The 70,751-nt window shown below is 44.1% G+C and overlaps 2 protein-coding genes across 3 annotated transcripts; one reads left to right on the forward strand and one right to left on the reverse strand.

The window, feature by feature from the left end:
- Nucleotides 1–839: 839 nt before the first annotated feature.
- Nucleotides 840–28,218, forward strand: LOC125353185 (adipocyte plasma membrane associated protein). 2 transcript variants are annotated; one of them, XM_048348693.1, is made up of 9 exons: nucleotides 840–998; nucleotides 8,506–8,622; nucleotides 10,266–10,381; nucleotides 14,372–14,464; nucleotides 15,799–15,915; nucleotides 23,276–23,450; nucleotides 23,952–24,086; nucleotides 24,555–24,747; nucleotides 27,181–28,218. In XM_048348693.1, exons 1-9 carry the CDS (start codon nucleotides 907–909, stop codon nucleotides 27,388–27,390), a joined length of 1,248 nt encoding a protein of 415 aa, XP_048204650.1. In that variant the 5' UTR covers nucleotides 840–906; the 3' UTR covers nucleotides 27,391–28,218. The 2 variants fall into 2 exon arrangements, with proteins under 2 accessions (XP_048204650.1, XP_048204651.1); XM_048348694.1 differs by lacking the exon at nucleotides 840–998 and adding an exon at nucleotides 1,940–2,072.
- A 4,321-nt stretch (nucleotides 28,219–32,539) lies between these two features.
- Nucleotides 32,540–41,391, reverse strand: Cst7 (cystatin F). Its single transcript, XM_048348695.1, has 4 exons — nucleotides 40,635–41,391; nucleotides 35,850–36,040; nucleotides 34,122–34,238; nucleotides 32,540–33,031 (listed from the first exon to the last, which is right to left on the reverse strand). Exons 1-4 carry the CDS (start codon nucleotides 40,816–40,818, stop codon nucleotides 32,954–32,956), a joined length of 570 nt encoding a protein of 189 aa, XP_048204652.1. The 5' UTR covers nucleotides 40,819–41,391; the 3' UTR covers nucleotides 32,540–32,953.
- Nucleotides 41,392–70,751: the final 29,360 nt, after the last annotated feature.

Raw genomic sequence — 70,751 nt, forward strand, 5'->3', positions numbered from 1 at the left:
GTTGAGCTAATATTCTGTAAGCCTAGGTGCAAAATTCTGCTTCTGTGAAAGGCTTACTTAACCTGTTTTTAACTTGCTTTGACCACCTGCACTGTGGTATGTGTGATTTTTGCTTTTAAAAACCCTACTGAGGGTGCTGTTCTTCACCATCCTGATGGTGGCCAACAGATGCTGTGTACAGCTAAAGACTCCTAGCCCGAGACTGACAAGAGTGCTGGTGACTTTATTATCATGGGCTAAAGTCCCACCAGGGTGGTGGGTATACCACATCGTGGGTTCGAGTCCCACCTGGGTGATCAGGATACTACACTAGTAAATAATACCTGATCCTAACGGGAAACATTTTATAGACTGCTTTCCCCTTAACCATAGTCATTCAGAAAAGACTTAAATTTCTGGTGGTTTGTTTTGCGCTTCAAGAGCATGAAAGTACTGTTGTTATTATTATTGTCATTTAATAAACAGTGCCTTCCTCTCTCGTGACAAAATCGCGTCCCAGGACTGCCAATGATTGGTTATTGCTCTGGTCTCACCTCGGAAATAAAGAGAAATGAAGGCCGAAACGCCTCGAGTGTGGCTGAGGTTCAGCCCCTGGCATTGCAGACCCCAGAGGCAAGGCCCCCTCCACTCACTTGGTACGCGGGGGACGCTGCTCAGACACCTCATCGCCCGCGGGGGACACTCAGGGTGTTACAGCTCAGCGCCGCCAGCTCAAACCTGCCGTCACGAGTCAAGACACCATTGAGTAGACCGGCGGGTGAAGAGACTGGAAGAGGCGGGACCGGAATCACGGATTGGTCGGCGAAACTACGTAATTTCCGCGCGTCGCGGACGGGGCGGGGCAGCTCCAGACTCGGAGCCCGCGCGGTTGAGTGCGGGTAGTTTGGTGGGTGTTGCGGCCTCAAAATGAGCGAGGCCGACGGGCTGAGGCATCGCCGGCCCCTGCGGCCGCAGGTTGTAACGGACGATGGCCAGGCCCCAGAGGTCAAGGACGGCAGGTAGGCAGGACCTCCAGCCCCTGGCGCTGGAGTCCGGGCCGCGGTGGTGGGGGCGACTTTCTTAGGAAAGGCAACGGCAGTGACAACATCGTGATGCCCAAGCTGGCTTAAAAAAAAAAAAACTGATTTTATTATCTTTTAAATGGTTTTACAAAGGAATTGGCACTTTACGAAGCAGTAGCTGAATACATACAGTGCATCTTGATCAGTGTCACCCCTTTCAAGATTCTCACCCGTTCTTCCCAACCCGCCCCCTTCCAAGAATTCAATGTATATCCAGCAAATTTAAGAAAACTGAGGGAAAGGGCCGGCTTGTTTTTTATTTCCTATGCAAGGTTCGTTCTACAGTGGGGGGGGGGGGGGGGGGAGAACAAGCAGATGCACCTGTCAGGCACTTCAGACTACAGGTACAGCCTGCAGGCTCCCAACCTGCCTCTGGGTCTTCTCTGTACTCGTCCTTTTCTACTTCTCACCCCTGCCCTAGCTTCCAGAGCTGTTGTGTCTTTGACTTTTCTTGGCTCCCTTCACCCTTCTGCTCTGTCCTTGTTGGCTTACCCGATACTCTGTCCAGAGCCCCGCGTCTTTCACGTCCCGGTTCATACTCTTCTGAAGGGAGGTCCGAAAAGATGCTAAAAGTCCCATCTTAACCTACAGCGAAGAGCTGTCTGCCACACTTGCCGTTTGGCACTTGACACTTTCCCACTGCGTGCCGTCCTCATCCAGGTTCATTGAGAACAGAAGCTACACTGGAGGTTATTCATTCATTATTATTATTTATGGCACAGACTAGATAAGCGCCCTACAAGTGAGCTCCACCCCCAGCCCTTTTTGGAGACTGCGTCTCACTGTGTAGCCCAGGCTAAAGTCGAGCTTGTGAGTAATCGAACTTTGAAACTATCCAGTACTGGGATCATAAATATCCACTGTTACTTTGGCTTGCAGGCAGTTCTTATGAGAGTTCAGCTTTATAGGTTTTTCCTCATAAGGATAGGGAAACAAATTGTAGTTATTGATGCCATAAATCTCAAGCTTTTGGCTATCGCTGCCTTTCTCAGTCGTCAGAATTTAAATATGGTACGTTTCAGTTAGCCAAAAACTGAAGCCTTGATCTAGAATTAGAATTTAAGCTACTTAAGCCCCATAGAGAAAGCCTCAAATTAGGAATTGATTAATATATAGGTTGATAGAAATATCAGAAATACTTATTGTTCACTGACAGTATGCTGAAGGGTGTGGTATATACTGAATGGAAAATTTTTGTTCACTATACATCATATTTGTTCACTGATGACAACACATTTGAAAGCATAGCTATAGCAGAAAAGAATGTTTGAGTTCTGGAAAGGTAATTTGGAGAGATTTTTCTGTATAATTATGTCCTTGATTCTGTGGAAAAATCAGGAAGATGCAGCCATATATCTTGACTGTGGGTGTTCAGCCATCCCAGGATACTCTAGATACACATTTCCAAACACTTTTCTTGGGCAAGCTGGGATAAGTTAGTTATCCTGATTACTATGGATATTGTGACTGATGATTGATGACTGTGTTAGAACCAACATGAAAGGACTGGCCATGCCTGCAGAAACTGTGAAAACCAGGCATTTTCATATGAAGGATGAGAGAGTGGCTGAGGTGTGCTCAGGTGCTAAATGAGGTACCTGGGGCACACGGAACCTGAGGGCACTTGTTAGATGGGTCTCAGCACTCTGACAGCTGCTGTGACATTCCTGGCCTAGGCGAAGAAGGGCAAACTTAATTAAATTGTTTTTTCTCAAGTTCTCTGTGGAGATTTTTAATGACATGATAAATTGGTTGTCTCAAAGTCATCTTTGCCACCTGATTTTTTCTGGAATGCCTTTTACATTTGTGTTTATTTACATACATATTGTCTTGAATTTCTCACACAAGAACATTGTTCTTTTATATTTTTAATCTTTCCCTTTGCTACCTCATCTGTATTTCTGTAATGGTTCCTTTCATAGTGAATTCTTATCACCACATATCTTTTTACATTTATAATTGTAACAGTACAGCTGCTTTTCTTATATTTTGTAAGCAATTCTTATGTATTTTTAAAATTTTAATATCTTTTGTGGTATTCCTACTAGTTTGTTGAATTTTCTTCTTGATTGCCTTAAGAAGGTCTGCAAAAGCCAGAAAAGTCTTCGGTGTGGTAGGTAAATTAAAAGAATGAGAAGGAACTAGAAACCTAACACTGTTAGAATAAGTTTTAGATGTGTTAAATGGAATAAAGGAAGCCTTGAAATATGAAATTTTTAAGATAGCAGAAGGAAAATGGATTTTAGCTGTGGGAAGGACATCCTACTAATAAATTTGCTTGACTCAGTACAAAGACAGCATTTTCTCTGTTCTACTGATGAAGTCATTTAGGCCTATGTGACTAGGTGGTTTGTATAAAATTACAGAGGTATAGAGTTAAAAGAAAAATGGGAAGGGAATAAAGAAGGATAGAACTGGCAGGTGGACAATGATCAAGAAACATTTTAAGAACTAGCTTTGGAAATGAGATTTTTCTGCCAAACATCTTAAATTTCTGTATTTAAGCTATACTAGGGAATTTGATTGTTAAATCCTTTTATTCAGCACGGAACATAGATCAGTAAGCACCAGTAACATACCCGTGCAAGCTTATGATTATTACTTGGCATCATCTTTCTTAAGTGCTTATTATTTATTGAAAGGACAAGTGTACACTGGGAAACAATTTCTTCTCTTTTGGAACACAGTTCTGTGTAGGAAGAAACTAGTTAATAGCTATAGATAACTGTTTAGGAGTGAAGAGTACATGCATTAAGAATGTATCAGCTGCTTTTTCATAATTATGGAGTTCAGGTTGCGTTTTTGTTAGGATGATTTCCCTTTTTCTGTTTTATGACAAGAGTAAAGGAGGCAGTGTGGAAATGGCAGGCATGAGAAGTCAGGATTCTAGAACTTTCTTCTTAGTTCTGCCTAGGTGTATATATCTTCAAATACCTCTTTAAACTTATTTCTCTTGGTGTTTAATTAAAAATCAATTTCTTAATTTTTTCAAGGGAAAATGATCATTTTAAGAGGTCTGGTTTAAAGGACATGTGAAGAATGAGCAAATTCAAGTTTCAGTCACTTAAAAAGATGGGACTTGATTCTTCAGTTCCGGTGATTACATTGATACCCATGGTTGCTGGAGTATCAAACCCCGTGGTTTGGGGTTAAAAGAATTCCCTCAAAAATTAGTTCTTTTTTGCACTTTGGAAGTCTGCTCAGGAAAACTTCAATTTATGATTCAAGACCAAGGGGCCCTTAAAGGCCTTGAGTTAGAGATTTGGCTGGTGCAATCACAGGATTTTGAGAACGGTGGCTGTGAAAACATATTGCACCACCGTGATTGTGTTATTTCCCTTAGAGATTAGGAAATTTCAGGCTGCACATGTCCTCAAGGGGAGAACATGGCTTCAGGCTCTGCACCAGAGATTGAGGCAAACAAGTTGATATCTCAGACTGCACCTGGGAAAGAAGTGGCCAGCACCAGTCAGGAGTATGTGGTGCTTTGCTAATAGACATGGGTAAGGATAAAGGTAGTTTCCTCTCTTTAAGCTAAATAATGTAGCTGTGCAGTTAGAGATAGACATGGAGAATCAGTGGAGGATTTTTAGTTGAATGAGTTTCTAGGACCTAGCTGTGAGGAGAGCCACCCCAAAATTTAGTGAACCTTGGATAAAAATAAATGTTGTGTCCAGGGTTGGGGTACAAGGGCCATGCTTGTCTCATTCATGTAACAAGCTTGCTGTGTTTCAAGTGCTCAGTAACCATGCAGGTCTAGCGTCTGTTCTGTTTCCATGATCAAGGAGGTTCTATTGAATAGTGCTGCTCAAGGAATTTTGTTTTGATTTAACATACTCTTTCTAAAACTTAGAGAACATTCCAGCAGGTGCTGGGTGCTGCTCAAGTTGGGAAGTTTTGAGGGAGTTGAGTAACATAAGTGACACTCAGCTGCACATCAGGGACAAATGATGGCAAAAGAAACTCTCAGGCCTACACTGAACCTTCCAGTCCAGGGTCTCCAGGCTTGCTTAAAGCTGCCAGGTTGTCTTGAAGTAGGTGATGGAGGGGCTACTACTTTGGGGAGCAATGGGCTAGGTGGCCTGTAAGTCCTTCTCCATCTTGCTGTCTGCTGTAACAATAATAGGTGTTACTGCTAGACTCCAACAAGGATGAGCGATGTGTGGGACACAGGTTGTCCCTGGGCTTTGGCTACTTTTCTGTCTATAAGCACTGTCACTATGAGTCCTGCCTGAACCTTTTGTGTTGGACCTAATTTAACCTTTTCCCACTATGTGAAGGGCAACCATTACTCAACTGTTGCCCAGATTTCATAAACTTTGAATCAGATTATCCAATTAAGATTTTTTAATTTTTTATTTTACTGGTACTGGGACCTGAACTCAGGACTTTGCTCTTGCTTAGCCTTTTTCCTTAAGGCTGGTCCTCTATCAGTTGAAGCATAGCTCTTTCTGGATTTTTGGTGATTAATTGGAAATAAAGAGTCTCATGGACTTTCTTGTTCTGGCTTGCTTTGAACCGCAACTCTCAGCTTCCTGAGTAACTAGGATTACAGGTATGAGCCACTGGCACCTGGTCAAATTAAGATTTTTAAAATGTGAAATGCAGTTGTTGGTAGTATAGCTCAGTGGCAAAACATACGCATTGCATGTATAAGGCCCTGAGTTCTGTGCTGTGTGGTAAAGGGAAGTTCATATGAGTTTGAGGCAAGAATTGTGTTTTGTTATGCATTTTAACTGGCCTGGGCTTGGGGACTGATTCTGAAGCCTATATGAGCAAAGAGAAGAATGTCAGGGGCAGAATTTGCAAGACTATTGGAAGGAAAATGACACACATTAGCTAAGGGGAAATGTTAAAGGAAAAGAAGTAGTTCCCCTATGTCATCCTGCTCTGGAAGAGTTAGCAGCTAGAGCCCAGGTCACACCTTCAACTGTGCTTAGGAACCTCTTCATCTAAGTGTCTAGTTTCTTAATTGTTTTATAAGTGAAAGTTTGGCTTTCATGCAGGACATGACTCAGCTTCATTTTCTGCCACTATATAACGAGGATCTGCTTCATACATTTCTTCTGTCTTTTTTCTTTTTCTTTTCCATGTTGCCAATAATATGCTATTTGACATTTCCGTAAATCCTCACCAGAAGCACCCTTTATATCTGAATACCTTTCTGCTAACAGTTTGTTATGAGGAGTTAAGCGTGCTCTAAAATGACTTTTTTAAATGTCTTTTTTTTTGTGTGTGGTACTGAGGACTAAATGAAGACCTTATGCTTTCTAGACAATATGTGTTTTTTTCTACCCCACTCCTCATTTCTTTCTGAGACTTTTTTCAAGGAAACTGACATTTTTTTTTTTCTACCCTGTTCCTTAGAATTCTTCCATCTTTCACCGGTAGCCTGATTCCAAAGTATTTCCACATTTTATAGAGTATTTCTTGCAGGAACATTTTACTTGCAGGTACTAGACACTAGTTTACTCAGAAATCTGTACTCAAGAAGCTGGGCATGGTGGCTTAGGTCCGTAATCTCAGCTTTGAGAGGCTGAGGCAGGAGGTATTACAAGTTTGAGGCCAGCATGGGCAACATAGTGAGACTCTATCTCAAAGAAAAAAAAAAAAAGGAAGAGAAAATTATGCGATAAAACAAATCTCATATATTTTGTAGCATAAACAGTACAAATTTATTATCTTGCAGTTGTGTAGGTTTTAAGTCCTGGCCAGGGCTCACTGTGCTTCAGTCAAGATGTCAGGAGAGTTTTGTTCCATTCTGGGGGCTCCAGGGAAGAATCTATTTCCTGCCTGCTCAGGGTACTGGCAGAACATCAAGGTTCTTCAGTCATGCCATCCAAAGGGTCTGCAAGGGGCACTGTATAAAAACCACTACTAGCCCACCTCTTTTGTCTTCATTCTCTTTGTCATTCCTTTCACCCTACTGTAGAAGACACAGCAAAGTCAATTCCATTTTCTGTTTTATCCATTTATTAAAGTCACACATGTTTGAAACTGGGCAGGATGTTGAAGCTCTTCTCTACACACCCCTCTTTTATGATGGGAACCTGCGGGCACATTTGGAGTGAAGAAACTGGCCTGAAATTGCTTGACTGGTTGTTGGGAAAGTCAGGAGTGGCACAGTTCTCTACATTTTTACACAATACCTGAAGCAGACTTAAATAGCTGAAGATTGACCTGTAAGAAATCAAAACACTGCCCTTAAATAATGTCTGTTTCATTTTAAGTGTAAATCTTGATTTTGAAAAAGTCAATATTTTAATTTTTTCTTGAATAACAAAACTAGTTCTAGCCAGGTATAGTGGTGCACCTCTGAAGTCACAGCAGTCAGGACTGAGGCAGGAGCATTGAGAGTTCAAGGCAAGCATGGGTTATATAGCAAGACCCTGTCTAAAAAACCCAGAAAAATAAAAGTGAAGAAGGAAAGCAAAAATATAAGAAGCTTGTGATTTTATTTTCTTTAAATTTAATCATAATGACTAGTGTTTAGTAAATAAAATACAATTTATGTAAATAGATAATGATCCTATGAGGTTTATATTGTAGCAGGGGCTCAGTGATCTCATTTATTCGCCAGATGAGAAATAATGTATGCAAGGATTGATAGAGACCATTGCAGTCACTACTAATCATTTGTCCGAAAACTTTACCCAAGATTCCTGACAGCTTTTAGATCTCATCAAGGCTTTCAGAATGATGCTGATTTGGAGTTTCAATTTTGTAGAATTTATATAACATTTATGAATATCTGTCAGATTTCCTTCAGCAAGTGGAGAGCTGGGAGTTTGTTTTGATTCCTAGAAGTGACATCTGTAAAGTGATTAGTGAATTGGAGGCTCAGAGAATTGTTGTTCGGCTTTCTTTTGCTTCATGAACAACATTCTCCTTTATGGCTATCTCTCTGTACTCGTGTGTCCCACACACCTTGAGGTGCTAAAGGATAGAATCTAGGGCCTCCTCCTCTCATGCTAGGAAAGCATTCAATCACAGAGCACCCTATTCCCCTCTGCCCCCAACTCCCTCTCTTTTATCCATGAAAATCTTAGGACACATAGCACTGAGTGTCATTGCTTTGAATCCATGCAGTAGGGATTCAGGGTCTTCACAATTTGTAGGTGAGTGTATACCCCTGTCATTCTCAGAACTCTTTTCTCCTGTTCCATTTTGGGTTTATCAGTTTCTTGAGTTTGCCTTCTAAAACTATGCCAGATGGTTCAAGATCTGGGGAAATAACTGATAAGAGTATCTCATACAACTGTAAGACTTACAGAAAACAAACAAGCCCGAAAGTCATTTTGGTCAGGCCTGGCAAACAATGTTGAAGTAAAGTCAAAAAAGTCTTGGTTGAGTGGTCTTGCTTTAGGGGAAAGGTCTTTTAGGCCAGCTGAGCTTGTTGCTATGAATCTCTACTGATTGTCTTTGTGTGTTTTATTTCTGGCAGCTCCTTTAGCGGCAGAGTTTTCCGAATGACCTTCTTGATGCTGGCTGTGTCTCTCACTGTTCCCTTGCTTGGAGCCATGCTGCTTCTAGAATCTCCCATAGATCCCCAGCCTCTCAGGTGAGCTGCTTCTCAGTCTTTGGGAGGGGTTGCTTGATGAGATATATTAATTAGGCTGATATCATTTCTAGGGAAGGAAACTTGGGTAAAAGGTAAGTTATGAGAAATAGAGATATGTCATTTCTTGAATAAAAATTCATACTGAATTAGATATTACTTAGAATATATGCATGGAATTATCCCTGTAATTCCTTCAAAAATCAAGTACAAAAATCAAGAGAGTGTTGAACTGGTAAAAGCACCCCCAAATAAAACTACCTTGTTTAAGTTTGATAAGTAACCAATTTTTCAGAAAACCTATAATTACTCTTCTGGTTTGGCCAAGTTACCTTTTACTGGTAAAGATCTATGAGAAATGTAGTCCATTATAACTTGTAGAAATGCTTTATGCTTGTGATTATGGTAGTACAGAACAAAGTTGTTGTTGGTGTGATGATCTGGAGGTTGTGTTCCTTGCAAGGGGTTGTATAGTCTGGTTCAGGAAGTATCTGGTCCCCTTTGAAAATATTGATGGGGTGAATTCATCCATGTCAGACTTTAAAAACTTCAGCGTAATACCATGTCTAACCATAAAGAAAATATGTGGTTGGTGTTGTTACTGAGGAGAAAATGTCACCTTCAAGGCTGCAGGACTGCCTGAAGTCTGCCCCACAAAGCTGCCTTCTTTTATTCTTGTGGAAAATAAGAAGAATGTCCTAGACACATGGTCTGTGACATTGGGTTGAGGTTTTTGAGAATACATTTGATAATGTGAGGAGGCTGTTGGTGGCTGTGTATGGGTATAACAAAGCCGGAATTAATGTAGTGATACTTACCTATGGCAGCATGAGACCACAGTCTGGGCTGCAGGAAGCTTTCTCTAAGCACTTTTGAGACCTGGCTTTCTGAGCTTCCAGATCAATTCTTCTTACTGTAGGAGGTGAGGGGATAAACGACACTGCTTTTCCTCTTCTCTTGAAAGTCTCCTGTGGGTCCTGCTTGGATTTAATTTTTATGTACTTCTATTAGCTCTTTTTAAAGTTAATTAATTAATTACTATTTTGAGACAAGGTCTTGGTATGTTGTCCAAACTGGCCTTGAACTGTTGGTTCTCCTGCCTCAGCCTTCTGAGTATTGGGATTATTTGCATGTGCCACCATGCCCATCTTCTGTTAGCTCTTGATAATCCTGATTATTCCTAAAGGATCTTCTCTATTCTTTTATGAATTATCTTTTGAGACTTAATTTCACCCATGTAGTAAAATGTGTGCTTATGAAATATTATAATAGCTCTCAAGTACTACTATAAGTACTCTTCCTGTTGGACTTTAAAATCATAGCAGGCCCTAGATGCTCTCAGGCAGTAGGTAACTGCTGAAGTATTGGTATTATCCATATTTATACTGTATATTCATATTTATTTTGTGTGCTGGTTGTCTCTGATACCTTTGCACTGTTCTTTTTCCTTAACTTTTATGATTCTGGCAACTACTGATGTTACTCTAATGTGCTGTTTATCAAACAATAGTGAGCTTTGCAGTTAATAGATCCTCAATAAACGTTTCCCTTTACTTTTTTAAAACCATACAGTTTTAATTGTGTAGTTACAGTCAATTTCCTTTACATTTTTATATACAAATTCCTATAATTGCATTATTTTACAGCTTCAAAGAACCCCCTTTCTTGCTTGGTGTTCTGCAACCAAATACGAAGTTGCGGCAGGCGGAAAGGCTATTTGAAAATCAACTCATTGGGCCAGAGTCCATAGCAAATATTGGGGGTAAGTAACCCCCCAACTATGGAATGTGACTTAGGTGCTTTCCAGGCCCTGATTGCTTATGGGGTTGATTCTGTGGGAGCAGCTGCAGTGGCATGCTGCTGCCAAGTGGGGGAGCCCTGGACATGCTTCTTAGCTGCAGACTTCCAAGGGGAATGAGTGGCTCCTTCGGCCTGTCTCACAGTCCAGGTTGCATGCCATTTCTACATGGGGACATTTTCAATTTTTACTTTTTTAATACTAGGGCTTGAATCCAGGGCTCTGTCTGTGTCCCTCATCTTTTTGTTTTTAAGACAGTTTCATGGCTTCAACTTGTGATCTGCTATGTTTACCTCCTGAGTAGCTAGGAATATGGGTATATGCTACCATGCCTGGCTTGGAGTTCATTTTTTACAGAACACTTTTTTTTTTTGTGTGCCTGAACTGTTTTACAGTTAAAGACACAGACATGGATGTTTAATTCATACATGACAGAATGTTTCTTTGCTCTGTTTGTATCCGTTTCATTCTGAAGCGAAGACTGGTCTCAGTATTTCTATGCCCATGCATGAGGACAAAAATTAGGTCTGACCCAAATGCTTTTGTTTCTAGCAACCTGGAACTCGTAGGTATTTTCTGCCTGTTAAAATGAGAATTAAGCTTAGTATTGAAAAGACACAACTGAAGAAAAGATGAGCAAACCTTAGTTGGTAAAAGGATTTCTGAGCAGCTTATATGAATGCCTCTAGTTACTCTGAAGTCCAGTGTGGTACTTGGGCAGTGGCTGAGGTCCTGTGTGTCTAAGATCCCTCTGTTTCTCAGCTGGTCAGCTGTATTTGAGCAGGTTCTCTTGCCCAGCCCTTGCTGTTTGACCCCACACTCAAAGACTGGCTCATTTCTGCAATTATTTCTTTGTTTGTGGTTGATAAAGTCAGTTTGTTTCTAGAATTTTAAGTATTTTGTGATAGACCTTAATATTAATTTAAAAAGACATTTTGTTAATTTCATAAATTCTGACAAAGAAATCAAATATTGCTGTTTAAAACTGGGACTTACAGAAGTTGAAATGCAAGCCCAGTGGTCTTTCCTTACCTCTCAAGGACAGGGCTTACCTTGCCTTTTCCCCTTCTCCATGTAAGACACTGGCTACACCAGGTGACATTTGGTTAGGCCCAATGGGGACTTCTCTCCTTATGTCTCTGTGGATGAAATTTACAGGGAGGCCTCCAGGGACCCACTGCTGTAACCTTATTTGAAGGTTTTCCTGGGAACAGCTGGCAGGTGCTGACAGTGCTGGAGGAGAGGAACCACCAACTAATGTGCTTTGTTTTGTTTTTAAGTAGAGCTTTAAAAATTTTTTTTATCAGTTGTGGGGCTTGAACTCTGGGCCTGGCACTGCCCCTGAGCTCCTCAGCTTAAGGCTAGTGCTCTACCACTTGAGTGACAGCACCACTTCCGGTTTTCTGGTGGTTAATTGGAGATAAGACTCTCATGGACTTTACTGCCTGGGCTAGCTTTGAACTGTGATCCTCAGATCTCAGCCTCCTGAGTATCTAGATTTACAGACATGAGCCACCAGTGCCCAGCTAAGTAGAACATTTTTAAGAGCAGAAAAATTGGGGAAATGTACCAAAAATGTTTTCTTGATAAAAAAAAATCATAAATAGGGGTGTTGGATTATGAGTTTTGTTACATGCCTTTTCTGCATACATGTACCCTGCTTGATGTATATCATCTCCCATGAAGGGATACCTTTTTTACCCCCAGTTGCTGAGCCTATTTTAACACATTTTAACCTATTTTACACCTATAAACCTATTTTAACACCTATTTTAACCCCCAGTGTCTCTTGGTGGTGTTTATTCCGTGGATTTAGATAAATGTGTGATGTTACGTGCATTCACCATTATAGTGTCATACAAGATAGGTTTACTTCCCTACAAATCCTCTGTTCTCCTTCCTCCTTTAACCCTTGGCAACAGCTGATCTTTTTATTGTGGCTATAATTTTGTCCTTCGGCAGTGTTATCTTTTCATATTGATTTCTTTCACTTAGTAATATGCATTTAAGATTACTCTTTGTCTTTTTGTAGTTTTTATAGCTCATTTCTTTTTAACACTGAATGTTACTGCATTGACTGGATATTTCATAAATTATCTGTTTACCTATTGAGAAACATTTGCTTGTTACAAGTTTGGCAGTTATGAATAAGATTGCTGTAACTATTGGCACATAAGTTTTGTGTATGCTAGTTACTTGGGTAAATGCCATGGAGAATGAAGGATGATCATAAGGTAAGAAAAAGTTTAGTTTTACAAAAAAAAAGTTTTAACCTGTCTTCTGAAGTAACTGCATCACTTGGCATCCCTGTTAGCTGTGAATGAGAGTGCCTAATGTTCCTGTCCCTTGTCAGCATTTGTTCTTGTTAGCATTTTGGGTTTTGGACTTCCTCATAGGTATATAATATCTCATGGTTGTATTAATTTGCATTTCTCTCCTGACATATGATGGTTAGCATTTTTCATATGTTTGCTTGCATTTTTGATCTTCAGTGAGATATCTGTCCATGTTCTTGGCCCATTTTGGTAATTGGGTTGTTCATTTTGTTATTGCAGACTTTGAAATGTTCTTTATATATTTGTTTGACAGTCTTTTATTAGACATGTCTTTTGCAAATATTTTTTCCCATACTCATGGCAGTGTTTTTCACAAAGCTGAAGTTTTAAGTTTTAGTGAAGTCCAGCTGGTTAATTATTTCTTCATGGACCGTGCCTTTGGTGTTGTACCTACAAAGTCATCATCTTACCCAAGGCTACCTTGATTTTCTCCTCTTACCTTCTAGTGTTGCATTTTATATTCAGATTTATGATCAATGTGGAGTTCATTTTTGTGAAAAGTGTAAAGTGTATGTCTTACTTCACTTTTTGCATGTACCACTTGTGAAACTTTACATTTTCTCTACTGTGTTGCTTTTACTCCTGGGTCAAGGACAAGTTGATCATTTATGTGGGTCTGTTTCTGAGCTGTTTGTTGTGTTCTTTTTTTTTTTTTTGGCCAGTCCTGGGCCTTGGACTCAGGGCCTGAGCACTGTCCCTGGCTTCTTCCCGCTCAAGGCTAGCACTCTGCCACTTGAGTCACAGCGCCGCTTCTGGCCGTTTTCTGTATATGTGGTGCTGGGGAATCGAACCTAGGGCCTCGTGTATCCGAGGCAGGCACTCTTGCCACTAGGCTATATCCCCAGCCCTGTTGTGTTCTTTTGACCTTTGCGTATGTCTGTCTTTTAGCTAGTAAGAGATTGTCTAGATTACTGTGGATTATTGAGTCCTGAAGTTGGGAGTTGTAAGTCCTCTGAATTCATTATTTGATTTTGTGCTGGTCCTGAGGCCTGAACTTAGGGCCTGGGCTCTGTCCCTGAGTAGTTTTTCCTCAAGGCTAGCGTTTTACTACTTGACATGGTTCCACTTTGGCTTTTTGGTGATTAATTGGAGAAAAGAGTCTCATGGACTTTCTTGCCTGGCCTGGCTTCGAAACATGATCTTCTGCTCTCAGCCTTCTGTGTTGCTAAGATTACCGGCGTAGCCATTGGCAGCTGGCTTGAATTCATTCTTTTGAGTTATTTTCTTCTCCATGTAAATTTAACACTTTTTCCCTTTAGTAAGAGGAAATGGGAGTCAGCAGCAGACAGTGCTGTGAGGTGAATGGAAACTCATGTCCTAGCATTGAGTGTCAGCCTGAGCATCCTAGGGCTGGAGAACAGCCCTAGAATTCTTATTGCTTGCTATGTCTGCTGCACCCTTGTGCCAGAGTCAGGTTCAGAGCCACATGCTAGTTCCCTAGGCCCAGTGACACTTTTGTCACTGCTAAGTTTCAAGGATTTTTAAAAATCCTGGATATCACTTTTCCTTCATCCTTAGAACTGCCATTTTCTCTCTGGAGATGAAAAATAACCAAACTACGTGCTTTGTAGAAGAAGGTGGTATGTGTAATCTTTTTCCTTTTTGCTTTCTTAAACAGATGTGATGTTTACTGGTACAGCAGATGGCCGGGTTGTAAAACTTGAAAATGGGGAAGTAGAGGTCATCGCCCGATTTGGTTCAGGACCATGCAGTAAGTTGGTAACAAATCATTTTGAAGGTGCTTTGTTCTGGAACTGTTTTTCCCTTGAAGTACCTTACAGTAGAAGAATCTCACTGTTTAAAAATCTGTACTCCTAGCCAGATACCAGTGGGTCATGCCTGGAATCCTAGCTACTTAGGAGCCTGAGATCTGAAGATCATATTTCAAAACCAGCCTAGGCAGAAAAGTCTGTGAGACCTATTTCCATTAACTACCAGAAAGCTGGAAGTGGAGTTGGCTCAAATGGTAGAGCACTAGCTTTGAGCAGAGAAGGTCAGGGACAGCGCCAGTCTCTGAGTTCAAGCTCCTGAACTTGAACTGGCACCCTCCCCCTCCCCGCCCAAAGAAAAGTACTCCACAGACTTAATAGTTGTTACCTTTATTTTTAACTTAATTTGTAGTTCTAGACATTAAATCTAGGGCCTTGTGCACACCAGGCAACCACTTTATTACAGAACCACATTCCAAGTCCTAATTATCTTTTTTTTTTTTTTTTCTGGTGCCAGTACTGGGTCTTGAACTCAGACCTTGTGTGTTGTCCCTTAGCTTTTTCACTCAAAGCTAGTATTTTACCACTTGAACCACAGCTCTACTTGTCTTTTTGGTGTATAATTGGAGGTACAAGTCTCTTGGGCTTTTCCTGCTCTGATTGGCTTCAAAGCATGATCCTCAGATTTCAGTCTCCTGAGTAGCTAGGATTTATAACTGTAAACCACTGGCACACCGCTTGAATTATCATTATTAATAGCTAGAATAGTTTAATAAAATCATGCATTTTCACTGTGAAATGGAAGCAGCACAAATATACAAAGACCTGATAAGTAAAACCATGCTGGAGATTTGTCAGATATAATTGACATCTTAATGAATAACTTCAGCATTTTTTCTTTATGGACATCCATACAGTTTTATGTGATATAATCGTGCTTTGTATTTGGCTCTTTAACCTGCCCCTTTCCCACAAGAACATCCCACAGAAAGAGCCTAAAACAAGCCCCATAGTGAGTACCCTTCATTTATGGATACCCACAATAGTACTTAGCAGGGCTTATTGTGAATGAGCACTCAGCTGTTTCAGTAAGTGCCTTGTTGAGCACCTTCAGTGAGAACTCTTAATAGCACCTGCAGTCAGCACCACTTAGTGAACACCTGCAATAAGTACCTACACTGAGCACTCTGTAGTGAGCCCCTACAGGGGCAGACTCAGTTCTAATGTCATGGTCTTTTTTTGTTCTGTATGGGGATGCATGAAATAATTGGATGGAGGAAGGAACAGGTGGAATCTTGGAGCTACCTCTGATTCCTGTCTGTGTTTGTCTTCCTAGAAACCCGGGATGATGAACCTGCGTGTGGGAGACCCCTGGGCATCCGGGCAGGGCCCAATGGAACTCTTTTTGTGGCTGATGCATATAAGGGACTGTTTGAAGTAAATCCCAGGAAACGTATGTGACAATAATGTGTTTTCTCTGATTATTTCAGACCTTTTATGTTTAAAGGATTTGCTGTATGTACATATATGCATAAGTAGATTTAATAGCATTTGTTATATACAGTTTCTAGAACATAATTTTTTAAGTAAGGGAATAGTACTGAAAGCAGTGCCTACAAATGCCAGTATTAGCCACCAGAGAGCTCCCTGCCTGTGAATGCATTTGGTCCATGCCCTCACTTCCTTTGCATTTGTATTTTATCAACAAAGTCTTGAAAGGGCTTGTTTCAGGATGTTAGACCTCCTCTTTTTATTTCTATTTTCTTTATATCTTTCTACATCTTTCTGTGTTTTTTTTTAAAATTTATCTCTTTGTTTTCCCTTTCTTCAGCTTCCCCCTTTTTCTCCTTTGACTAGTCATGATGTTACCTTGACCAGTGTTATATCCTTTATTATTTTCTTTAAACCAAGACTGGAACTTGAATCAATACCAGTTGCTTTCACTTCTTGGTTCTACCAATGTAGCCACACGTCCAGCGTCAGGCTTGATTCATGCTGTGGAGGAGTTCATCTGTTGGGGCCTGACTGCAGCATTGCAGACCTGGCTTTGCTGTCTACAGATTATGTTTTTAAGCCTCTCTGTGTCTAGTTCCTTCATGGATAAGATATGGATAGTAGATTGCTGTGAAGATCTAAATGAGGTTATATGTAGAGAGAGCTTAGCACTCAATAAATGTTCTTTCTACTGTGTTGTTTTGTGTTACCTTAGCGAAGGAAAGTGTCCTTGTCTTTACTGATGGGATTCTACTTTCAATAAAGTTAGTTTTTTTTTTTTTTTTTATTATCAATTGAACATAAATTTTTTTTTTTTTTTTACAAGGTGCTGTGCAAAGAGGGTGCAGTTACATAGTAGGGCATTGTGTACATTTCTTGTGATATCTTACAACCTGTTTTCCCATCCCTTGTCTAGGTCAGGTAGACCCATATGCAGTATACAATGTATCAAGCACATATACAGTGTTCACAGACTTGGTCTCTACTGTCTCTCCATCTCCCTTTGTTAACAGTCATATATCAGGGAGATCATGCCCCTTTGTTTTCTGTGTTCTAGGCTTGTCTCACTCAACATTATTTGTTCGAGTTCTGACCATTTCCCTGCAAATAACAATATTTCACCATTCCTAATCGCTATGTAGTATTCCATTGTGTATAAGTACCATATTTTTTGGATCCATTCATCTGTGGAGGGGCATCTGGGTTGTTTCCAAATTTTGGCTATTGTGAATTGTGCTGCGATAAACATGGAAGTACAAATGTCCTTTTGATATCTTGGGTTTTGCTGTTTAGGATAGATGCCTAGGAGTGGTATGGCTGGGTCATAGGGTAGGTCTATATTGAGCTTTTTGAGAAACCTCCATACTGTTCTCCAAAGTGGCTGTACTAATTTGCACTCCCACCAACAATGGAGAAGGGTTCCTTTTTCCCCACAGCCCCTCCAGCATTTGTTGTTTCCTGAGTTCAGAGTATAGGCCATTCTAACTGGGGTGAGGTGGTATCTCAGGGTTGTTTTTATTTGCATTTCCTTTACTAGCAGGGATGTTGAGCATTTCCTCATGTGTTTCTTTGCCATTTTTATATCTTCTCTTGTGAAGTCTCTCTTTAGCTCTTTTGCCCATTTCCTAATAGGTTTATTGGGCTTGGAGGGGCTTAGTTTTTTGAGTTCTCTGTAGATGACAGATATCAGGCCTTTGTCTGTTGCTGTGCTGGTAAATATCCTTTCCCATATCGTTGGCTGTCTTTCTATTTTGGTGGCTATGACCTTAGCTGTGCAGAAACTTTTTAATTTGTAGTAGTCCCATTTGTTGAGTCTTTCCCCTATTTGTTGTGCGCCTGGGACTCTATTCAGGAAGTTCCTTCCTGTGCCTATAAGTTCTAGTGTCTTTCCTACTCTGTCCTTCAGTAGTTTCAAGGATTCAGGTCTGATGTTGAGGTCCTTGATCCATTTTGAGTTGATCTTGGTGCATGGTGATAGGCTTGGGTCTACTTTGAGTTTTCTGCATATGGCTGCCCAGTTCTCCCAGCACCAGTAGTTGAAGAGGCTATGTTTATTCCATTGTATGTCTTTAGCTCCTTTGTCGAATATCAGTTGGCTGTAAGAGTGCGGTTTTATTTCTGGGTCTTCAATTCTAATCCACTGGTCTTCCGATCTGTTTTTATACCAATACCATGCTGTTTTTGTTATGATGGCCTTGTAGTAGAGCTTGAAGTCTGGTATGGTGATACCTCCTGCACTATGTTTTTTGCCTAGAATTGCTTTGGCTATTCTAGGTTTTTTGCTGTTCCATATGAACTTATGGATTGGTTTCTCTATTTCAGTGAAGAATGTGGCTGGGATTTTGATAGGTATTGCATTGAATTTGTATAACAATTTGGGCAGTATGGCCATTTTCACTATATTGATTCTGCCTACCCATGAGCATGGGAGGTCTTTCCATCTCCTTGTGTCTTCTTTGATTTCCCTTATTAGATTTTTGTAGTTTTCATTGAATAGGTCCGTCACGTCCTTGGTTAAGTTGATCCCTAGGTACTTTATTCTTTTTTTGGCTACTGTAAATGGAATCGTTTCCATAATTTCCTTTTCTGTTTGTCTATTGCTGGTGTACAGAAAAGCTGCTGACTTTTGTGGATTGATTTTGTATCCTGCTACTTTGCCAAATTGGTTTATTAGATGTAGGAGTTTGGGTACTGAGTTTTTTGGGTCCTTGAGATATAAGATCATGTCGTCTGCGAATAGGGATAACTTGATTTCTTCCTTGCCGATGTGGATCCCTTTGATGTCCTCCTCTTGCCTTATTGCTATGGCTAGGGATTCCAGTACTATGTTGAACAGAAGTGGGGAGAGTGGGCATCCTTGTCTTGTTCCTGTGTTTAGGGGGAATGATTTAAGTTTCTCTCCATTTAATATGATATTAGCAGTTGGTCTGTTGTATATGGCTTTTATTGTTTTGAGGAATGTTCCATCTATTCCTGTTCTCTCCAAAGCTTTTAATAGGTATGGATGTTGTATTTTGTCAAAGGCTTTTTGGGCATCGACTGAGATAACAATGTGATTCTTGATTTTAGTTCTGTTTATGTGGTGAATTACATTGATTGATTTACGGATGTTGAACCATCCTTGTGACTGAGGGATGAAGCCTACTTGGTCATGATGTATGATATTCTTGATCACTTTCTGGATCCTGTTAGCTAATATTTTATTGAGGAGCTTTGCATCTGTGTTCATTAGTGATATTGGTCTGTAGTTCTCTTTTTTTGTTGGATCTTTGCCTGGTTTGGGGATGAGTATGATATTAGCTTCGTAGAATGAGTTCGGGATTTTTCCCTCCGTTTCTATTTCGCGGAAGAGTTTGAGGAGTATTGGAATTAGCTCCTCACTAAAGGTTTTGTAGAATTCATTGGTGAATCCATCTGGGCCTGGGCTTTTCTTAGTAGGGAGGTTCTTGATTACCTCCTGTATCTCACCGTAAGTTATTGGTTTATTTAGTTGATTTATTTCTTCTTGGTTCAGTTTGGGCAGTTTGTACTTCTCTAAGAATTGATCCATTTCTGTAAAATTATTGTTTTTTGTTGAGTAGAGGTTTTGGAAATAGCTCCTTATGATTGTTTGAATATCGTGTGTATTTGTTGTAATTTTTCCTGTGGAGTCCCTGATTTTACGTATATGAGTCTCTTCTCTTCTTTTTTTTGTGAGTCTTGCAAGGGGTCTGTCAATTTTGTTTATTTTCTCAAAGAACCAGCTTTTAGTCTTATTTATTTGTTGAATGGTCTTTCTATTTTCAATCAGATTTATCTCTTCTTTAATCTTTGTAATCTCTCCCCTCCTAGTCGTTTTAGATTCTGTCATTTCTTGTTTCTCCAGTTGTTTTAGTTTCATCGTGAGGGTATTCACCTGCTCTGCTTCCATTCTTTTAATGTGGGTACTGAGTGCAATGATCTTGCCCCTCAGTACTGCCTTAGCTGTGTCCCATAGGTTTCTTTGTGATGTGTTTTCTTTGTCATTGTGGCTTATGAATTCGTTGATTTCATCTTTAATTTGATCTGTGGCCCAAGTGTTGGATAGCAGCGTGGGGTTTAGCCTCCAAGAGTGTGTATAGGCTCTGTGGTATCCTTTGTTGTTGAGGGTTACCTTTAATCCACTGTGATCAGATATAATACATGGGATGATGTCAATTCTTTTGTATTTGCTGAGGTTCTTTGTGTGGGCTATGACGTGGTCTATTTTGGAATATGATCCATGGGCTGCTGAAAAGAAGGTGTATTGGGTCTCTGTAGGGTGGAAGGTTCTATATAGGTCTGTTAGATCCATTTGGGCAATGGTGTTATTTAGGTCCTCAGCTCCCTTACTAATCCTCTGGGTGTTGGATCTGTCTCTTGGAGAGAGAGGAGTATTAAAGTCACCCACTATGATTGTGTTTGCATCTATCTTGCTCTGTAATTCTGTGATAATTTGCTTGACATATGTCGGGCCTCTTTTGTTCGGTGAGTATACATTTATCACCGTGATGTCTTGATTCTGGATTTTTCCTTGTATCAATATGTAGTGTCCTTCTTTGTCTTTTTGAGTGGACTTTAAAGAGAAATCCAGCTTGTCTGAGATCAGGATGGCTACACCTGCCGTTTTGGTGGGTGCATTTGCTTGGTAGATCTTGCTCCATCCTTTCATTCGAAGCCTGTTTTTGTCCCTTGCTGTAAGGTGGGTCTCTTGTAGACAACAGATGTCAACTTTTTGCTTGCGGATCCATTCTGCCAGTCTGCTCCTCTTGATCGGGGAGTTTAAGCCATTTATATTTAAAGAGATCAAGGATAAGGGTGTTTTTTCTCCTTCCATTTTCTTGTTGGGCTGTTTTTTCCTGTTGTTTTTTTTTTTTCTTCTTGTCTTTAGTGAGCTTGTGTTTCTGCTGGACTTTGGCTATTGAAGTTTCTTTCTGAATCTGTCTGTGTGTCTTTTACGATCTCTGTTGGGTGGGCTTCCCCTCTTAATATTCGCTGTAGGGCTGGTTTTTTATTCACATACTCCTTTAGCTCCTCTTTGGTGTGGAAAGATCTGGTTCTCCCTTCGAATGTGAACTCCAGTTTCGCTGGATATTTGATCCGAGGTTGTAAATTGTTATTCTGAAGTACTTGGATGGTGTTCTTCCACTCACTTCGAGCTTGGTAAGTTTGTGTGGATAAGTCGGATGTTATTCGAATCCTCTTCCCATTGAAAAAAGTTTCCTTCTTCGCTTTGGCTGAATTCAGAATTTGCTCTTTAATCTTGAGGTCTGTAGTCTTGAATATTATGTGCCTTGGGGTGGTTTTCCTGGGGTCTGGCCTGCCAGGTGTCCTATAGGCTTCGGTTACCTGGATGGGGTCCCCTGTGAGATTGGGGAAGTTTTCTGCAATAACTTTATTGAGAACATGATTAAGCCCTCTGCTCTGATATTCGGCTCCTTCTTCTATTCCAATTATACGCAGATTATATCTCTTGTCTTTGTCCATTAGTTCCTGGAGTAATCTTCCCTGAAGCTTCACCTTTTCTTGGAGTGTGGTCATTTTCTGGTTGTTGTCAGCTGCTTCATCGTCCAGGCGAGAGATTCTGGATTCCATATGGTCCACTCTTTGTGTTATGGTTTCAATTGCGGAGTTTATGGATGTCAGAGAGCTATTCATGGTTGTCATATCAGCTCTGATCGTGGAAATTTCTTCCTTTAAAGAGTTGTATTTTAAATCTATTTTTTCATGCATTTCAATTCTCAGGGTGTGGAGATTTTCTTTAAAGGCGGCTTGCATTGTATCCATTTTTGCTTCCATTTCTTTAAACGAGGCTTGCATTGTATCCAGTTTTGCTTCCATTTCTTTCTTGGCTTCCTGGGTGTCCTTCCAGATTTCCGCTCTAAACTCCTGGAATTGTTTTCTGATTTCATTTCTGACGGTTTCGATCATTCCTGTTAACATGTCCTCATTTGCTTTTTTATTCTCCATCTCCTCTCCAGTCGTGCTGCTTTTTGGAGCTGGCGAGTTGGCTTGTCCTTTGATGAACTGAGTTATGTTTCTTTGTGATTTGCGCATCTGGAAGTCTGTGTAGTTCTTCCCTCCCTTCTGTGTAGGTGTGTCTGCGTCAGCAGGTGCTGTCGCTGTGGCCCCGCCCACCAGTGCAGGGCACGCCTATCAGAGCGGGCGCTTTCGCCGGGGCCCCGCCCTCCTGTGCACTGTGAGTCCCCTACAACAGGCACTTAAGTGGGGTCTGCCTCCCAGAGCGAGCCCTGGGTTGTTGGGTTGTGCTTGCGCCCTCCCGCGAGTCCGTTGGGGGGGGGAAGCAGTATGTGTGGGGCCCAGTGGGATCGACTGTCCGGGTGTGGCTTGGCACCCTCAGACCTCGCCTCCGCTTCGAGGAGGGGGAACGAGATCAGGCTCAGGTGATCCTGCTGGGCTGGTATTGCCCACCAGCGCCTGTGATTTTAGTTGTAAGAGTCCGCAAGGTCTAGGCGCCTCGGGTGGGGCTTGCCCTGCCGGCCGTCCCTGGCCCCTGTTGGGAAGGGGACGGGGCCGGTTCTGCCAGTTCAGGAACCTTTGGGGGCTTGGGGCTGTTCCGCCCTTCCCCTGCTAGACTGGCTTCCCAGTGCCTGCTGGGAGCTTCCCGCCTGATTTGGGGAATCTTTGTTCCCACGGGAGTGGGGAGGGGGAGGGAGGGAGATATATCGTCTTTGTCGGGCTTGGGTCTCCCGTTGGGGGAAGGGATTATGGGGGACTCACTTTTGCTGCTTTGTGTGCGTGTCCCGCACCGCCGTTGGCCCTTCAGGGGTTGGCGAAGTGTCGTGGTGGCTCCCCCGTTCCCTCTTTCTGCCGCGCTGGGTTCCCTTGTCCGAATCCGGTGTGGACCCGAACTTCTCGTCGCTGCTGGGTGTGTCTTGGTCCGCACCCTGCTTTGTGTCCGTGGGGTCTCCCGCTATATGGATTCTGCGCTCCTGGCAACCTGTCTGCCGATCGCCGGGTTCCCCTTTCCCAGCCTGACCCTGTTTGGGCCAGGGCCGGCTGGTGGGGGGAGGGTGCCCCGATTAATCTCCGGCTCCGTGTAGGTTTTCGGTTCTTCTTTTTTGCTCCTTTTTGTTTTCCTGCGTTTCTCCACTGCTTCTGGATGCTGGTTTTGCTGGGTTCTTGGTGGAGTGTTGGGTGTTGGAGTTCCCAGCTCGCTATTCAGTTGGTGCGAGTCGGGGTGCCTCCCTATTGTCTCGGCGCCATCTTTCTCCCCCTGTCTCAATAAAGTTAGTTTTAAAAAACATTTTGAAACAAGCTTCTAGCATGAAAGGATATCTTTTTCTGTCTTCTAACTTCAGGTGAAGTGAAGCTGCTGCTATCCTCTGAGACACCCATTGAGGGAAAGAAAATGTCCTTTGTGAATGATCTTACTATCACCCGTGATGGGAAGAAGATTTATTTTACAGATTCCAGCAGCAAGTGGCAAAGACGGGATTACCTGCTTTTGATAATGGAAGGCAGTGATGATGGGCGGCAAGTATTCATTACAGGTCTTCTTCTCTGTTAGTTGGCAGCCCAGCAGGTGACAAGCAGAGCTTGTTGCTTTGCGGAGTCGTGTGAATGTTTCTTCAGCTTCTAGAATAGGATCTTAGTTGCTTCTGGAGTTGGCAGATAGAGTAGAATGCTCTCCCTTCCTACTTGAGGAAATTACACACACCAGACCATCCACAAGAGTGGGAGAGCCTCATAGGCAGGTCTGGGCTATAGGTTGTCCCATATGGAGGTTGGTGTGTCTGCTCTCCTTGGTGCTGACCTCACTCTCAAATTGGTGACAGATCTGAGCAAAGGGTTTTCTAGAAGATGAATGTGAATGGAGAGAGACTCCCACTGGCTAATTTGAGACAAGTTCTAACAGAGGATCCCTGGGCCTGGTCACCTGGGCCATACCTGGACGTATGGAAATGGGAAAAATCTCCAAACTCACAGAGAGGCCCTGGCCTCTTCCCTATGTGACTCTATTTTGTTCTTCCATAGCCTGCTGGAGTATGATACAGAGACCAAGGAAGTGAAAGTTTTGTTGGACCAGTTGCGGTTCCCTAATGGGGTCCAGCTTTCTCCCAAAGAAGACTTTGTCCTGGTGGCAGAGTTGACCATGGCCAGGATACGTAGGTATGTGTGGCGTTAGCTGAGCCATCAGTTGTTTGCCATAGCTTGCCTTGGCCTGAGATGGGAAAGAAACATGCTGAGAGGAGTGGGAGATGCAACAAGATGCCTGTCTTGTGTGCAGTAATGATGACAGAGAAGTTCAAGGATGTATTTCTTCCCTGAGTTCTCAGCCCTCTTGAGATCCGCAGTCTGGGAGAGCACGTTGATTTAATGCTTGCTAGCCAGCCTGGGCTCCGTGTCCCTGTCAGTTGGGTCCTGGAAGCATGCACCTGCATTTCCTCTGGACCCTCAAAGGTATCTTCTCCACAGCTGTGCTTGTGTTTACAATAGACATATTTACAGTAGTTGCTATATATATATATATATATATATATATATATATTTGGATCAAAACCAGTTTTGTGTTTAGATAAACGTTTCCCTTTAACTCCAGGGGCTGCTGCTTACTGTCTGCTTGGGTAAATTTTTCAGAGTCTATGTGTCTGGCCTGATGAAGGGAGGGGCTGATATGTTTGTGGAGAACTTGCCTGGATTTCCTGACAACATCAGAGCCAGCAGCTCCGGAGGGTACTGGGTTGCCATGTCTGCCATTCGCGCAAACCCTGGCTTTTCCATGTTGGATTTCTTGTCTGAGAAACCTGGCATTAAAAGAGTGATTTTTAAGGTAACTATACAAACATACTAATTTCCAAAAACAAGATAAAATTTGACCTTTATAGCCCTAAAAGTTCAAAGTTCTACTTATTATATTTGATACTACTTATGATATTTACTATGTATTATGACTACTTCTAAACATCATGAAACTTGTAATACATATTCTTAATCCTAAAATACAGATATGTAATATAGATATCTATATACACATATAGATATAATATATAATATATATCTATGCACACACATATATATTTGATTTTTAAATTTCCTTTTTGTTTTTTTTTTCTGTTTGGGGGCATTTTTTTGTTACCTTATCATTGTGACTTCTGGAGCCTCCTTCCTGCCTAATTCCTCCCCTGCTTACACTGTCATGACTGTTTCAGACCTCTAAAAGAGGCTCTGCCCTCCTGTGTAACCCTGAGACTTTGCCTTCTACCCTGTTCCCTTCATAGGGAAAATAGTCATCAGATGTATCTTCTTCTCTTTCCTGTGACCACATGGATAAGTCCTTCTACATTTACCTTCATCTCTCTCTTCCTTCCTCCTTCCTTCTTCTCCTGCTTCCTATGACCACATGGACCCCCCCCCCTTCCCCTTCTATCCCGATTTCTTTCTCTCTTTCTTCTTTTTCTTATAGAATCTCATTATGTAGCCCAGGCTGGCCTCAAAATATCAATCTTCCTACTGCTACTCCCTGAGTATTGGGTTACAGGCCCCACACCTAACCTTGTATTTTTATTTATTTAATCAATTCCATCAAGTATAATCAGTCTATAGCACAATAGTCGCCTTGTCACATGGCCCTTGTTAGGCTCTAGGACTCCATGCTCAGCCACCCCTTCTTTCCTGACCATGTGTTGCTAGCCTACCTTTCCTCTTAGGAGCACTGATAGCATACCAACCTTTCCCCAGTGAGCACCTCACCCTTTGTGGCTTTTAACAGCCTGTGCCTGGCCATCTCACTCCATTGTAAGCACATTTCTTTATCTCCTATGGGACCTGGTTTGGTACTCTGTGGTCCTCACCTTGGCACACACCTGTCCTTCTCAGACATACCAGCAGTTTCCTGATTCTCTTGTTCAGGTTGTAGCACAGAGATAACTGCAGCTGCTACATAGAGAACAGCATGTAGCATAGCTCCACTGGTTGTGGGGAATCTGGTATAGGTCCATTCCAGTGGCTAGGGAGAGGTGGCTGCAGGGCCCAGGGTTAGAGAAGCACATCCATGGCAGATTACAAGGCTTTGACAGGGAAGGGAATGGAGGGCCAAGTAGCCAGCTTAGTGTAAGACACTGTCTCCTGAGCAATGGAGCCTGTTCAAGGAGAGGTGCTTCTGTGAGATATGGATAGAGATAGGTCCCAGGCAGGGAGCGAAGCACACTGATGGTTAGAAACAGAAGTTAAGACTTGAGAGGTTTCTGAGAAAGAGAGGTGAGATCTTTTAGAAGTTTGTAGAAGAGAGGAAAGAGAAAGACATATGACTGGGAAATGAAAAGCAGAATTTCCTGGGTAGCTGGAAGTTTTGCAGGATTTATTGAGCTGTAATCTACCTTTAGTCCCATTGCTGTCAAACCTTCCAGAGCTCAGTCAACTTGTATGTACCCTTGAACATTTCTAGTGACTGGAAACATGACTCATTTGACATTTGGAGTCAAGTACCTATATTAATTTATAATCTGCCAATTGCTTTCCACTCATTGGTCTTATGTGGTGGAGTATTTTGTCTAAATTACCTATCTGGTGTCCTTCCATACTGCCAGTACCCACATATCTTCTCGCCTGGTTGCTCTGTTGAGAGGTTTTTGTTGTTGTTGTTGTTGTTGTTGAGAGCTTTTCATCAGCCTCATAATTCCAAGTTTAAGCCTTTCTGATATAACTGTGTGCAGAAGTGCTCTGCCAAGCCTTCCATGCAGGATGGGCCCCAGGATCATCAGGCTGAGCTCTGAGGAAAGTGGTAGAATTGGCTTGTTTTAGAGGCCATCTCGTGTGGCCTTATCTGTGGACTTGCTGAATTAACGCCCCCCCGCCCCCCAGGGTTTTGTTTAGAGCTGAGTAGGTCTTAAAATCCCCATCATTTGCATCTTGCAGATCTGAAATACTTTAGACCTAATTAGAGGACTTGTTCATTCTTGTTAGGCTAGGTTGGTTTTGACCTAGTGATCTGATGGTTTCCTACTCTCCCTAGCCTTGGCTCCAGTGAGGTGACCTCTTAGGATATGATTTGCATCATTCTTTGTTCAGCTGTGTCTTCCAAAGGTATGCTTGTATGGCTGTCTGCTTTCTGGCTTGACCTCCTTAGCCTGATCTGCATTGGGTTGGGGGGAAGGGCATGGCTTTAGCCAGACCATTCCTAGATGGAGAAGGTTGTCTAATGATTCTGCTTCCAGCATTCTTCTGTTCAGAAGGTAAGCTCTCCTTTATTGTGTCTCTCTTCTAGCTGTTCAGTCAGGACACGGTGGTGAAGGCTGTGCCACGGTATAGCCTCGTCCTAGAACTCAGTGACAGTGGTGCCTTCCGGAGAAGCCTTCACGATCCTGACGGGCTGGTAGCCCCCTACATCAGTGAGGTGCATGAGCACAATGGTTACCTGTACCTGGGGTCCTTCAGGTCTCCCTTCATCTGCAGACTCAGCCTCCAGTCAGTTTAGCCAGTGCAGCAGCTCTCCTTGCCACATGTGCTAGATGTTGCTGCTGTTGGCCACCATACCTGGTCCAGGAAGAACTATAGATCCAGTTCTGTTCTGTATATCCATCAGCCCTAAGGGTTGTGGTGGGAACAGCTGCAACTCCGAGGATGTGCAGGCCCAGAGTGGCACCCCTCACCTTTCAATTTCACCTTTTGAGGGACCATGTTCTGTCATGGGGAAGACAAATTCATGTAAAGCCATTTTCTTTTAAAAATGAAGCTAAGTACAATAATCTGTAGGGCTTGTGAAACTTCATGCACTTTTAGCAGGGCTCAGGGTTTAGTGGATAGAGCAGGAGGTGAGCTGCCCAGGGATCTTATTCTTGTTACTGACTCTGTTCTGCTGCTGGCTTAGGTGTCTTTATTCTTAAGATTATTTTGTGGGGAGAGAAGGGTGGCATGGAAGGATGGGAAGCCCAACATAAGGTGGTAACTATCCAAGCAGAGGCAGATTTGTGTTCTCAGGGGTTGTGTGGGATGCTGGCCTTTGGGTTCCACAGTGGAGGGACAGCCCTGTACCCTCCATAGCTGTCCCCACGCTCTCCACCTGTGGTGGCCTGGCATCTGTTCATGCCAAAGGTTTTCAGGGCTCCTGAATAAATGTCCAGAAAAAAGAGCAAAAATTTCAGTGGAGGGCTTTTTCTGTGAATACCATCCCCACTATCCAGAAGTGCATTTAGGATATCATTTCTGTACCTTCATTCTCCATCTGTACACCCACAGATGTGAGTAGTTCACGTGTTGATGTTGTGTTTGTGCTAGTGTTAATAAAGCCCTGCCAAGTTGCTGATTTTTTTTTTTTGATGAATATGTCTACACACGGGTCTTAATTTTGATAACAGATAATATTAAACTCACTTTTCTGCTAAATTAACCTTTTGATGGTGTGGCCTGTTTTATTTTTCCACTTTATTTAGCATTGTCAATATGAGGATTATCTTGATGAATGAAAGTGGTATTTTAGGGCTGAGCATCTCATTTGGTTTGCTAAGAACGAATGCTCCTGGGCCTGTTACCTCCCAGCTGTCCTCAGCCAGCTGCAGATGACATTCCTCTTGGGTGAAGCTGATAGCAGATGTCTCACCTGTTTGCTAGCCTATCCCATGGGCAGGCATATTTCTTGCCTGGGTTTTTGAGAACACATGTAAAACTGTATCTCTTGGAGTGTGTGAAATAACTTAGTAGAGACCATATTGTAAATAGTGAATTATCCAGAAATTTGAAGAGAATGCAGAGCTATGGTAAGTGGGAGCTAGGTGTGCTGTCATCCTGGCCCCTCCTGTACTACTGCTCAGGCCATATTGAAGAAGTGCAGGGGTTTGGTGATAGGCTGGTCTTGCCTTATCTCGTGTCCCCATTTAGGATTGGCTTTTTGTGGGATAGAGCAGCAGTAGAATAGGAGAACAGCTCTCCATAATATTTATTATAACTTTTTAGAAAAAACCAAGTAGTCATTATTAAATACTTCCTAGTAGCTCCTATTGTCAGGTATATAATAATAGTAAAAGGATACCTAATCATTCTGTCATAAAAGCAATTTAAATGTGCTAGGTCTGTAAGTTGACATCTCTATTCTTTGAGAACAGAGAGCTTTGCATTTAGTGCTTAAATTCTCACTGGTGAAAAGAAGCTGGTAAATTGTTTTTCACAGTTTTCAGCAAAGGAATCTTGATTTTTGACTCAAATGTTGTTTTTCTGGCTCCCAAGTGTCATTTCTGTGCTTTATCTGGTAATTTGGCATGATGAGGTGTGAAAGTAGTCAAACTAGGTTTAAATATGTGACATGCTTTTGCTGTAAGCATAAAAGGGTCTAATGTGAATTACTAACATGCTTTTAAAGTTAATGTGATTCATAGTGCTCTTCTATTTACTATAAAAACTCCATCAGAATTCAGTTATTAGCTCTTATAGGAAAACTCTTTTGAGATTTTTATTATCAACATGTACTTGCAGAGTGTTATATACTTTTTTTTTTTTTTGGCCAGTCCTAGGGGTTGAACTCCGGGCCTGGGCACTGTCCCTGAGCTGCTTTTGCTCAAGGCTAGTGCTCTACCACTTGAGCCACAGTGCTACTTCTGGCTTTTTCTTGTTGATATGGTACTGAGGAATCAAAGCGAGGGCTTCATACTCTACCTCTAAGCCACATTTCCAGCCCATGGTATATACTTTTGAAAGGTTTTCATGTACACTGATGTTTTATCTCCAAACTAAAGTGATCCTCTTGCCTCAGCTTTCTGAGTAGCTGGGACTTTGGGCACATCCACCATATCTAGCTTTTTCCATACACTGACTCTGAGTGATGCAAGGAAGTATACAGGCGGAAACTGAGGCTCTAAGAGTTAGTGTCTGCTGGGACCTGTAGCCAGCACATGACTGAACTGGGACTCTTGATGATGTAAGTGAAGAATGAATGTGGCTACTACTGCAGCCTTTGGGCCATTGTTAGGTTCTCACCTGACCTTGGCAGCATGCAGCGTCCTCTAAGGTGCCCAGGGATAGAGTAGCCTGAGCATCAGTGTGATTTTCAGCTTCACAAGTGGTTCACATGAGTTGTAGTAGATTTTTTTTCTTTTGTACAGGTCCTGGGGCTTGAACTCAGAGCCTGGTGCTATCCCCGAGCTTCTTTTGCTCAAAGCTAGCACTTTACCACTTTGAGCCACAGCTCTACTTCTGGATTTTTGTAGTTAATTGGCAATAAGATTTTCACAAACTTTCCTGGCTGCATTCCAACCAAGATCCTCAGATCTCAGCCACCTGAGTAGCTAGGATTATAGGCCTGAGCCACTGCTGCCTGGTTGGTTTACAGGACAGTTTTTTGTACTATTACTTAGTCTATAGCCTGGGCCCATATGCCACCTGCAGGGGTTGCTAAGCTGAGCAGATGCTTGAAGCACATGGCTATGGAGCTGGCACTGGAAGAACCTGTGCACAATTGGTGAGCAATGTGTGGCCATGGTGCAGCTGGGGAAAACTCTAGAACACTCAGAGCAGGACTCTGTCAGGACTATGCTGGTTTTGTGGTTTTGTTCTGTTTAAGACCTTAGATAATGTGTTTTTTTTGTCATAATTCTGCTGTTTCTTAGATCTAGGTATTATTGAACCTTGCATTTTCTCAATGACAATAGCATTAGATGACAGAACAATTTCCCTCTGGTGTCAGACTAATTCTGTCCATGTCAGGGGAAAGACAATAAACTTAATCAGGTAAAGCTGGGTTGGCTATAGAGACAGTATAGGGTTTCCGTCCATCTCTAATTGGCACTGTCTCCATGAGTGTATTCTATCAGTTGTCATTGGAATCTACCACGGATCTTTCCTAGGGACCTTCAGGGTGTGATTTCAAAGAGTCTCTCTGGGCATTCAGGAAAGTGAGCAAAGCAGCTGTCTGTAGGTGGCAGTAGGAACTGAATGTCTTCAGGGACTGTACTGGTATATGTGCCTCTGATGAGGCAGAGCACAATTGACTTCTGGAGAGCAATGTAGCAATGTACTGGCCAGCCCAGCTCCTTCTCTTATCACTGTGGCTAGTTTAAGGAATGGTATTTTCTTCTATAATGCTGGACTATACACAACAAACAGATCAGGAAGACTGAAATAGTGATATATTCTAAGTTAAGCCATTTGGAATTCAGGGCCTTCAAGTTGCCTATAGAGAGCCTTCTGTAGTGGTTGGTTTGCCTTGTTATAAAAGATGGGATATCATGTCCTTAGATGGTGGGTTGAAAGTCTTGGGTGTAGGTGAGTTTTTTTTTTTTTTTAAGATCTGGAAGGTTGGATTAGACATTGATATTTCCTCCTCTCCCGGGGATAAAGTAGCTGGGCCTTGTCTGAGGTAGACCTGCCTGGGGCTGGGAGCTCAGCCACACTCAGCAGGGGTGGTGTCCCTCTCCACACCTGGACATATATGTGCATGTCCACTTCAGACCAGTGAGGAGGGAGGTGGGGAGGTGGGCCTTGATGTGTTCTGGTAGGATAGATTGGGAGGTGTGAACATGGGACCTTCCCCCATCTGCTTCTTCATCATTTGGAAATCATACAGGGCTCTGCTCAGCACTGTCCCAAAGTCCCTCTGGCTCTGCAGCTCTGTGACTTCCTTGCTTGGCCTGTCTGTGGGTCTTTATGCAAGAACTGCCTTCAAGGGCCCTGGAAGTGGCTGAATAGCTTCTGTTGTTGCTGTCATCACTGTCCCTGAATTAAATGGCTAGGAGCTGAGTCGGGGCAGCAGAAAGGAATGAGAATTTCGTATTATGGTAAATCCCATGGGTAAAGGAAGCCAGAGGATGTCTGCTCCTTGGTCACTACCTTGATATAATTTATAGCAGGGAGCTATGGTGCAGGGCATACTTGGTGCAGTTTTCTTTTCCTACTAGTTACCAAGTCTGCATTGCTTCAAGGTGCTAAGATGCTGTGTGTTTTGCTTGGTAGTTATAGTTTGAAGAGGGCACAGGGAGCCCAGTGAGCAGCACCTGTACCTACAACTGAGGCTTATTAGGACCAACCTTTTCTTAGAATACAGCTCAGAGGCCACCAGCCAGTTGCTGTGCTTTCCTTGTGTGGTCTAGGCCCATACTCCCTCCAGCTCAAGCTCAAGACCTATCTTTGCCTATGGGCTGATATTCAGCTCCCACAGTTGCCTCTCTTTTCTCCAAGGCCCATGCATACCTTATCTGTTTCCAGGCCATCTTCAAGCATATGGCTCTGTGGGGATGGTCCCCATCATCTTCCCCAGCCTACCTACCCAGGTATAGTTTCCCATGTACTGAGTGCTTCCAAACCCTCCTGCCTCAAAGGTAGTGGAAAACTAGGGCAGAGGCATTGGTCCTGAAGCAACATGGCTGAAAAGTGGGCTCCTCCAGTTGGGAGACCACTGTCTTGCCTGTTCATGACAACGACAAGCTTGCCTAGTTCTGGCTGCTTGGATCTAGCAGCTAATGACCAAACAAGTCTCTGAGGGGCTTTAAGGAACTAAACTCACCAGACCACTCAGAGAGTAGGAACTCTGGAACTGCTACCTTCAGCTTCCTGATTCCTTGTGAAAGGTGAGCGACACAGCTGTGGCTCTGGGGTGATCAGGTCTTTGTACAGAACTTTACTGAAGGTCAAGAGATTAGTGGCTTACCTGTCCACACCCCCTCCCCCCAGTGTTGTGATACTATTCAAGAGACTAAGAGGATGTAGGGCTCTCATGGAGTCAAGGCAGCGAGGATGCCCACTGGCTCTCAGGTTGCCCTCCATCTGCTCTACCCTGTCCCCTACTCTAGCAATGCCCTATATGCCCAGACCCACAGCATCAGAAAAATTAATTTTAGAAGAAAATGTGATATATTTAATCTTGTTAAGAGACGCTATCATTCTCTCATCTCAACCACTATGTATGGCCCTCTGGCACCTCCATCTGCCCACTTGGGAAAAGGACAGAGAGGGTCTCTGACAGCTGGGCACGGGCTGTGGCTGCAGGTAAGGACAAGCTCACACACGTCATATGTTTGTTGAAGCCGAGGTCTCGCTGAGGAGGCAGAAGGAAGTCAGTGACAGTAGAGAACAGGCACCTCGAAGCTCTCCAGCCAGGGAACATCCCAGACTTCAGAGTAGCAGTTCAGAACCTGCAATGAAGAAGGGCTCATCTGAGTATCCCAACTGCTGCAGAGACCTTGGCTACTCAAGGCAGCTTTTCTGATTACTCTGTGATTGAGCCTGGCCAGCCAGGAGCAGGGTGTGTGTGTGTGTGTGTGTGTGTGTGTGTGTGTGTGTGTGTGTGTGTGTGTGTGTGTGTGTGCATGCTCCTCACTGAGGAACTACTCCCAGGGTTTTGGATTTTTGATTTTTTTGGTCATGGGCTTAAACTCATGGCCTAGGCACTATCCCTGAGCTCTTTTGCTTAAGGCTATTGTTCTACCACTGTGAGCTATAGCTCCACTTCCTGCTCCCAGTTTTTATTTTTAAAAAGCCTATAGAGGAGTTGAAAGAATTGTTTAAAAACATATACTTTCACTTCTATAAATTATTAACCAAAAAGGCAAAGGGAAAAAAAACCCTGTTCAATACATATCCTAAAAGTTAAGAAAAGGGAGGGAAAGAGTAGGTTGGGAGGGGTGGGTGAGAATGTTGAAAGGGGTGACATTGGTCAAGACACTGTATTCATAAACTGCTTTGTTGAGTGGCAACTCCTTTGTACAACTACTTAAAGAATAAAAATATTAAAAAATAACTTGTTAACTATTGCCATGTTGCTTTCTTATGGAGATAGATATTTATTACATTATATGTCATACCATATATATCACACTTTATATATATATATATCATGTTGTATGATCTATGTCATATTCCATAGATAATATATGTCATATATATATATATATATATATATATATATATATATATATATATATATATATATAGCTTCTGAATCATTTGAAAGCTTGTCTTGTTCTAATCTTCTCTCCACCCCAAATCTATAGCATTTCTCTCTTGAGATATGTCACTTAGGGAGTTCAGAGGTTGCACAGGTAATGTGTTTCTGAGAAATGTGTCCTTCCTCATACTCCCATGCACCTGTGTGGTAGGAGCATACTGGAGATCTGACCTCAGGAGGGAGGTCTAATAGCCTCCCCGTAGAGAGATGACCAGGGTCTGGAGGAGTATGGTGAAGAGCCTGGGACAGAGAAGGTGGCCACAGTCCATCTGCCTTACCCACTTCAGGGTGGGGTTGGTTTGGAAGTTACAGCTGTCCAGAGATGGAGAACTGGCTTTCTGGCACGTAGTTCTACTGACTTCCAGCTTCAGCATGTATTTCAGGCCTTTTGCGATCTGAAGAGAGTAAAGGACTAGGCTTCTTGGTTACTCAGCACAGGATGATAGTGGTTTCTATCTTATGGTAGAGGGTGCTGGGGAGTGAGGAAAGCTCAGGACTTGCCAGAAGAGCTGCTGGGGAGGAAGCCGGCCTAGACTGCAACCCCTCCCTTCTTTTCTACTGCTGGCTCTGACTGGGGCTTTATATCCAAGAAAGAATGACTTATTTGCCCAAACTCCACATTCAGGAGGGACCCTGACCCCCCACCCCCCAGCCAAAGGTAGAGCCCTACCCCTCCCTCTGTCTGCCAGCTGCACCCACCCCATAGCCCTCACAGTGATGTTTAAAGGAATACAAATCATGGTTTCCATAAAGCTCCCATAACAAGCACAGCATCTGCCGGTTTTCCTTTTTCTGTGCCTGGGAACCATGTGCTTTATTTGGAGTTCCAGAATAGCCCTCCTCCACTTGGATATGGCAGCAACCTAGTTCTCCCTGCGACCCTTTTTCCCTCTCTCCCTTCCTCTCCTTGCTTCCTTTCTACATAGTCCTGGGGCTTGAACTCAGGGCATGAGTATTGTCCCTGAACTTTTTTGCTCAAAGCTAGCACATTTTTGGTGGATAATTGGAATTAAATAATCTCACAGACTTTTCTGCCCAGGCTGTCTTCAAACCACAATCCTCAGACCTCAGCCTCCTGAGTAGCTAGGATTACAGGCACGAACCACTGGTGCCCTGTTCTTTTCCTGTCTACTTTCTGTATAGCTATGGGAAGGTTCCTCCATTTTTTAGTCTCTCCAACCGTATATCACCTGAATGAAGTCCCCAGAATTACCAAGGCACAGAGGGGCAATGTCACATCCTCCTTATAGCAGATCTTGGACACTTGGGTCCAGTGCATTGCACTGGCCTCTGGAGAAGGCAGCACCTCACTCAACCAAGATCCCTGTAGCCCTGTGGCCCATGGTTACCACCAATACCGTGATGCCATTAGTCTTAGATCCAGGCCACTCCACATCCATCCTCTCTCCTTGGCACTAGCACAGGAGTGTGTGGATGTCATTCATCCAAAGCCAGCTTTCCATACTGGCAGATAGCTGCTCCGTGTTTCTGGGTTTAGCAAGTCACAGAGATCACCAGGCAGTTACCTCCTGGGGTTCCATATCCTCACTTTTAGATTCCATCATCCACACTGACATTTTGGGGACACAGCCAAGCAAGGCTGGTTATTTCCTGTTGGGCCCCTTCTGGCTGGAAAAGTAGTAAGTGGGTGTGAGAGGTCACTGTGGAGAACCAGAGGGTTTGTGAGGGAAGAATGGCTTGGCACAGCTTGAGGATATAAGGGTTAAGCTTGATCAGGGATCTGGGGACTCTGGCAAGAGCCCCTCTGATCTGCAAAGTAGTCACCCACTCTACAGGGCTGCCCACTTTTTATGAGCTCTATTACAGCCCCCACTTCCTTGCTTCCACTGATGAGGTCTGGCCCAGAAGCCTGCTGGTTTAAGTTGTGCTCAGCTCCAGGTGACAATGGTTTTGGTGCTGCCTTTAGCCTTCTGTCCATATGCATGCTCTAAGTGGTTGGGTGCTACAGCTGTGCTCCTTAGGGCTGTCCCTGAGAGGCTATTGACCAGACCCCCACCCTGCATCTGTACCAGAGCTCTGCTGACTCGGAACTCTTTGAACAAGAAGAGGTCATTTGTGCAATTGTTGAACTGATGTGCACTGTGCCTGGCTGCTTTGAGGACTCCTGGATCACTGGTCCTTATTAATTTGGGAAATTCTGGCTTCAATTCTGAGTTAAGGACCTGGGAGCAGAAATCTGGAAGAAACAAAAGAACCAGAGAAGAAGATTGATGATGGTGGGGCCTTTAGTCCACCTTCACCCACACTGTGTTCCCATCACCTGTCCACCCTCATGCCAGGCACATGCTGGGTTTCCCCCACAGGGGCTCCATATTGGAAGCTGAGGATAGAGGCCATGAGTGGTACAAGGATAGAATTGCTGCTCTCCAGTCTCAGTCCTTCTCAGAAACCAGAGGTAATTTCAACATGTGGCTTCCAGGCAGCTGAACCTCTGGACAGGATGTGGTCTTGAGGTGTTAGGAGAAACCCACTGGCCTGGTCCTCAAGGCTGTTGTTCAGTGTTTGGCTTCTTCCTCTCATATGTCCCAGCTGAGCAGGCTGTGTTTGTATTCTACCTGGGCCTGCCACCCTACTGGTGCCACTGCATTGGTAAGGTGGCCATGCTGTTTTCCCCTCAGCAATCCTCCCACACTCTACCAAGGGTTAATGCCACCCACTTTTGGACTTCAGCCAGGGTCGTGGGTTCGAGCCCCACATTGGGCGCCAAGTTGCCGGGCTCGGGTCGCCTCCCCTGGCGCGGGGATTCAGGCTCTGCAATGCTTCTAACAGCTCCCTTTCTCACCCTCTCCCCTGGTCACCCGACCCGCAGGTAAGGCCAGAGTGGAGTGGGGGGCTCAGGAAAGACCTCAGGTGCACGGGGCCGTACGAGATCGCTTTACCCCCTCCTTACCCCTGAAGAAAGCCAGGCGTGTGCGGATCTTGGAGATGCTTTGAGAGCGAATCTGATTTATTAGGGAGGGGCAAAGGCTGATATGGTGGGAGGTGATGAGAGAAAAGGTGACCCACCAAGGGCTGACGATTGGCTGCGAGCTTGTCATAGGACCCCCTCATGAGCTAACGTCACTTAGATAGCGACACCCCAGGGGTGAAAAGCCTGCGAGAATGGGGGGCACATGGGCTGGCGAGAAAGTTGGGGGCTGATTGTAAAGCCAGTTCTTCTGGTTCCGGACCCAGAGAATTGTGGCCTGCTTCCGCATTCCCCAGGGCTGGGGGAAGGACGGTGTCTCAGGCATGCTCTCCAATGCCCTTCCCCCTCAAGGCCAAGGCTGGACCCCAACAGTGGCCATGCTGTTTTCCCCTCAGCAATCCTCCCACACTCTACCAAGGGTCAATGCTACCCACTTTTGGACTTCAGCGCAGATGCATGCAAGAGGCTCTGGCATCCTGAAACATGAAGGTCCCTGTGTACTGTTCATTTGGGCACAATTCTTTACTGTCCTATGAGTGAATGCCATCCCATGAGCTTTGGCTCTGGATCCTGGCATGTGGGTGGGCAGGCTGAGTTTCTTCCACATTTCCCTGCTCTTCCTATGTGTGGGAATCCCATATTTACCCAGAAGATAAGGGAAGCAGTGTGGGGGCCTTCTGCCTCCAGACTGGTTCCCCAGTATCTATGTGAGAGTCAAGTAGGGATACCCTGTCATCCCTCCTTGGCTGCTCATGGTAGAGTGGGGATGGTAGACCCTGAGAGGGCTCCCCAAAGTTCCTGTTCGACTCTGGATCCCAGAAAACCTGCTGTTTATTCCTTTGCTCAGTTCATCCATGGGCACTTGTAGAACCTGCCAATCTCCTTTCTGGGAAGAACTATGTTCTACAGATGAATGAGATCAATGGCAGAGCAGCAAGTGAAGGGCATCAGAGTGGGCATAAGGGAACCCGGTGTCTCAGATTTAAGTGCAGATGGTCCCGGCTGGTACCACTGCTGTGTTGCCTCTGGAGAGGAGGGGAGGAGAGGGAAGGAGAAAGAGAGGATGAAGGAAGGGAGGAGAGATTTAAGTTCCATCGCTTCATCTCCTCCTGGTGCTTACAGTTTAGAATTGGGGTCTGAGGACTGGGGCTGTGGAAAATGAATCCAGCTATTCCCCTGGAGGTATTCTTTGCAACCCTCTGCTCCGGTCACCTGGTCTCTACCGGAATTAGTCAAGGCCTTACCCCATTGGGCTATGCTCAATATTGTAATCCTAGCTCTGCATCCAGTGGCTGCGCAGCCTTGGGCAGGGCGCTTTAATCTCTGAGCCTCCAGGTCTCCCCCTGTCAATGGGGATCACAACAGCACCAACCTCCCAGGATGGTGGTGAGACTATCCAACACAAAACACTGGAAGCAATCAGGTAACTGTTACTCAGTGTAATTACAGTGTGGCCATAGCAAGGGATCTCTCTGAGTGCACCATTAGAAGAATGAACCTTGAGTGCATGAAAGGTGGGTGAGCAGTCTTCTCCAGGTCCAGACCCAGGTAGTGATTGTTTCCAGGGCTCCCCAAGGAGGCCCTCTTGTCCCTAGGATGTCTCAGGCCTGATACAATGCCTTGGCCCTTGCTGCAGGTGGCTCCTGGCCACAGGTTTCAAGCAGACAGGCTGACTGGGAAGGGGGAGGGGCAGTGACATGGTGGTCAGGGCCCTTAGGACAGGTTGAGAAAGAAGAGTGTTACTTCTTCAACTAATGGCAAAGGGACCAATGTGGGATTTCCTTTGTTTTTAAGGACTCAGCATGACTGGGGTCCAACATCTATGATGTTTAGCTGGGAAGCCACATGCACACAAAGTACATTCCTTGTGTCCCCTGAGCCCCTCAACAGGTTCTAGAATCTCTTTTGAGGAGGGGAGGGATTGGCTATAAAAGATCATGGGGTGAGCAGGGAGGGGGCCAAACTCTTGGCTCTCTTTGACAGAGAGGCCTCTGAGTACCCTCTGTACCCCTAGTGTACAAATAAGAACCTAAGGGCTTAGCTGGACGTCTCAGGAATGATCCAGGCTCAGGGGTGGTGGTGGTGGTGGTGGTAAGGGCTGGCCACACAGACTTAGGAGCAAGGGGTGAGGTGTTGCTGAAAGCACCCCTCATGGGATACCTTAGAGTCATTCAACTGTAGTTCCCCAGGGCAGGCTGGGGTACCATTATTGCCCATTTTATGGGTGGTAGGACTGAGTCTTTGGGAGGGTCTACAGCTAGCAGGCAGGGGTCTGTGGTGCCTTCAGGTTCTACATGTGTGAGGGTGGACTCTGGGTGCTTGTCAGGTTCAATGGCAGAGAGGAGGTCTGCGGGCAGAGAAGACCAGATTAGCCCAGAAGGGCTCTTGCTGCCATGATGGAGCTGTGGTGGTCTGACAAGGGGGAAGGCCTTTTCCCAGCTTCACACACTAACAAAGAGGAAGGCAATAGGTTGAGTAACGGGGTACCAACAGCCATGTAACATCTCAGGTCTCAAGGATTCCATGAAATGCTGTTACCACCGTGTCTTTACTCTGTGAGGCGAGGGCATGGAGGCAGGCAGAATGCAGGCAGATCCTGAACAGTGGAGTATGAACAATGAAAAGCTGGGAGAGGAGAGAGAGAAGCCTCCTCATTCCCTTTAGGAGACCTCATTGGGTTGAGGAGCGCTTATTCTCTGATATGACTGTTCACTTCTGCCCTAGGCTTCCTCCCCAGCCTGGTGGAGGGAAATGAGTGCAGCCTGGGTAAGTATGGGGCTGAGGAGAGAGAGAGAGAGAGAGAGAGAGAGAGAGAGAGAGAGAGAGAGAGTGGTGGTGTGGTGTGTGTGTTAGACCTCATCATGGGAGCTAAGAAGGAGGCAGGGAATGGGCAGAAGTCTGGTGTTTTGGCCTCAGCCTGCTACTACCTCTGGCCTCCCTTGTAACAGTGTGCTAATCACTTGTTTGCTGACCACCTTCCTCCCCAGCTGCTGTGGCTTGTTGCTGTCTCTGAGCATGGAAGCTGCCATCTCCCTGCTCCTGCTCTGTCTGCATGGCTCCTGATGTCATAGCATCCATGCCACATCAGGTCTAGGAGCCTGGGGAGCCTTCCCTCAACCTGGCTTCTTGGCCTCTAAATTGGACTTAAGGTCTCCGAAGCATCCCCTGACACTGGTCCTCCCTGAACATCCTCTGACTGGTTACCTGTGGCTGAGCTCCAGCCAGGTATTTTGTCTGCCTGCCTGTGGCCAGTGGCCAGCTCCCTTGTTAGTTAAATGAGTAAGACCCTCTAAGTCTTCATCCACTTAGGAGCTGATTCTGTGTTCTAGAGAGGGCATCACCCAGCCAGCTCTCTCAAGGGAACACTCATATGACTATGTAATCTGGGAAAGTCACCTAAACTAGCTATGCTTCAGTTTCCCAGGACCTTCTTCTGCTTCAGTTTCCAGAGAGTAGGCAGTGTTCTCTTCCTCTTAACTCCTTCCCTTCTGGGCATCAGATGTCTGATCTTTAGTGTCTCTGGAACCAACTCACAGGGCAGCAGCCCAGAAGTGGGCAGGAAGGACGAGCCATCAGATGGGAAACAACCTGATCACAGTCCATTTCCCATTCCCTCCTCCTCTCCCAGAGCCAAGAAGCAGAGAGGAGCAAATGATGCAGAGGTGAAGGAACAAAAGGCTCTTTCTCTATCCCTGCAGGGTCAGCCTCCACATGCTTCATTCCTGAAGTTTGCTCCTCCCAGCAGCAGCTGCTGTCACAACCTGAGCCTCTGGGAGCAGACTAGAACTTGGGAGGAATCCCAGGACACCCCTGGAAGCTGCCACCAGCATCCCAGGGAGCATCCAGGAGACACTTCTCTTACCTGGGGTTAAGTGCCCGTAGGTGCTCGAAGCAAGGCAGAAGAAGGCGAGTAGCACTTTGGCCAGCCACATGGTTGTCCTGGAGGATGGCAGTGCAGTAGAGTAGGTTGAGTGCAGCCTGGGCCAGGGCAGGGTGGGGACTGCCTCTTTGGGGCTGGGGAGGGCAGTGGTTTCTTGCCGGATCATTTTGACTAGAAGCTCTTCATCTCCAGAAAGGCAATTATTTCCTTTATAAAAATTTCCAAGCAGCCATCACTTGCTGAGGGGGAAAAGGAAGAGAACAGACCTGTGAACCAAAGAAAAGCCTGGTATAGTGTTCTACCCTGATGCCACACATGAGAGATGCTGCTTTTAGAAGCAGAATCACTTATTTCCCTTGCCCAAATGCAGTTTCTTGTGCATGAATGTGATTGGTCATTTTTCCTGGTTCCCAGAATCCTATTGCAAAGGATGAACACTGTCTTCACCCTTGGTGGAAGAGCTATTTCTACTCTGTCTGAGGGCACTCACCTTGCCTTCCTGAGGAAACTCTGATGGCCTCTCACGAGGCAGTCATGCAGAACAGCACTGACACACCTCAAGTCTTCTCTATGAGCTCCCTTTGCTTTTAGGCTTATAATCAGATGCAAACCCCAGCAGCCCCTCAAAGTGGGGTCCACAAAGAATTGCATTTCAAAGTTAAAGACATGCTTCAGCTTTCTAAGGGAGACAGACAAAAACCTGGGTAAGACTCATGGGAACGGATCTAAAGGGGTTTGGATAATGGCAAGTGGTTTGGCTGGATCAACTCGGACTTGGAAGTAAGACAAAGAGAAAATTAGTGACAAGGAAATCTGAAGAAGAGATGCTGTGAAAATATCTCTGAGTGGGTAAGGGAAGTAAAGAAGTTTGTGTCCCATGTCATCACAGGATGATCTCAGGAGGAAGAAGAAAATTTTTAAAAATGGAGTGGTGGGAGATCTGCTTTGTGGATACCAGCCAACCCAGTGGTCACCTGGTGGGGTCTCAAAGTGAACAGGTGGCAGCCATAGAGGCTACACACTCAGCAAGGTCTTTTGACGTCTCCTGTACCCTGGCTCATTCCTGACAGGAACCACAGGAGACCTCAAACAGAGCAATGGATTATGAAGATCAGGTGACCAGTGGAGTTTTAGCTTTGAGCTGTCTCACAGTGGTAGAATGGGTGCCAGTATCATCCAGTGAAACTTTTGGTATCTGAGCCAGAGGGAAGGCCAGTAGTATTTTGGAGCAAGGTCCTATCATCTTTCTCAGATGACCACTCTTGCTTTGAGATCAGTCAATGGCCTGTTACTGGGTATTAGCAAAGACTGCTTAACTACCAAGCACTCAGTGATTATGTGATCAGAATCACCTAGCTAAGCACCCTCGCTTTGGAGAACCTTGACCAATACATATGGGTATGTACATTTGTCTCTGGGTTTGCAAGTATATCTTGTGGTGTCTATGCATCTGTACATTTATATAGTTCTCTATGTGTGTCTGAGCATTATGGGAATATTAAGTGCACGTGTGTGTTTGTACATGTGTCTGTGTATCTTTCTACACATGTTTATGTGGGTTAAGCATGTGATTTCTGTGCATATTGCAGGAGTGGTGGGCTCTGTACTGTCTCAGGCATTAATTCATTAATGAGCCCACTCATTCATCTTTTAACCTGCTCTATTAGTTAACTTCTTGCATCTGAAAGTGTGGTCTATGGGCTAGCAGAATTAGAATTTCCCTGGAGCTTAATGGAAACACATTCTTGGCCCCATCCCAAACTCTGTGGTTAGGACATGTACTCATCTTACACCTTGACTCAGGAGGCTCGTTGGCTTCTCAGATTTGGGGGACACTGATATAACCTGTTAATCCCCCCTCTTTTCTCAGGGACACAAGTGGTGGTCTGACCTCCATAATCTGCCTGGTGATAACCTTGGCCTTTGTTTGGCCATGGATCACATGTGGTTCTGTCTACTCACTGGTCATGAAGCGGAGTTCCTGCAGAAGACGCCTGGTCCCCAGGATGTGAGTGGATGTAGGAGGGATGAGGGGCAGGCCAGGAACTCCTGGGGTAGTCAAGCCAAGGCACACTTTTTCTCCTCCAGGTATGTGGCCTCACCTTAGTGGGCTATGAAGCTGCCCAGTGTGATTTTGCCAGATCCTGAAGATCTGGGACTTCAAAGGCTCAGCCCAAGCAGCTGGAATCCTCACTCCCAGTCAGGTTGGCAGGAAACACTCTCCAAGGTGAAGAGTTCTGGAATCCCAGAGCTTGGAAGTGAAAGGAGGCTTGGGGTTCTCTTTCCCCTCTGGGTGGGTCTCCAGGGAGATCTATGTTGCTTTGTCACGGGGGAAAACAAGGAGGCTCAGCTGAGGTAGTCTGATCTTTCCCACTCTTCTCTACTAAATTTTCTGTAGCTCACACAGTTGGTTCAGACACAGTATGGTCTGTGTACCCCTGTGCAGACCCTGCCCTCAGTGTTGCTTGGCCATCCTACCCCCATTGTTTTTGGAACCTGAAAAGAAATCCCACTGACATGTGTTGTTCTCTGTCAGTCTTCCATTGCTCCTTACCATGAAGAACCACATACTTGGCAGCTGAAATCACAGGCACTTTTTAATCTCTGTGGGACTGGGGGCCAGGCATCTGAGCCTGAGTGGGCTGTGTCCTCAGCTCAGGGCCTCATCAGTCTGTATCATTTCACAGGCTCACAAGGAAACCTACACTTCCAAGCTCCTTGCTGGTAAATGATAATTCCTTGAGGACTGTCAAACCAAGTGTCCAATTCGTTACTGGCTGGTGGCTGGAAGCCACTTCAGTTCTTAGTGTCATGGGACTTTCCAACGTGGCTACTTGCTTCTTTAAAGCCAGATGGGGGAGAAAGAGAAACCTAGGAAAATGAGTCCCAATCTTAGGGGAGGATATTGCAGAAGAGACCTCTTGTCCCCTCCACTTTATGCTGCTGGTTAGAAGCAAGTTACTGAACCCAGCTTCCATCCAGGAGAGAAAAGATCTGGGGCTGGAGACATGGGAGCCACAGTACAGACTGCTGCCATTCTTACCAAAGTAGGGAAAATATTCCTTGATCCTCTCCACTGAAGAGGCCACAGAAAAAAAATAGTCATCTAGGTGACAATGCATTCAGTAAGGAGGCGAGGCTATTTAAGACATGACTAATTCCAGGCCAGTACAGCAAATGCACGACATGAGCCAGGGACCTTCTCTCCCCAGAGAACACAGTGGCCATCAGAAGAGGTAAGGAACCACTTAGCAGCAGTGAGAATAACAACTAGAGTGGGTGAAGCATATCAAATGTCTCTAACCAGTGGGTTTATAAATGACACTAAAGATGATTACAATAATGATCATAATGTTACTCATGATCCATTGGCATCCTCTAGGGGCTGTGAGCCCTTTCTGCCAGGCTCTGGTCCTGCCCCATGGGACGAGCAGCAACCAACACCCTTGGGTGTCAGAAAGTGCCAGGAACCTGGGAAGAAGCCTGTCCTTACCTTCCCTTGAAGCTCCAAGCCTGCAGCCCTCTGAGCTCGAGTCACAGAGCTTGCTGCTGTGGGCTGTGAAATGTGAGGAAGGCCACATGACTTGGCTTCTTGCAACGAGAGTTCCCTTGTTTAGAAAACTAAAGAAAAGCCACATGCCCACGGCTCACCCCTATAATCCTAGCTACCTTGGAGACTGAGATCTGAGAATCAAGGTTCAAAGCCAGCCTGGGTAGGAAAGTCCATGAGACTCTTATCTCCACTTAATCACCAAAAAGCTGGAAGTGGAGTTGTAACTCAAATGGTAGAGTACCAGCCTTGAGTGAAAAAGCTAAGGGATGGTGTCCAGGCCCTGTCTTCAAGTCCCTTGTCCTGTGCAAAATAAATAAAGTAAAAAAAGGCAGAAATGGAAAATAAAAGGAAAAGAATGAAGGTAAAAGGGAAATAAAGTCCACACTCACCTCTTAAGGAAGCAAGCACTCTTGCCACTAGGCCATATTCCCAGCCCCGACACTCACCTCTTAAGGTTTCCATGGCACTTAGATGAGATGGTGGAGGCCAGAAAGATGGCTCATAGAGGGAAGCAATGTGACTGAGTGGTTTTGTTGTCATTTTTGTTTGTTTGTTTTGTTTTTTGCTAGTCCTGGGGCTTGGGACTCAGGACCTGAGCACTGTCCCTGGCTTCTTTTTGCTCAAGGCTAGCACTCTACCACTTGAGCCACAGCACCATTTCCAGCTTTTTCTATATATGTAGTGCTGAGGAATCAAACCCAGGGCTTCATGTATACGAGGCAAGCACTCTTGCCATTAGGCCATATTCCCAGCCCGACATTTTTATAATTGGATTGGCATTGCCCCAAAGGTGTGCAGTTTCATATGTGTGCACCTGAAAGTTCCCTTACACAACATGTGTGAGAATGCTGAGGTAAAGGGAATGAAGCAGTTTGTTGATGCAGGATTTCTCAGAGCCTTCAGAAGGCTGGTGATGTGTGCAAACACCCATGTCTATTTACAATGATTAATACAGCCACCTCTCTCCTATGCACCTCTGTCTGGCTCGAGTTTGAGTTGCCTTGTGTAGGACAAGTGCTACAGAGATGAAAGAAGGGCCGGGGGCTGAGAGCTGGCAAGAGATGTAAGCCTGGGGTTCCAAGGGCACATTGAGAGATAGGCCCTGAATTCAGTGCCTGGGCACTGTCCCTTAGGCTTTTTGCTCAAGGCTGGCACTTACTACTTGAGCCACAGCTCCATTTTAGGCTTTTTGGTGGTTAATTGGAGATGTCTCAGAGAGTTTCCTGCCTCACACTGCCTTTGAACCTTGATACTCAGACCTTGGCCTCCTAAACAGCTGGAATTATAGATGTGAGGCACAACTTGGCCTCAAACTCATTATTCTCCATCACGCCTGGACAAGTATTTCTTTTTTCCTTTTTAAAGTGTACTTTAATTGACAAATAAAGATTGTATGTGTTTACGGTGTGCATCATGCTTTTTTGACATGAATGTAATTTGCAGCATGGCTATTTTTGGCATACATACCCGTGTGTACCTCTCATGTTTATTTGGGGTGAGAACACTTACAATGAACTCCTGCCAAGATTTGAGTGTGTAGTATTCTGTTATTAACTGAGCGGGCAGTGCTGATCAAAACCTCAGGGGAAGTTGTCAGACTGACATCAGTGGTGTGTTGCAGTAGCTGTCACTTCCTTCAAGTTCTATTTGAACTCAAGGCCTGGGCACTGTCCCTGAGATTTTTTTTTGTTTTCACAAGGCTAGCACTCTACCACTTGGGCCACAGCTCCACTTTGGGCTTTTTTTTTTTTTTTTTTTTTTTTTTTTTTTGGGTAGAGATTAGAGGCACAGGCTTTCCTGCCTGGGCTGGCTTTTAACCTTGATCCTCCTCAGTAGCAAAGAATATAGGCACCAGTATCCAGCTGATACTTTACTTTTTTTTTGTTTTTTTGTTTTTTGGTACTGAGGACCAAACCCAGGATGTTGCACTTGCTAGGCAAGTGCTTTGCCACTGAGCTACATCCCAGCCCTGTACTTTAATTTTGAAAGTTAAAAGTGGTTATCTGATTAGTAGGGGTAGGGGTTTGTCTATTTTTCTGAAGATAGTGATCAAGATGCACTGTGCTTATAAACTAAATTGTCGAACGGTAAACCCTTTGTACAACTACTATTTTTAAAATAATGAAAGTATTTTTTCTTTAAAAAAGAAAGCAAATACAGCAAAAAAAAAAAAATGCTTGAAATTCCAATACTGTAAGGAGACTTTTATCCACAAGGTGGTGATGTGGCCTAAGACATGGCCTTGCATTTCGCAACTTTCTTCCTCCTCCCCCTCTTTTTCCTCTTCCTCCTTGTCTTCCTCCTCATATTCATCTCTTCCATTCTTTCTCTCCCCTCTTTTTCTTTTCTTTTTTGGTGGGGGGTGGGCAGTGTCTCACCATGTTGCCCAGGTTTCCTTGAACTCCTAGGCTCAGGTACTGCTGCTTCAGGTGCCTGAGTAATTGGCACTATAGGCATGCACTACAGTACTTGGCTACATTCTCCAACTTTTTGCCTATGTCCTAAATGTTGCATGGGATATACTTACACTAAAAATTAGTCACTTTTTGAAACTCATTTTGTCTGAGCCTCTTGTAATTTTGTCTGCTAACTCTAGCAGATCACGAGAGTTTCCAGCTCTTGATAACTCTGCCATGAAGGTCAGCAAACTCTGTTTAGAGCCCTAAAGGCTCTTTGCTTAACTTGATCACCAGAGCAAGAACCAATGCCTTTTATCCACACAACAGGACCCATTTCCCATCTCTTCTCTTTCTTTATGCTTTGTTGTCTCAACTCCCCCCACACCCACAGGAATCATTATATGTTCTCCTACATGGAGACCCAGTTCTGGACTGCTAGAACTGAGGGATGGGTTCACTTGACAATCTTGCAAGCTGGCTGTCCTAGCTTTCTGCCTTGTCCTCCCACACAATGATTCACATCCTTAACGTTACTTAGGGAATGTTCCAGGGATTCAGCAGCCTTGCATCAGTCTCTGAACACCTTCCCTGCAAGCCAGCAGCCCAATCATCAGGCTAGGTCCACAGCTGCTAGCTTCCCTCACTTTGATTCAATTTAGTGCCCACAGAATTGGTCTGTTCTCACCCAGGTGGTCCTTGCTTATTTTATAACAGAACACACTAGTAGAGGAGTGAGGGAGTGAGACAGGCAGGGCTGGCAGCCTAAGCAGGGTGGTCCAGGAGCAAGTTTGGCCATGGTCAGTTGGACTCAGTCACTCAGGGACTGTATGGGATGGCGAGTCAAGATCTTAGAGAGATATGGCTGGCCTTGGGCCCAGAGCAGGCGTTCTAGGTGGTTCCTCCATTCAATGATGTTTTACCAGTGAGTTCTGGAACCATGGGAGGCGAACAGGACCCCAAAAGCTCTGTCTTGGGGCATATAGATCCCTCCTGATGGGCTTTGTGGTTCTCACAGTGACTGTGCATCAGAATGGTTCTGCAGACACCATAAGATTCAGGCTGTCAGTTCCTCTGAGACTCCTTGGAGGTCTGGATGTGGGACCTGGGAACAAGCATCTAAAGCTCTCTGGGCCATCATAGTACCTTGTACACTGCCCATGTAGCACATATGTCCTGGGGCTGTCTTCTACCTCTCTTCCATGGTCCCCTCTTGGATTTCTTAGAATGATGGCTGATTTACATGTGCAAAGATGGCATTTTTTGCTTCAGCCTCATTCTGTGTCTGAGGACCCATTTATTATCTGGGTGTTAATTAAGTGCCCAGTGTATCTTTCTGCAGGTGCCGGTAATTCTTGGGTTTCATTTATTTGGCTGGATGCTGACAAGAATCTGAAGATAAACAGATGTACCAGCATGCTTCCTGTCATTAGTTTCTGTAGCTTTTAAATACAATTTCCAGATTGTGATGTCAGGGCTGTGGTTGGTCTCTCTTGAGCACAGTCCCTCTCTAAAGGTTTGAGTTTAGGATGGATTTCAGAGCCCTTTCTGTCCTGCATGGCCTTCCCAGTGTGGAGATGATCTGCTCCGGGTATTCTGTGGTTGGCTGGCTCAGTTGTCATCTGATATCCAATGACCCCCATAGTTCAGGGTGCAGAGAGCCACTCTTCCAACTCTGTTCTTCATTTGACTTCTTCCTGCAACATTTCATCATAAAATGTTCACACTTTTACAGAAAAGTTCAAAGAATTGTTTAGTAAACACGCTGATGCCCATCTCCTAGGTGTTAATTCTCTATTTGCTGCGTCACACATTGAGTCATGACTCTTGTGTTATTAAGGTGTATTTCGCAGTAAGCTGCCTTTCCTCAGGAGATGAGTCCCTGTGACATATTGCTCACTCTGCCCAGTGACTGCTTGACTGGGGGGCTTCACTACCTGCTTGGGTTTCTCACTTCACCTGCTATGGTGGCTCCACTCCACTCAAACACAACACTGAGGAACCATGTGAGAGTCAGTGATCTCTACTGTACATTTGAATCCCCCCCCCCCCCAGGCTCATTGGTGCCCAAGGGCAAACCCGACTCCCAGGAGTCTGACTCTAGGTCTCCCACAACTCTGAGAACATGTCTTTCAGTACCCAGGAAAGCCCATGTTTATAGTTTGGTATCTGGGGATGGAGAGAGGTACAAAGACTTGATGTGGTAGCCAGTCTTGTATTTCCTTTTGAAATAAGTCATATGCTTCTGGCTGGAGGATGTCATGTTTGTCCCTGAGAAAGGCCAACCCAGTCCCTTGCCCAGGTGGTCCTGCAGGGCTGGGACCCCATTGGCACATTGTGCTCAGTTCATTTTCCTCCCAGGTAGCATTTTCTTAGCAGCTGGCTGAGGTCACTTAGGGTCTTCTCTGTGGCTTTCTTTTATGTACGTGTCACAGGTGCTGCTGTCCAATCAGGAGATGGGATCTTGGCCAAGATCTTAGATATGGCTTATTAGGATTCTTCAAACTGCTACATTTGGTAATTGTTCTTTGTCCAATCTATTTTTTTCCTTTTTTTAATTGTCAAAGTGATGTACAGAGAGGTTACAGTTTCATGTTAGGCATTGGATACATTTCTTGTACTGTTTGTTACCTTCTCCCTCATTCCCCTCTCCCCCCTCCCCTTTTCCCTCTCCCCCCATGAGTTGTTCAGTTGGTTTACACCAAACAGTTTTGCAAGCATTGCTTTTGTAGTCGTTTGTCTTTTTATCCTGTGTCGCTTGATTTTGGTATTCTCTTTCACTTTCCTAGTTCTAATACCAGTATACACAGTTTCCAATGTACTCAGATAAGATACAGTGATAGTGCAGGTACAACCACAGGAAGGGGATACAAGAGAATCATAAACAATAGAAGTTTTGAGATTTTTTTTTTTTTTGGCCAGTCCTGGGGCTTGGACTCAGGGCTTAAGCACTGTCTCTGGCTTCTTTTTTTTTCCTCAAGGCTAGCACTCTGCCACTTGAGCCACAGTGCCACTTCTGGCTGTTTTCTGTATATGTGGTGCTGGGGAATTGAACCTAGGGCTTCATGTGTACGAAGCAAGCACTCTCACCTCTAGGCCATATCCCCAGCCCGGTCCAATCTATCTTTAAGCTTATTAAACTTTTTTTTTATTATGAAGGTGATGTACAAAGGGATTATAGCTACATAAGTCGGGTAATGAGTACATTTCTTTTTGACAGTGTCATCCCTTCCCTTGCTCCCAACCTCTCTCTTATCTGCCCAAAGTGAAAATATTTTGTAAAAAAGAAAATGCTGTTGCTTTTTTCTGAGGGACAACAGATTTTGTACTCTGCTTTTTATAAATGAAGTCATTAAAGGAAAAGTAAATGTGCTAATTGTGAATGGCTTATTAGTACCGAAATAGATTTGGGAGCGAGTGTGAATTTCATTAATTTCTTTGTGCTTTGGGGTTTGGCCTGAACTCAATGGCCCTCCTTGATGAACTCTTGTAAAAGCTTTAATTAACTCTTGCCAGTGTCAATATGTTTTATTACCTCCTACAGCCTAGTCTTCCCCTGGTGACCAATTAACTTGGATATTCCTGGTCTGCCAGGAAGAACGGGGGGCCCCACGCTCAGCCAGTAGGGAGGTTACATTGCTTATAGGCTCTGGCTAGAGGAGATTGTTCACCATCAGAAATGATGATGGAGGACCTCTCGTCAGGTAGGAGAAGTGCTCAGAGTTTCCATGGAACTTGATGTATTTGAAAATGAAGGGGCTGAGTTTAGAAATATGGCCCTTCGCTCTGACTTTCAAGAGCACAGACATGGGGTCGAAAGATTCATGTTGTTCAGGTTGAGACCATGGCTCTGACAATGTGAGAGAGAAGAGGAGGAGGAAGGAAGATGAGAGAGAGAGAGAGAGAGAGAGAGAGAGAGAGAGAGAGAGCATGAGCACGTGAGTGCACTGCTCCACAGTGGTCTGGCGAGGGCTGGATCCATGTGTACTTGGCTGCTGCTTGCTTGATGGGCTGGGATCTGCAGCTTCCTCGTGTGTCTCATATTCCTGCGTCTCTGTCCATTGGACATAGAAGGGCTGGTGAGCTACCAGCTCCAGACAGGGAGGGGTAGAGGCGGATGCATGAATCCTTTCCCTTGGTGGAAGAAATCAACCGGTAAGGGCACACCAAAAGCCTCTTTCCTGGTCTTGTTGCCTAGCCTTCATTCTGCTACCTAGGGTCACCTTCCCAGCTCACTGTCCATGCCAAGCCCTCCCTTTCTTGTCTGCTTTGGAGACCAAGAAAGACAAAGATTTTGGAGTGGGGAACAAGACATGGAGAGGCCTGAGGAACGCAGGAAGGAGACCAGAGATATCGAGACAAAGAAATAGAGAAAAACCGTTGCATCTAAACTTGCACACAGAATGCTTGAAACCCTGGTTATAACTCCCAGCACTATGGGGAATGTGTCGGAGACCATGAAGCTGACGGGTTGAGGTCTGTGGGGTTAAGCCTAGGGTTCAGCTCTGCACTCCTGTACCTGGTATAAAATTAACAAGGACCACGTGGATGGGTACAGGTCATTTCTGAGTGCACTGTGGCCAGGCAGCCAGCTAGCAGTGGGGACTTGTGGCTGAGACTCACATGCAGGCCAGTGAGTCTTCAGGGTGGGAAGGTTCTGGGGCTGCCCTAACTAGGAGTGGCTTGCTTGGGGAAGCTGGACAAGGTTATCAGAAGCAGAAATTCCACATTACTGGTAAGGAAAGTAATGCGGCTGTGTGTGTGTGTGTGTGTGTGTGTGTGTGTGTGTGTGTGTGTGTGTGTGTGTGTGCATGCATTCTTGTTATGGGGTTTGAACTCAGGGCCTGGGTGCTCATGGCTAGTGCCATGACGTAGCTTCTGATGTAGCTGTATTACTGACTCTCATATCAGCAGTGTGTTGAGTTCTGTTGCTCTAACTCATCCCCAACAGGTTGAGGTATGGGTCTCTTTCTCTACCAGGTGAAGAACTAGGCAGAGGAATAGTAAAGGAGAGTAAACGAGCAAGTTTACTGAAGGCAAAAGTATTGAGTACAGGCAGTCGGTACTGGAGGGCCTGTTGTGGTCTTCTCAGAGGACAGTTGTTATAGTGTGGGTTTTCTCTCCTATCTCCTGACCTGGTGTCCTTTTTGTAGGCTTTTGGCTGATTGCTTGGTAGCTTGTGTACAGGCTGCCTGGCTCTTTTTGTGTCCTATCTCAGGACACAAGGATGGAAGTAAATCTACTTGCTCTAGTCCACTTGTACATGAGGCATTACTTCACCAGTGGTGTAGGATTTGAGTGTGAACCCAGAGCATTATTGGAAACTGAGGCAATATATTGAGCAGGAGTGTGAGGCACTATGGAAATAAGAATCACCGTGGCAGGCCACATGTTGGCTGCCGTGTGTTATGTCTACCATTTTCTATGCCTGCCTATCTAACAGTTTCCCTTTCTTTCCCTCAGGGTGAGGCTGTTGGTCTTTAATTTTAGACATTTTGCACAGAGCAGCGTTATCACTGTGGTTCTCAACACACATTTTCCTGACAACTGGCCACATTAAGCATCTTTTCATGTGCTTATGAGACATTTGCATATGTTATTTCATGAAGTATTTTTAAATTTTGACTCTTCTTAAAATTGTATTATTTATCTTATAATTGTTGGTTTATATTTTTATATTCTGAATAGAAGCCCTTTATCAGATAAACATATGGTGAAAATTCTTCCCAGTCTGTGGCTTGTCTTTTCTAAATGTTATCTTTTAATGAGCAGACGGTTTTTTTGTTTGCTGGGTTTTGGTTTTTCGTGCTGAGGATTGAACCTGAGGCCTCGTGCATGTTAACCCCTCCTTACCCCCCTACTGGGCTGCCTCCCTTAGCAGAAGTGTTGGCTTTTGATGCATTCTCTCTTTCTGTGATTGACTCACTGACTTTCTCAGGAAGTGCTAGACTTTCTGAGCTGGAGCTGGAATCATAACTTTAGGGTTTTTTTTCCCTAAGTTAAAATTTTAATTATTCCTAACACACTTCCTACCCCCATTCTCATCCTCACCACACCATATGTGTGCACACATGCACACCTCCCATATGTGAGCAGCTTTGCACGTTTCCCTTTATGCACACATCTAAGAGCTTTCTTTTTTATTTTTTGTTTTCACTTAAATGTGAGTATACTATGTATTCAATGTTCTCACTTAACAATACATTGGTTCATCCACTAAGACCCTGCATAGGGGTCTGATTGCTGCATAATATTTCACAGAAGGACTATGCCACAATTTATGTAATCATTCTCTCTAGATCAAAAGGTTTTTCTGAGGCATGCATAGTCTTTCTAGTTTCTTGTTGGTTTTTAGCAGTCCTGAAAACAGCAAACCTACAAACCATGCCCCTCGGACATTTGAATTCTGTTGTCTTTTTTTTTTTTTTTTTGCCCCTCTCAGAGATAAATTCCCAGGGTGAGGTTTTGGAGTTGTACATTTTGAGATTTAGTAGCTGTTGTGGATTTAGTCACCTAATGGCTCTGGGACTTCATGTACTGGCCTCTCAGCAGGGGTGGAGTCTCCCTGTGTGTTTAGTAGTCCTCCACCCCCCTTTTGGGCAATTCTTGGGCTTGAATGGTCCTTGCACTTGTTAGGCAGGGACTCTTAACTCTGGGTTATAATTCCAGCCCTATTTTCTGCTGGCAATGTTTGTGATGGTGTCTCACTTCCTGCTGAGGGGAGAGCTTGGAGGGTGATCCAACTATGTCAGGCATCTCAGTAGCTAGGATAGCAGGTGGGCCGGGCTTGTGCTTGTCCTGCAGTTCATTAGGAAATCATGTGAATGTTTCTGCTTAGATTGATCTTAACCCCCCATCCCAGAAACTGCAGCCTCCTAAGTAGCTAGGAATATAGGTGTGAGCCACTGTTGCCCTTTTTGCTGTATAGTAACACAGGCTGGCCTGGATCTACCAACCTTCTTGCTTCAGCCTTACTCATAAGGGCTGAGATTACAGATGTTCTCTACCACACTAGGCTCAGTTACATATTTTTCTATTATTAAAATTAATTTATAAGACTGACCTACTTTTTTTGTCCTATTCAGAATTAAAAAAAAAATCAACTCCAGCATTGGCTTTATTGTTCTGGTATTCTGTTTCGTCCCTTCTCAAGTGATGTGTTTCGAACATTAGTCAAGCATTTTCCTGAGAGATGCTAGGTTCTTGTTTGGTTATTTTTCATTCTTTTGATGGATTCTGACTCACTCCATGTCTTCATGTCCTGTGCCTGCCTCCTGTGCAGCATCACTGTAAACTGTGTTGGCAAATTTCCTAGCAATTCAGGATGCTAGTGAGCTTTCAGATAAGACCACAGCTTCATTTGTGGAATGGAAACCTTTTTCTTTTTGTAACTGTGACTAGTGTCTTGAATGTGGGCTCGCTCTCTTTCTCTGAAGACTTAATTCCTGCTGGGACCAAGTACATTCCTCTGTGATGACTCTCAGCTGGTTTCTCTCTTTCTTTCTGTCTTTAATTTCTATTTGTCACATCATAGTTGTACATATTTATGAGGCACAGTGTGTATATATTGTGTAATGATCGAGTCAGCATATTAATCAGATCTATTACTTCAAATGTATTATTTCTTTGTCATGAGGACATTCACAATTCAGTAGAATGAGCAAATGAGCAATGAGTCTTGAATAGATTGACATGAAAATGGTCAATAGGCATATGAAAAATATTCAATGTCACTCATCATCAGGGAAATGAAAGTCTAAACCATAAAAAGATATATCCTCTCACTCCAGTTAGAATGACCATGAAAAAGACAGAACACCCAGGCACTGGTAACTCACCTTAGTAATCCTTAGTTACTTAGGAGGCTGAGATCTGAGGATCACGGTTCAAGACTAGCCCAGGCAAGAAAGTCCATGAAACTCTATCTCTAATTAACCACCAGAAAACCAGCAGTGGCACTGTGGCTCAAAGTGGTAGAGTACTATCCTTGAGCCCCAAGTTCAAGCCCCATGACTGACCAAAAAAAAAAAAAAGAAAGAAAGAAAGAAAAGAAAAAAGGAAAGCAAGACAAAGACAGAACAAAACAAAATGGGAACAAAAACAAACGCTAGAGTCACTAGGATCAAGTAGGATACAAGGAGATTCTCATTAAGGAGACTGTTAAGGTTTATTAAAGTAGGTAGCAAATAAAGGAGAACACCATGCAGTATTCAGGCAGTAGAGAAAAGCTTATTCCTGAACGGCTGACCTGTGGCTGAGATGACCCTTGGCTGGGAGAGAAGGGCTGAACCACCAAAGGGCCCTGCCTTATCAGGTGGATTGGATGTGACCTCAGAGAAGGGGGAGGTAACTGCCTCCAGGTGTGCCAATTACCTGGGTAACGCAGGTACGGGGCACAGACCTAAACAGGTGGGGGGCATCTGCACGGAGCCCTCCTGGGGGTGGACCTTATAGAGACAACCACTACGTGATCCAGGTAGAGACTTGTCTCTAACCAGAAAAAGAATTTCAAGATAAGACATAAGTTATTAGCAGAATTTTGTTCAGTAGGCAAAGCAAAAGAGAAAGCCATACTCCAAAGGCTTGAGTTGGTCATTGTGAGGACTATATTATACTACTTTTATATCAGGGGCATATTTATTAATGTTTAATAGGGCAAGGGATTTTGTTTAAACATTTTTTTTTTTTTGCCAGTCCTGGGCCTTGGACTCAGGGCCTGAGCACTGTCCCTGGCTTCTTCTTGCTCAAGGCTGGCACTCTGCCACTTGAGCTATAGCGCCACTTCTGGCTGTTTTCTTCATATGTGGTACTGCGGAATTGAACCCGGGGCTTCATGTATACGAGTTAAGCACTCTTGCCACTGGACCATGTTCCCAGCCTGTTTAGACATTCTTGGATAAGGATTTAGTTATTTACTTATCTATCTATCTGTTTATTTTGTTCTGAGCATCTGGTGAGTGCAATAAATTCTTTAGTTAGGAAATTTGAAGTTACGAGTTGGGTCTAGGCACATTAAATTTGGCTATTGTACTTAATCTGAGTTATTATGACATAGTTGTCTGCAAGAATCACTTTTAACCAAAGAATGAGTTTTATCAGAGTTTTTTCCCCCATGAGATGTCTTATCTATGATGTGTTTATAAAGAACTTGGGGTTTGGGAATGTGGCTTAGCAGTAGAATGTTTGCCTGCATGCACAAAGCCCTGGGTTCAATTCCTCAGCACCACATAAACAGAAAAGGCCAGAAATGGCACTATGGCTCAAGAGGTTGAGTGCTAATCTTGAACAAAAAGAATCCAGAAACAGTGCCCTCAGTTCAAGCCCCAAGACTAGCAAGCTATCTATCTGTCTATCTATCTATCTATCTATCTATCTATCTATCTATCTATCTATCTATCTATTTATCTCTACAGAACTTGGGGAAAATTGTTAGGGCAACTTTAAAGGCACTATTTTTCTACTACCTGCTACAATCTAGTGGGGAAGTAGGACTCTAAAAGAAAAATGTACACATATTCCTTTTCAAGATACCTATTAATGCAATACTTTGCATAACTCCTGGCTATTTGTTCCCACTCCCATGGTCCCTAATTTGTTCTGCTTCACTACCATGTGTGTGAAAATGGCAACCCTTTTACATTGTTGGTGGGAATGTAAATTAGTACAGCCATTATGCGAAATTCCTCAAAAAATTCCTCAAAAAATTGTAAATAGAACTACTGTGTGATCCAACTATTCCACTACTGGGCATTCATCCAAAGGAACTGAAATCAGTATGTCAAAGAGACATATGCACTTCCATGTTTATTGCAGCACCAAACTAGCTAAGATAATGAACCAAACTAATCGTCCATCAATGGGTGAGTGGACAAAGAAAATAATATGGAGGCTAAAACAACTACAAAACCCCCCACTCAGACCTGCCATGTGGCCCAAATGCCTGCTACTGGGAATACATCAGAAGGAATTAATAAGGTAGTTTCTGAACATTTCTTCCCATTGTGGTTGCAGGGGGCAAGGGTCCTGTTCTCTCTAGGGTAAATACTCACATCTTAGCACCACTGTGTCATGCCTACTCAACAGCAAAGCCACCATGCCCCAAGAAAGACAAGTTGGCCCTTAGATGACCCTAAATTGGATGCACACAGTGAAGCCCAAATTCCCCTGCCAGAAGGAGAGAAAGAAATTGAGTGTGAATTGGACCACAGACTCTAGGCGGGCAGTCTGGGCCCTTCTGAGTAGCTGTCTTCTAATCATGAGGTTTGATGAGCTCTGTGAAGAGACTAGTTAGAAAACCATGTGTTAAATGTGTTAACCATGTGTTAAAAAGAGATCAAACAGCTCTTTGCCACTGAAAGGGGTAGGTGGGAGAGGGTGAGGCTGGAGGCAGAGTTGGCTGGGACACAGAAGCACATTTCAGAGGGTTATTGTGAACTGAAATATGAAATCACCTTGCATTAAAATGTAAAAAAAAATCCATTTCTCCAACATTTTAGTAGAGTCAGCTGTGGATGCAGGCACCTGGGGAGGCAGAGGCATGAGCTTGCGGAGTGTCTGTGTTTGTGTGTGTGTGGTGCTCCTTTAGATATGAATGTGTGCATGTGTGTAAATGTGGGAGGTATTCATCTAGATGAAAAATATATGTCAGGCTGGACATAAAATGACCAACAAGCTAAACACACTCAGCAAGTACAGGTGCTGATGTTGAAGGTAACTGGGAAAATGTCTCTGGGATTCTGAAAAGTTGTTCCAGAGCTAGGACAGGCTGTACTATGGCCAGTGAGCTCATCTGGTCCTTGTCCATCTACCCAGCTGCGCTGTCAATGGATTCTCCCTGCACCTCCGTCCTCCATTGCTAGCTCTACCCCATTACTGGCCCACACCCAGGATACATCCGTGTGGTCAGGGGCAAGTAGATCAGGCCAGTGGTGTGTTTCTGCTCCCTATGCTGCTGTCTCCACTGATGACCCTTGTGTACACGTAGAGACTGGTGGCAAAAATTGGGGGTGGGAGGAGGGGGGGTTGATCTCACAGGCTCCCAGAAGATAACCAGCACCCACTAGTGGCCCTTCCATTCTCAGCATCTCCACATCCTGCAGTGTGATTCACCAGGGGTGGAAAGAAGGACTCCCAACCTGGGTGCTTCCTGCATGGGGGGAGCTTCAGGGAAGTCCTGTACTCAGAGTGGCCTTCAAGAATCATCCTTCAGTCCTGAGGATATCATGGGACCTGAGAGGAAGTATGAGAGCTTCCTGCCCTCCCTCTGCAGATACAAGGGCACTGGGGTCTTTGCTGTCATCACCAGAGCTGACAGTCATGGAGCACCTACTACATGCACGCAGCTCCTGTGCATGACCTTGCTTTGTCCTTTGCAGTTGGGAAAACTCATGCTGTTTTTCAGGGAGCGACAGCTGAGCTCTGAGAGTCTGGTGGGGAAGCCCCTGCCATGACCTGCTAAGAGCAGGGCCATGACCAATGTGGTCCAAGTTCCTGGCCTTGCAGCCTCGCACTCCTATGACTAATTTTGGGACTGTGAGTCCAAGAACTTCTCTGGACCCAGTGATTGAGGAATCTAAATTATTTTATCAGAGCCCATGGTTCAACCCCTGATTCTCAAGCTTTAGTGTACTCATGGATTGGGCATAGGTCCTGTTAAAAAGTTGTGGGTCTTAAGGGGTATAGCTGGTTCTGTGGAGGCCACAGACTGTGTCCCCTCTGTGAGGACACCCATGTTGGAGCAGCTGTGGTGATCCCACAGTCGTGAGGGCCAAGAGAGGCAAGGATCTGGGGCTACTGAGAAGCAGGATTAATTACTCAGGATGAAATTGACTGTCTAAACTAGTGGCCAGTAGTAATCCTGGTACATCGCATACTTGCAATGATGTCTGTGGATCCTTCCTAATGTCTTTCCTCTCAGTTGCATCCTAGAAGTCCAGACTCTAGGACCTTCATAAAACCTTCAATGATGCTAGGGAGGAAAGAGTGGGAAGACAGGCCTCTAGTTGTGGGCTGCAAGCTTGGGAAGCAGGTGGCTGGCTGGGCTGGCGAGGAGCTTTCTTCTCCACTTTCCCATGAAGGAGATGGGAATGGGGCTGCTTGGAGCTGCATAACTTGAGCCAAACTCATTTCTACTACAAAACAAATGTTCCTGGGTTTGGTATAGAAGGTCATGAGCTATCAGCTCATGCTTTCCCCAGAAAGGCCCTCTGTTGCTGGTTAGACACGCACATTCCTGGCCCTGCCCTGGGCCCACTGGGGTCAGACCCTTGTTGAATCTGCTCTCCCAGGGATGGCCAGTAGAGAATCTCTACTGTAGACCCAGAGTAGGGTCTACAGCTAGGTCCTTGATCTAATCTGCCCAGCCTGTCAGGTAAATAAAGTAAAGGAAAATTTTCCTGCAGTGTGACCACACTGTGTGTTCTGCTTTGTCGGTGGCTGCTTTTACACTTGAGTGGCACTGTGTTGTGACAAGGACTTTGTGGTTTACCTGCTTTGAATATTTGCCATCTGGTCATTTGTAGGGAAACTTTCCTGAGCCTAGCTTCTTGTTTATCAGCCCTGGATGCTTTCTAGGATTCTCTAGAAACTTAAAACAACACTGATAACTAGTTCCAGCCCCAGAGATGCTGATTTCATCAGTCTGGGGGCAAAGTTGTGGTATTAAGATTTGAAAAATAGCAACCCAAGGAGTTCTAGTGTGCAATCAGGGCTGTAAGACATGCACTGGGCTTTGAGGTTGGCAATCTGCTCATCCCTGCTCAGCCAGGTTTGCTACTGAGCCCAGCCCTACCCAGCCTTCTTCTTTAACACAGGCCGAGGACTGATGTTCCCTTCCCTTTCCGCAGATTCCCTTTAGTTTTGAAGTATCATGAGGACTTGGTGTTTGCACACCTTTTCTGTTCCTAGCTTTTGCTGGATCCTTGGGTTTGGAGCGAGTTGGACTGGCTTTGTCCCAGGCATTTCTCTGAGTGGTAGGGCTGGCTGGAGTCCATTGTTGATGCTGATGGAGATGTGGTACCTGGATGGTATTTTTCTTCTAGGTTCCAGTACAGGGTAGACCAGAAGCTGGTAGAACTGGAAGTTGAGAATGGGGCCATGGTTTACCAGCCAGGGACACTGGGCTGGCTGCTCCCAGGCCTAGGGATCTCTATTCACAAACTGAATGCAGCAGGTCCTCTATGAGGAGTTGACTGTTCGTAATAAATTCTCTGCTATCTTACAGTCAACATTTATTCACTAATGATCCTTTTTATTGTGATTGTAAAAGTGTTCAGTGTATGAAATATGAAAACATATTGTACAGTAAATGTGGTAGAAGTATTTGTCAGTCCAAGAGAATCCCTGTTAACATACTGGGACATGCCCTACTAGTCTAGTGGCACAATTGGAACTCTAGCCTGACATGTGGGTTATGATGATAATGGTTACATTTTACGAGTCTGGAGGCTGTTTTTGTTGAAACCATCAACTGTTCATTTGGGCCTGTGCAGGTGTCTTTTTGATATGAGAGGACTATACTTTCTCTCCTCTCTTCCTGTTTACTCCTCTCCTCACCTTACCTTTCCTTTTCTTTCTTGCCTGTCTTTCCGCTTTCCCTCCCCTTCCTCCCCCTCCCCTCCCCTCCCCTTCTCTCTTCTATCAGAACAGGCTATGGCACCTTTTCCTGAGGATGAATCCCCTGAAGAGCCATGAAGTTCAGTTAGCACACATAGATCCCTGATTACTTCATCCACACACATATTTCTCCACTCCTTGGGGCACCATCCTCAGTCTTTGCAGATCCCCAAGCCCTGTCCTTGGAGGGGTAGATTTGAGTATTAGGTTTCTTACCTTTTCTTGGCCACCTTGCAAATAAACTCTCTTTTATAGTTGTTGCACTCATGAATATTTTATTTGGAAAACGTATACATATACATATGTATACATGGAACTCTACTCATCCATCAGAAAGAATGATACTGTGCCATTTATAAGGAAATGGAAACACTTGGAAAACAATTATATTAAGCAAAGTAAGCCAGACCCTGAGAAGCATAGGTTGCATAGCTTCCCTCATTTGTGGTAGCTAGAGTGTACCTATAAATCGATGAGTGAACACACTGGTGGTAATCAAAGGGTTACAAATGAATTAAATGAAGTGTAATAGACTCAATGGAGATCACAAATAGCAAAATTTGTTAAAAAGACTAACTTAAAGCCCAAGAAAATAAGTACCAAGTACATGGATACTTGCAAGAGTGGAGGGTGGAGCCAATGAGAAAGGAGTAGAAGAATGAAAGGGGAAATGGGGAGAATACAGGCAAGAATTCATTGTATATACCACAGAAATATAAGGGATGGGGCGGGTCAAAGGGGGGAGGTGAAGATGTTGAAGTGATGACACAGATCAAGATGTACACATAAACTGCTTTGTTACACAGCAAAATATTCAGTACATAACCTAAAATTAAGAAAGGGCAGAGGTGGGTTGGCAGGGGTGGATGAGAATGTTGAAAGGGGTAACATTGATTAAGATGTATTCATAAACTGCTCCTGTGAATGGAAACTCTTAAATGGAAACTACTTAAAGATAATAAACATTTTCAAAAAAGTCTATGATGGCCAGAAGTTTTCTGAAGGCCTATATTCAGCTTCCAGAGTAAATATGAAGATTGAAGATGTGACTCTGTACTGAGGCTACTGTTACTGTGGCATAAATTAAAGATAAAAATTGAGAAAAAAAATCTACGATGGTTTTATCCTATGTGTGGATGTCATTTATTTAGTACAGACATTCAAGATGAGCAAAACAGACCTGGTTTGGTAACAACAGCATATAGTGAGGCTTTTATACTGCCTCAACTCATGCGGGGAAGTGGAAGTGCTCCTTTCTCTCACCTTTGGCTTTCGTGGCTCCTGATAGTTGAGGGTGAGGAGGCTGCAAAACAGAAATTGTGGTTTTCAGACTTTAAAAGGTGTCAATGTGTTTTTTGTTCCAGGCGGTTCTGGAGAGTGAGGCAGGGAGCCCCAAGTTTCAGTTGGGCTGGCTGCCCAGGCCCAGAACTAATGTAGATGCTGCTGCTGACCTGGGCCACACAGCCCTTGCTGATGCAAATACACCTGCATTCCTGCAGGGGGCGCTAGTGAGATCTCCCTCCTAAACACACCTGCAGGGGAATTAGGAGATGTAGTTCCTCAGTGTCACAAATAAGGCTTTTCTTCACGAAAATACATTTCCATAGAGAACATAGATATGCTACCAGAATTACTCTAGGAAGCTTAGGAATAGGACGAGGAGCTCACAAAATGGAGTGAGGCAGTTTTTTTTCTCTTTTTTATTTTTATTTATTTATTTATTTTTACCATTTTATATGTTAGGCCATGGGTACATTTCTTGTACTATTTGTTACCTCTTCCCTTATTCCTCCCTTCCCCCTTCCCTTTTCCTTCTCCTCCCACCCCCATGAGTTATTCAGTTGGTTTACACCAAATGGTTTTGCAAGTATTGCTTTTGGAGTCCTTTGTCTTTTTATCCTTTGTCTCTCTATTTTGATATTCCCTTTCACTTCCCTAGTTCTAATACCAGTATATACATGAGATACAGTGATAGCGCGGGTACAACCACAGGAAGGGGATACAAGAGGACCATCAACAAACGAAGCTACTGTTTCACATGGCATGTTGAAAGTAATTACAACAGTGATATAACACTCGTTTCCATAACAGGGAGTTCATTTCACTTAGCATCATCTTATGTGTTCATAAGGGCATAGCTATTGGGCTCTTGTGATCCTCTGCTACGACTAGCCTAAACCTGGGCTAATTATTCCCTATGAGGGAAACCATAGAGTCCATGTTTCTTTGGGTCTGGTTCACTTCACTTAGTATAATTTTTTCCAAGTTCTTCCATTTCTTTACAAATGGGGCAATGCCATTTTTTCTGATAGAGGCATAAAATTCCATTGTGTATATGTACCACATTTTCCTGATCCATTTGTCTACTGAGGGGCATGTGGGTTGGTTCCATATTTTACCTATGACAAATTGTGCTGCGATGAACATTGTTGTGCTGGTGGCTTTAGTGTGTTCTTGTTTGTGGTCTTTTAGGTAGATGTCCAAAAGTGGGGCTGCTGGGTCATAGGGGAGCTCTATGTTTAGCCTTCTGTGGAATTTCCATACCATTTTCCAGAGTGGCTGAACCAGTTTACATCCCACCAACAATGAAGTAGGGTTCCCTTTTGGCCACATCCCCTCCAACATTTGTTACTGTTAGTTTTCTTGGTAATGGACATTCTTACAGGGGTGAATCTCAGGTGGAATCTCAGTGTTGTTTTGATTTGCATTTCTTTTATGGCCAGTGATGTAGAGCACTTTTTCATATGTCTCTTGGCCATTGTCATTTCCTCATCAGAGAAGTCTCTTTTTAAGTCTTTAGCCCACTTGTTGAGGGGGCTGTTGGTTCTTTGAGGTTTTGTTTTGGAGGACTTTAATTTTTTTAGTTCTGCATATATTTTAGATATGAGGAAGTAAGGCAGTTTTATCTTAGAAAAATCTGGAGAACTCAAAATTCTGTAAATGCACAAAGACTGAAACAGTTCTCAAGTTCAGGAAATTAGAATAATTTTATTATTAATGCTATTTCCTCCCTGTGTGTCAGCAGTCTTCATGGGGGGAAGCCTGAATGCTTTTCACGTAGGAAGCCTGAATGCTTTTTTGTCCTGTGGTTTCATGGTGACTGCATTCAGCCTAACTGAGTACAACTCAGCCCTGGTTTCTGCAGCAGCTTCTCAGGGAAGGATTCAGGCCAAGGGGAGCAGATGATCCTCTAAAGGTCAGTCCTGGCCATTCTTGCTGTCTTAGCCTCTGCACAGCGCCCTGCTTTGTCTTCTGACATCTGCTCTCCCTAGGGAGAAAGAGGCTGATGGTGAAAGGCATGTGTTTAAGACTCAGCACAAGTCTGTATTAAAATTCAAGACTTGCCATTTTCAAATAGTGTGGCAGTGAACAACACAAAACCCTTTTGAGTCTTTATGTTCTCATCCTCAGACAAAAGTCATAGAGTTGCTTTCGGGGGTAGGATATGGCAGAGGTATTCTGGCATATAAAGTGCCTGGGACCAAGTATGGTGCAGAGAGATTTTTTTCCCCCAGAGCATCCAGGTTTAGTATTCATCTGTATACCAACTTCAGGGCTCCAGGACTCACACAGAACATGCTCCTCTTGACAGTCACATTGGAGGGATTTCGGTCTGGCAGATAGTAATTAAACACATAGTGATGGCCTAGCCTTATCCATGGATCCTTTTAGGTTCTTTGACTATTATTATTATTTTAGTGCTGGGGATTGAATTCAGGGTCTTGCACATAATGGGCAAACATTCTACCAGCTTACTCTTACATCATTTTTTGTTTGTTTGAGATAGACTTGCTATATAATCCAGGCTACCTGTGAACTTTCAATCCTCCTGCCCCAACCTCCTGAATGTTGGGATTACAGGTGTGTACCACCACAAACAGCATCATTATTCTCATGGTATTATACTTTATTTTATTATATATTTTGTTTCATTTTATTGAGTTAGCATATTTGTAACTTGAGGGGGTTTGTTGTATTTTCACATAAGCACACAGTGTACTTTGAACAAATTCAAATTTGAACGTATTCATACTTGGTTTATTCTGTTCAAGTCCTCTGCTTACTTATTTACTTTTGTCTGTTTTTTCATTGATACCGAAAATCAAATATGGAAATTGCTAAATATTACTGACAAAGCCTAAATCTCTTCAACTCTGTCAGATGTGCTTTATATAATTTGATGATCTATTAGTATTGTTACATATTCTTGCTTTTTGCAGCTTTACTTAGTCTTTTTGTCTCTTGAAAACTTTTTGACTTAAAATCTACTTTGCCTCCTTAGTATAGCCACCCCTGCTATTGCTGGTTTGCTCTTGGCATAGAAAATCCCATGCCATTCTGCCATTCTCTTTGAACTTGCCTTATGAACAGCATCTGATTTTAAAAAATAATCCATTCTGTCAACCTCCATCTTTGGGTTGGAGAGTTTAATATATTTACTTGTAAAGTAATTACTGTTAACAAAAGACCTTTTGTCACTTTCATATTTGTTTTCTGTATGCCTTAATAGTTTTTGGTCTTTCATTTCCTGCATTGGTGTCTTCATTTGTGATTAAATTATTTTCTTTTTGATGATGAAATGTTTAAATTCCTATCTTAGCTCTTTTTGTTTATACTGTTTATTTTGTTTGTGGTTACCATAGGGATTACATTTAACATCATAAAGATTTATACATATATAATTACATATGTACATAAAATATTTGTATACATGTTTGTAGTTGTGGGACTGTTGGGAGGATTAGTGGGAAGGGGAGGAAAAGACAATGTTAGCAGGTGAACAATATGGATGTAGACTGTATCTGTGGATGCAAAAGAAGGCAAAATAAAACTCACTGAAAACTGTTGAATCATAGTGAATAGTCGGGATGGGGAAAGTGAGAGTGATTGATTGAGGTGGTCAATCTGCTTAAAATGCTGTATATGTAGGTATGAACTCCCACATTGAACTCCCTTTGGACACTGATTGCTAATTGTTTCTTTGTTTCCAAGGCCCTCCTTGCCCCTCCCCCCCCCACCCCATTGCGTGTCAGACTCAGAACCTCACTGGCTGCAGGTTGCCTATATGGTGCTAATGAAATATGATACCCTGGGCACCTCATTCTCAAGCAGGAGGTCCTCCCACAAGATGGTACCCTGTTGCTGCTCTCTGGGATGAGAGGGGGGAAGGCTGTCCTATCTAGTGCTGGCCTGTCATGCTGGGGAAGTCACTGATGTATCAGATCTTTGCACCGAGGTTTGCTGCTTGCCTAAGATGTGGATACATCCCATATCTAGGTCTGCTGGTCTGTCCTGAAGGTCACCTGATTACCTCATGGTGGAGATTTTGGCTTTCTCTAATGTAGGGGAGCAGGAGCTGCAAACCATTTCCCCATTTCCTCTGTGGTCTTTCTGGTTGACACACTTCTTCAGCTGTCCTGTTCCTCTCTGTGGTTCTCAGTGCCCTTCTTCAGTCTTGCCTTTTCTGAATAGAGTCTCACCTTTGTTTCCCAAACTTCTTAGTCATAGAATGTGAAGGAAATCTTGGGGCCTTGTTCTTAAAAAGAAAAAGTAAGTATATTCAGAAAGCTGGATGGAGGCTATGTCATATTCTAGGACCCAGCTAGGAAGTCACAGAGCATTGCTGTCTGTTGGTGGAAGCAGTCTTGAGAGCCAGATACAAAGAGGAGGAACACAGATAACTTTCCAGTGGCTGCAGTGGCAGAGCCACCGGCACTGAAGATCAGCCTGTGGGATGGAGGAGCTGTGCACTGCAGCCACAAACACCACACATGGATTCGAATTGCCTACCGATTTGTTAAAGGCCATGCATTCAATTTCTAGGATACAAAAATAAACTGATCCATGTAAACATTAGCTGAGACCCACCAAGATGGCTGAGAATCGATGAACCACAGCAAGCTCTCCTGAGGACATGGAAAAGTCAATGTTGTCGCTCCCTGCTGGCAGGAACGGGAAGTGCTGTTTTGCTGCTGCTCCAAAATTCAGTACTTAGAACAGCTGCTTTATTTGCTCTGACAGGACCAGCAGGGTGGGGCTCCACCAGGGAGCTGCCTGCTATCTGCCAGCAGCTGTCACATATACAGCTGCACCAATGGAGAGGTCAGCCGGGGACCACGCTAAGAGGCTGGATGAGCCAAAACAATCTTTCTCTTACTAGTCTTACAGCCAGTGTCTTACAGAGCATCTCAGGTTCTCCTGGTGCAGGGGCAGAAGCTGGCCAGTTTCATGGAGGCTTAGGCTAGACCTAGCCCAGCATCCCTCCTTCTACATTTTACTACAGGTTTCAAGGCAAGGGACCACCCAGGCCATCTGTAAAAGGACTCCCATGTTACAGACAATAAAAAAAAATGCATCCCCCATAATTGAGAGACACAGGGTAAAAAAAAGACAAACAACTACAAAAGCAATACTTGCAATAACTGTTTGGTGTAAGTGAACTGAACACCTCAGGGGGGGAAAGGGACAGGGGGAGGAGGGAGGGGAGTATGAGGGACAAGGTAACAAACAGTACAAGAAATGTATCCAATGCCTAACGTATGAAACTGTAACCTCTCTGTACATCAGTTTGATAATAAAAATTTGAAAAAAAATGCATCCAAATTTGCAGTCCCCCTGCTCCTCTCATTGGACCCCCCAGGGTCCATTCTGGTCCCCTACCCATATTACCATGCCCTTTCAAGAAGCTCTGTCCCAACTTTAGGTTACTCTCTGTGGTGCTGACACTCTACCTATGTCTCGCCAGCTTTCCAAGGGATCATGGCTGTGGTTGGACAGAGCCCTTAGAGCAGCTTTCTTCATGCCTACTTGGCCATAACAGAGTTGCACAGCCACTGTGCCTTCAACATCACATTTTTTACATGACCTTGGGCCTTCAGCATCTGCCCCCTACCATTCCACCTGCCAGACCGGGGCAAACAAACTGTTCCCAAGATTCATGTTGGATTTGAAGCAAAAGGTCTGCTTGGGCTACTGGCATAAATCACATCTCCAACTCTTCCTCTTAGAGTCCTAGGTGAGTGAGGGCAGGAGGGAAGGCTGTGCCCCCTCATTTGTAGCTAAACCTTGAAGGACATGTCTCTAACAGAAAACACTCAACTTTTAGCACACATAAATTCATAGAACAGATATCATTCAATTGATAATTATTATTCACATATATGAAATACTATGGGATTATTTTAAAGTTTTAGTATACTCACAAGAGTCTTAGTAGGGGCTGGGAATATGGCCTAGTGGTAAAAGTGCTCGCCTCATATACATGAAGCCCTGGGTTCAATTCCTCAGCACCACATATATAGAAAAAAGCCTGAAGTGGCACTGTGGCTCAAGAGGTAGAGTGCTAGCCTTGAGCAAAAAGAAGCCAGGGACAGTGCTCAGGCCCTGAGTCCATACCCCAGGACTGGCAACAAAAACAAAACAAATAAACCAAAACAATAGTCTTAGTATACTCACAAGGTTTTAGAACTATTTAATTCTTAAATATTTTCATCACCCCTCCCCCAAATTCCAAACTCATCAGTAGTTACTCTCCATTATTCTTCAATCCCTTAGCAGCCAATAATACATTTTTTGTATCTGTGGATTTACATATTAAAGGAATCATCCAATATGTAGCTTTTTACATGCCTTATTTGACTTGGGACAAAGTTGATTAAGGTTCATGTGTGTTATTGTAATTAGTCACTACTTTGGCCCTTTTGTGGTTGAATATTGTCCCATTATAAGCAAAAGTGACATCTTGCTTATTCACTCATCAGATAAAGGACATTTGAATTGTCTCTTCTTTCAGGTGTTACTGATGATTAGGATGTGACCATTTATGTATGAATTTTTATGTGAACATGTATTTTTTTCATTTTGGGGAATTAGGTATGAAATTCCACCTCCAATTTGCACAAAGCTATTCTTTGGGCTCTAAGAATTCCATGGGGTAGCAGGATCTTATGGTAATTTTACATGCTACTCTTTGAGGATCCCAAGTAGTGGGCAGGGGCCACCGATCCACTGCTTCTGTGGATAGGACCAGCCTTGACTCGGGGAGGAGCTGACATTGCAGGAAGTGAGAATCAGTGAGCAATGCTAGTAGCAGGGGCTACCTGAGCTCAGGTGGCATCTCTGTGCTTTGGAGCATTTAGCATGGTGTGGCTCCTAGTTGGTGTGCCTCTGCTCACAGCCTTGGGGAGGCACCTTGGAGCTCAGCCAACTTTTCTTCAGACTGTGGCCCCATCTACAGAGCTGTCCAATGTGTGGCTCACATGTCACCTCTCCTAATACATGGCATGTGGTCTTGCTCTCCACTGGATTGATATCCAGCTCAACAGCTGATCCAAGCTCAGCACTAGCCACAGGGAGGAGGAGGAGCAGGAACCTTCTCCAAGGGCTTCCATGGCTGGATTTTTCTGTAGTTCCTGTCACAGACCCCGAGCTGTCCTTGGTACTCAGACTGCATACATTGGAGGTCAGATCTATCTGGAAGTAGGCCCTGAGTACAGTAGGTCCTCCACAATGCTTGTTGCATGAAGGACATGCCAGATGGGGTTGGAGCAGGTGCCAGGAGGCAAACAGAGAGTCCCATGTCTCTGTGGGAAACAGAAGGCAGTGGTGCTTTTCCTGAAGGCAGACACAAATACAGGTGATGCAGCTGACAGAGAAAAATGGTCTTTCCTCCAGCTCACAGGCACAGAGAGAGTATTATGTCTGTCCTATGTCAATAATTTTGTTATTTTTAAATGGAGCTATTGTGACAGACACAATTATATACTCTCCTGTCAATATCTGTCTCCATTTTCTTTCCATCAGTAAAAAAAAAGGAGGGAGGATGAGAGGCATGTGCAGACAGGTTGGTGAGGAAAGAAAGAAGGACTCTGTGGGGGTGTGGAGGTACACAGCAGTTAGCTCTCCTCACTTTAGCCTTGGTCCATCAACCTCAGCCACCTGCTGCTTTTCCATTCCAGCTCTGCTGCTCCACACACCTCCGCTCTGTTGGATGAGCATCTGTATAATGTGCAGGACACATGTGTGTGTTTGGAATATTTCATATTCCATCTCTCCCATTTCTCACCCCTATTCTTAGCATGAGGTTCTTCAGATCAGTCCTTGGTCCTTTATGGGCATCTTATATCAGCTTTTGCAGTATACTATTTCCTTTTCCGTGCAGGTCCTAAGGCTTGAACTCAGCACTTGGATTCTGTCCCTGAGCTCTTTTGCTCAAGTCTAGCTCTTTACCATGTGAACCAAAGCTTCATTTCTGGCTTTTTTTGGTTAGTTAATTGGAGATAAAGTCTCATGGACTTTCCTGTCCAGGCTGTCTTTGAACCTTGGTCCTCAGATCTCAGCTTCCAGAGTAGCTAGGATTACAGGCATGAGTCACCTCCCCAGGTCTGTAGTATTTTTGAAGATTTCAGTTAATTCCACTTTCTGAATACCCACCTCGCCATTGCCACCTTAAAAAAATGATTTGTCAGTAATCATTTCAGATTTTTCATACTTGTTCTGAGTTATGCTTTCTTGTTTCTTTGCATGCTTGGGAATTTTGAATGGCTGTCAACTGTTGTTGAATGTTATCCTTATTGGGTGTTGGATGAGTTTGTATTTCTGCAAACATTTTGGGGTATTTGTTCTGGATGTAATTAAGTTACTGGGAAACAGTTTGTTTGGGTCTCACTTGTACATGTTGGTTAGATGACAGGGGCAGCCTTTATTCCAGGGCAATGGTCTTGTTAGGGAGGCCAGATTCTTTTGACAACTCTACCAATGCCTGGTGTGGCCAGGCCAGCATGAGCTCCAGTGGCAGTTCCCTCCTTCCCTTTCTACAGGTTCTTTGTAGCTCCCTGTAAATGGTGCTCTCCTCTGTGAACTCTGACTGCCCTACTCCTGGACAGGGAGACCCCTAGGCCCTGCATGGTCACCCTTCCTCCAATCTCACCTCTCAGCTGGGAAACTCCCCTGGGAGTGGCTGGGGAAGACTCAGGGCTGTCTCTTGGTCCCTAACTTGCAGCCCTCATTTTTTTTTTTTGCCACCAGAAACATGAATGTTGGAAATAGTTACTTTGTTCTTTCTTGTTTTGGTTTTAGCTATTCCAGGTGGAAGTAGTCGATCTCCACCACTCCATCTTGGCCTAGGTTTTGTTCTCTCCTCTGATTGGCAGTGGCTGGCAATCTCCTGTATTGTAGGTCCATTTTGTGAGCTGCTTGTTTGTACCCTTGACTGGGTTACTAGTGTGTGATCTTTTTTTTTTTTTTCTTCTTCTTTTTGTAAGTCTTGTGTGTGTGTGTGGGGGGGGGGTAGTTTGGGACTCAGGGCCTGAGCACTGTCCCTGGCTTCTTTTTGCTTAAGGCTAGCCTTCTACCACTTGAGCCACAGTGCCACTTCTGACTTTTTCTGTTTATGTGGTAGTGAGGAATGGAACCCAGGGCTTCATGCATGCTAGGCAAGCACTCTACTGCTAAGCCACATTCCCAGCCTGTGGTCTTTTTTTCTCTCTCTCTTATTTCTAGTTGTTTTTGCATAATTGAAATATTAATCATTCACCA

Source organism: Perognathus longimembris, chromosome 6 (genome assembly GCF_023159225.1).
Source record: "Perognathus longimembris pacificus isolate PPM17 chromosome 6, ASM2315922v1, whole genome shotgun sequence".
Taxonomy (NCBI): domain Eukaryota; kingdom Metazoa; phylum Chordata; class Mammalia; order Rodentia; family Heteromyidae; genus Perognathus; species Perognathus longimembris.

What these genes read in the sequence shown, in the direction of transcription:
- LOC125353185 (XM_048348693.1), top strand. Translation starts at nt 907, where the DNA reads ATGAGCGAGGCCGACGGGCTGAGGCATCGCCGGCCCCTGCGGCCGCAG. An exon ending in ATAGATCCCCAGCCTCTCAG is followed by an intron (nt 8,623 to 10,265) that starts GTGAGCTGCTTC and finishes ATTATTTTACAG; the next exon opens with CTTCAAAGAACCCCCTTTCT. An exon ending in GTCCATAGCAAATATTGGGG is followed by an intron (nt 10,382 to 14,371) that starts GTAAGTAACCCC and finishes TTTCTTAAACAG; the next exon opens with ATGTGATGTTTACTGGTACA.
- Cst7 (XM_048348695.1), bottom strand. Translation starts at nt 40,818, where the DNA reads ATGATCCGGCAAGAAACCACTGCCCTCCCCAGCCCCAAAGAGGCAGTC. An exon ending in AGATGCAGGGTGGGGGTCTG is followed by an intron (nt 34,239 to 35,849) that starts GTCAATAGCCTC and finishes TACTCTCTTCAG; the next exon opens with ATCGCAAAAGGCCTGAAATA. An exon ending in CCAACCCCACCCTGAAGTGG is followed by an intron (nt 33,032 to 34,121) that starts GTAAGGCAGATG and finishes TCTTCATTGCAG; the next exon opens with GTTCTGAACTGCTACTCTGA.